Below are 62,138 nucleotides of genomic sequence, written 5' to 3'. Positions count from 1 at the left end.
CAAAATTCACTCACCTTTGGACTACTCTGACTTTATGAGGTCGTGGTTTTCCTCCAACAGTAAGAGAGCTCTTCTGCATGAACCAGACAGTGAACCAGAACAGCTCAGTGTTAATTACCTCGGATCAAGATTAGAGCTCTGACTAATCGAAGCCATCAGGCATTCTGTTATTTACTTTGACGCATTTAAGATTTGTCGTTTTTCCTGTGTATTTTGATGACGTGAACAAAGTGTCATTGTATTGCTGTTTCACCTGGCAAAAGCTTATGCCTTTGCAGAAAGGATTTTTGTTGTTGGAGGTGCTAGAAGTACTAAAAGAATTGCAATGTAACTGTTTAATTATGCAATATCCTTTTATCGTGTGTTACCTTGCGTGAAAATTTAATACATGAAGTAAACAGTATTCTGCTTTACTGCAAGTATGGAGAGGAAAAGGAAAAGAGACTGACTACTGGGCCAAACTTTATAACCCACCTTGGAGATATAAGGAAATTCTGCAATACCAGTGAAACTGGTTTCAGAGGATGAAAGGATTTGAGGAGATAAGTGTGAGTGTCTTAAGTCCTACAAGTGCACAAGGGGTTATATATGCAAAGGCCCAACATGTTGGATAAGATGTGCCTGCTTCATCCCGAGCTTCATAATGTGGGTTACGGAAAGCAACACTTTGCAGGTTCACCTTGCTGTGATACAGTGGCATTTTTAGGAAGGGATTCTGGCCATTGCCTAACTGCTGCTTGATGCAGTCCAGCTCTTCTCATCAGCGTGTTGTCAGAAAGCTGTAGCCGCTGCTTTGTAGCCAAGCAAGATGGATTTCACATCCCAGTGAAAATTTCCCCTTCTTCTATAAGCTGTAACCCATTTCCAGAGAGGAAATAGATGGGAGAAATGCCCAGGAAGCCCTGGTGGGGCAACATGATATCTTGCCCCTTACCCTTAGCCAAACGGTGGTTTTATCAGGTAATAATACTGCACTGCTTTTGGACTTGAAATTCATCACCTGCCTGTACTAGCTAAGGCTGATGGCATCCACTTCCCTTTCTGCTGCACACGCTAAATGACAATCTGTTCAACACTTAGAACTGGAGCATTGCATTCAAAAAGGAACAAAGAGCAGATTTTGTTACTGTTGATGATGCATCAGGCTTCCAGCTGCAACAGAGCAATCTCCGTCTGCCTCTTGTCAGTTCTGTTTGCAGAGCTGTCACCCAGTCCCTCTTGTCTCTCTTGCTTCCTGCTCCAGTTTTCTTTTTCTCCCTTCCTATTTTGTTTACCTCTTGCCCCTCCTTCCCTCTCATTTCTCAATCCCTTTGCCTCTGGCTCTCTCTGAACCACAATTCCCGGAGTGCCAATTAAACTCTTAGCATTACAAATCTCAGATTTAATAGCAGCAGCTGGAACTCAGCCAGGCATCATGAAGACCCTGACCTTCATTCTGGGCTGCCTCAGCCCAATTCAGGCGTGCCAGAAAGTGGGAGATGCGATGGGTTTAATGCTTCCCACCTGTTAACCTGCAAGGTTCACTTCAGTATGTTGACATTCCTGTGATCCTACCTTTGAGCAGTCTCTTGCGATGTTTATTTTGCACACCATTATGTGCTTACTGGAATGAGCTCGTGGAGGAGCCCAGCTCTGCCGCACAGATGCATAGAGGTGAATGTCACAAACAGTTTTGTTGCATAAAGTAATACATGAAATGTGCTCTGAATATTGCTAAAATTAATTCAAAAATATATAATTAGATGATTAATGTAGATGCAAAGATCTGACTTCAAACTGATGTCAGGTAGACTTTGCTCCACAGAAATGCCAGCAGTGGGAACCATAAGGAGCTTTCTACCTTCTCTAACAGGATGATTTAATAAAATAGCCCTAAATTTTAACAGAGCAGCCTTTGATCTGAAGAGGAATTTTCTTAATCTACTTATTTTTTGAGCAGGAGAACTGTCAGGCTGAGTGTTGGGATGCTGCTGCTCCTACCTGATGTCAACTGCCTGAGAAAAATAGCATAACTTAATGATGCTATAGGTTATCTCCTATGTGGGTACCTTTTATTCCTCTGGAACAGAGGCCACGTATGACAGTGAAAAATACTCATGAAATCAGTATACACTTTCACACTTTCTAAAATTAATTCATTTTATGACCTCTTTTGGTTCTGACTCAGCGCCAGCTGGATTGCACTGATGTCAGCAATATAGACGCTGTATTTGTCAATAGCTGAATTACAAGTTAAGGTGATCACGGTCCTTTTAACAGTAGTAATTGAGCTGTTGCACAAGCACCAGATACAGATGAAGGCTCAGCATTTCTCTGCTAATCCTTGGTGTGCTGCTGGTGCTTGAGCCTTTCTCTGTTGCAACCTGGTTGTGAGACAGCTGTAGTTATTTTCTTATTACCTAGATCCATTGCTCTGTAGTGAGAGTTATGTGAGCTTTATATTCCAGCAGAGTTACCCATTGGCTGCACATGAGATGGTACAAGTTCCCTCGGCAGGGATAAATCCTGTTACTAGGATTAAAATGGCTTCACTCAATGACTTAAATCTGATGACAGGGAGAAATAGTGAGGGGAAAAAAAAACCTCACCTATTAAAGAAAAAGTCTCAAACTTTTGTAAACTTTAAGCTGTTTAAAACTGCTTTTTTCATGTGTTGAATTCAGGGGGATTAACCAAACAGCAGAAAACAAGACTGGTTAATGACAAACAGTACTTAAGATCAAAGGTGGAATAATGAATCGACAAATACCATGTCTGGAGATTTTTCCCTTTATTCTTTGCAGTTGTTATCTTTGTTTATTCTTTATCATTTTGAGAAATGAAATGAACCAGGTTGATTCTTAACTACCTTCGTGGTGTCCTGTTCTGAACTGGACAGAATGCTCTCTGACCTTGAAACCTGCAGTGTTTTTGCTCCAAAGATAAGCTTACCTAGTCCTTTGCATACACATCAGAGTGTTATTGGAGAGACTCAGAACTCATAAGAACCGTGAAATGTTGAATGAGAAACAAATAGAGGTTCAATGTGAGCTTTTGAAATAAAAGTTAGGCTGGTTTGTCTGTGCAAACTTTCCCTTTCTAAACTTGCCATTAGGAGAACACGTTGTTTAGGCACTGTTCGCTTAATGGCTTCGTGTGGAAACCACGTCCATAGATCCCAACTATTTTTAGCTACGTTGTACTCGGAGACAAATGGCCAAAGTTTTATTTTTGCTGGTACTGAGGTCATGGCACATTAAAAATGCTAAGTGAATTTCTAAAACAATAGCGTTACCTCTGTGGAAAACATCTTACGGATGACACATTCCGCATATTTTACAGAGCTTTTTTAGAATGAGTGGACTCCGTCTCACACAGTACTGATAGAACTGATGCCATGTGATGTCTCTGACCCACCTCGTCTGCTTTTCATTTTACTTTAGAAGGGCACTTGTGTTCTGGTGAGACTTCATGTTTGTAAGCAGGGTGTAAGGCCGCTGTTTCAGTGACCTAAAATAAAGTGCAAGTGCAGCACTGTAATGTCAGTGCTTAGACATGCTTAAGTCCTCCAGATGCCTGTTTCTCTCAGTTTGGGACCAAGTATTTTTGCTTATTAGTATGGGCAGTGTTTGTCCTCTCATTCAGTTGTATGGAGATCCCAGGATTATCTGCTTCAAGAGTCACGCTTTTGTGGTATAACATACCTGTTCAGAAATGATGGAATAATATAAGTAAAAATTTACTGGATTTGATCAAAGGTTATTTATGGGTAAGTTTTACAAATGAAATTTTGCTGTGTGATTTCATTGGGATTGAATTCTACCTGAATGATTTTAATTCATTCGGGTTTTTTTTGCAGGACTAAAATTTCAACATACAAATGTAATTCATGGAGAAATCAGGAGACAGCTGTGTATAAATATGGCAGAGGATGGGGAAATCTGAACTCTTGAGGCTGACCTGAATTATGATCGTTGCCACTGAAAGTGGCACATAGCAAATATTAAACATTTAGTCTCGTTGTTTAACACAGGTAGTAGTAAAAACAGGAGTTATTCATAGCAAGTAGACTCAGCTTCAGGGAAAAAAAAACATCCAGCAAGTCCACAAGGCAGTGAGAAAGTAAGTTACCATGACTGCAAGCTCTTTACGATACTGAAAAAATAGATCACTCAGTGAGAGGAATTGAAAAGCCAGGCCTGACAAGAGACTTAGTATAAACTGGACCGGGGAGGATCTTGTTTTCCTTCATATAATTCTGATTATTGAGCGCATATTATGTTGTCCATGAGTGGTTAAGCCTGTAAGAGCAAGGATGGAGCAGTATTGAAGAAGTAAGGAGCAGTTCTTTGTTCCCCAAGGAGAGAGCCCTGGCTGACAGTGTTTCAAATGCTTAAAGTAATCATCCCATAAAATGAAGAAGTCAGGAGAGTCGGGGAGGGATGCTGTTAATTAATGAGTGCCTTCAACTGTGAAGACACAGGTAGCCCTCAAAGGATGGAGAAATGCAGTGGAAAGAACAGATTTGTTTTTCTTTTCCAAGTGCGGGCAGCATGTGTGTAATTACAGCGCTTTGTAAAACTCTGGCGTACAACAAATGAATGCCATGCAAATTTAGGAATGTCAGGATCTCATTAAACCAGCACCATTCGCATTTAAGTGCAACTAGGAGAAAGATGAGAATTTTCTGCATCTTAGTGTTTCAGCTCTCAGTAAGATATGTGCTTTTGGAATACATGTATAATAATTTTAGCATCCTTAATACTTTCTTGATAGACATATTTATATATGTGTGTGTGTGAACGCACTCTTCTTGCATAAGCGGGATGCAAGGGAAAAAGATTTAAGGTGCAGAGAAGATGCTTCTTTTCTGGTTAAATTTTACAGATGTAATTGTTACGCAAGCTAAATTGCCATAACTGTTATCTGCCCGTGTTGTTACTGCATCAGGAAAATTGAATTAACTGTCTCCTCATGTATTTCAGGTCAGCAAATTCCACCCTTAGATCCTCATGAAAATGGTAACAATGGAGCAATCAAACTTGGAAGGCAGACTTCACAGACGGGTAGGCGGTGCTGCTGACCCAACTTGATCTTTTGAGATTTACTTGAAAAACAGCTCCATTTACACATTCACGGAGAAAGGACTTCATGATCTCAGTGATGCGGCTCCTGATCTTGAAAGCAGTAATTTCAATACTTCCTGCGAGTGATAACACAAGGACCAGAAGCAGAAAGCTTTGCTTTAAAAATGGATTTTGTAAAAACCTACTTGGAAAATCCTCTCTAAATATCCTGTCAAAATTAGAGTGTCAGGGTGTTCTGATCCTCTGTTTCAGCTAATGACTGTCTTTTTTTTTTTTTTTTTTTTTTTAATAAAAAGAACCTTTTTATAAAAGTTCTAGATTTGATACCATAAGAAATCTCTTTTTATACTGCAAAGTGGACTTGGCATGTTTTTAGAGTTTTCTGTGTAATAACAAAGTGCAAAAACCTATAACTCCTGAGTTTTGGGAAAGTTTCTCTGCCTTGTTAGCTGGACTCTGCTTCTATATTTTTCTGGAGATGTAGCTTCATCTTGTGCTTTCAGTAAATACCAGCAAGATTTGAACTTAATTTACTAACTAGAAAAATGGATCCAAAGGATGAGCAAGTGCGGTTTGTTCAGGCTGCAAGTCAACATCTGCACCGGGAGGAGCTGTGCCATGTGAAGGAAGGAATTGTCGCGAAGGAGGCTGCTGGGACCCCACACAGTCCCCATTGCTCTGGAAAGAACTGAAGTAGCAGCAGCTGCATTTTGCTTGAAGTGATTTCCATGGCATATGCTTCATTAATTGCTGAAATTGTTTAAAAAAAAACCACAAATATCAGCTTAATTACTATTATCAAGTTTCCTCCAAATCTGTGTCCCAGGCTAAAGATCTCTCAGCTTAACAATCCCACTTCTATTTCTAGAAGAGAGTGCCACGTTGCCCCAGTGGGTCAGGAGGACCCCTTCCCTAACTCGCTCCAAGACATCTCCAGAAGGCTGTTGGAAGGATGACAGTTCTGTGCAAAAACTGTTTGGGCTTAAAGGCTGGAATCTAATAAAGCAACATAGAGTGTTTCCTTACAAGTGCCGTTCTCTTCTTTTGCGGAATAGTTTCTTCAGCAACGTGGGATGCAATACAGAGGGACTACTGCATGATGCCTTTGAAGCTTATTTGCAGCACAGTGTAGAAAAATAAATCCCATGGATGGCTATGAACTAGAAATAACGTGAAATTGTGTTCTTCGCTTCCATCTCTTATGAATACATGTGACTGATTTTGCTTTTTCATCAGTTCAGGAAATCTAAATTAGGGTGAGTTCACCTCATAGTCCAACATTGCTTTGTTCTCTTACTGGGAAAACTGGCCTCACCACACCTTTTCTGGGGGCCTTATAAAAGAGAAAAGTAACTTATTGTTATAAATCATAAACAGGCAGGTGAGAGCTGGGCTTCAGTATTTGTGCATAAACCCAGACTTTCTTGCTTAGTTGTGTGGTTGCTTTGATAAAATGGTACCAGTTATTAGTGCTTGAAACAGAGACGGGTCTACTGAATGGGGTTATTTCCTTTTCTTTGGAGGGCTTAAATAGTTAAGATCAGCTGGGTGTTCCCCACCTCACCTTATCTAAGAACCTAAACTGCACTGTTTTTTCACCTAATATCTTCTCTGATGTTTTGGATTCTTTTGAAAGCACTCACACCTGAAAATTTGTAAGCACAGACATAAGAGCTTGCAACCAAAAGGAGAGTTAGGATGACCTTTCAGTTTTGTTGCCTGTGCTTATCCATGCTGCTGCTTAATTGCAGCAACTGTTCTACTGGTAATCCATCATCGTTCACATGAAAATTCAGTAGTCATCACAGTTGATAGTTGGTAAGGCTCCTTTAGGGGCCATCCAAGACATTTCCATGGGGCTGTTGGAAGAACCACAGCAGCATTTAAAAATGGTTTGAGCTTAAAGGCTGTGTTTTAATAAAGCAAAAATAGAGTTCTTATATCCCACCCTGGTGTGAGTCTGCTTGGGGAGCCCAGACAACTAGAGGAGGGTGAGAGAGGTTACCATGGCCTAAACTATTAGGAACTGATCACCAACACAGATTAATGGTATTGATGGGGTCTGTGGCCCATCTGTGAAAGGCTACACTTGTTAAACAAGGTGAGGTGGAGCCCACATGTTTTAACACAAAATTTAGCTGAACGTATAGTAGTCACGCGTGACTGATTTTTAACTTTTCATAGATCTCTATGGTATCTGTCTTCATAATGTGATGTCTCAAATCTCATTAAGCCCGACTTGAAATGACTGAAGGCTTTGTAATACGGTTCTTCGAGTACTTTGTACTCTGAGTTTTTGCTAGAGCTGGCCATTCATGCGGATCTGAATGGGACAGATGTTGTCTTGACCAACCAGTTCTCACAGATGCCAGCAAGCTGCTTGTGATTCAGAATGGGTTTTTGAGTTACGCCTTTAAATAGTGTAAAATTGGAAATCATTACAAAGGATTTCTGGCAGATTTTACAATTCAAATGCTAGCAAAGTAGGCTCAAAGGTATTTTTGCGTTAGGTAGGCTAAATCTCAATTACCTTTTTCTTCTTTTTCTCACTCAAATAAGTTCATAGAATCTTGGAGTCGCAGGGTGGCTTGGGACCTCAGAGCCCATCCAGCCCACCTCCTGCCATGAGCAGGGCTGCCAGCCACCAGCTCAGCTTGCCAGGGCCCATCCAACCTGGCCTTGAGCTCTTCTTGGGTTACGGTGAGCTTCAGCAGAGAACTCTGGAGCCTCGTGTAGAAACAGCATGGCACAATGCTGTGTAGTAGCTTGTGTTTACTTCTAAGATAGGGCCAGCCTTCAGTGATGATGTCAGTTTATCTCCTGTTTGTCAAAGCTGAAGTACAGCTTTAGCCTGCCTCTTCCTGTGGGGGAATGGTTGGTTTAAGAAATAGCGATCTTCACGTGTAGAATTTTTGCTTTCTTTCGTTGCCTTTGTTGTTTGCAAAGTAAGTAACACCACCCTTCATAAACAGCCAGAAAAACGACAGAGAAGCAAACAATCTCTGAGTCAAAGCTTTCAGCAGTGATCATAATTCCCTACTGGCTAATGGCCGGTTGAAAGCTCCATGACCGTACAGGAGCACTTAACTCTGTCGTTGTTCTGCTCTCCTGACAGTGATAAGAACAGTGTGCAGTTCTTCATCAACCAGCTGGTGCTGGCTCTGTTGGAGTCTGCTTGTCTTAAGCGAGCTGGCAGCAGGACTGGGGCACTGTGTGGTGCCAGGTGGAGTCTGTTTGCACCGTGATTCATGGCTGTGACCCTCCAGCTGCAGGTGACTCGCTTTTCCGGCTTATCGTGAGCTCTGCATATGAGTGTGTATATAAGTGCAGTTTTTTATTGTTACGCTGACAAGTAGTGTATTTTTTCCACTATGGCTGGGTCTCATATACTGAACATTGTATTCTGTAAGTACATTTTTTGTTTATGGTCGTTTCACCTTTATGAAGTTAAAACTTAAGGCTGAGGGTAGCAAGAAGATGGAGATACGCATAGGTACAATCGTTGACTTGCCGTTCTTATGCATGAAAATGGCATATTGTGGAAAAGCTGGTCTTGCAGCTGAGAAATATAGAAAAGGTCATTATTGTCCAATGTTTGGCATTTGGAAGAGTTGAAGTTGCATTAAAAAAAAAAAATCAGATTATTTTTATTCATGGTATAGCAGGTCTATCTAAAGTACTATAACATACCATGTGTATACGTTAGTAACTGGGAAAGTTACCTATTGTCCCTTGTCTGCTCAGTAATCCTTCATGGCACATGATGGTATACATTATTAGGTTGTAAAAAGAGCATTCAGTCTACACACAGACCTTTTCAGTACAGTGATGATGTAGTTTGCTATCCTACCCTTAACTATTTAAGCCAGAGTCAGTGGTAAATTGTGCGTTTAAAATCACTTTCCAAGTACTCTTCCTCTGTTTTGTTTATGTAAGAGCTTCGATTGGGCTGGACCCACATGCTGCATGTATGGGATGCTGCAATCTGTTCATACTTTACATTCAGTTTTACGTATTAATTGTATCATACCTAATTATATTTTTGCCCTGAGATGTACCTTCTGTGTTTTATTTAACCTGCAATGATTAACGCTAATAAACGTCTTAAATGCCTCTGATTTGAGGATGCCTGGTTTCAATAAAGCAGAACAAAACAGGTCCCTTTTTTCTCATTATTTGCTCTCCAAAAATGGCTGTTTCCTATCTGCGTGTTGCCTAACTGGGATTTAAAAGAATGCTGCTTGAAACATGCACAGCTGGTCTCTCGGCAGAGCTGAATGCATTCCGGGAGGATCCCAAAGTGCAGGTGGACAGAAAGTGTGAGCATCCCTTTGCTAGAAATTGTTCGACTTAACCCATTAGAAGACTGGTTTGTCCCAGTGGGGAAACTTGGAACAGTGGTTGTTGGGAAGAAGTGACCTTGGAGGTACCGTGCACTTTAATTGTAAACATAACACGTGTGGCTCTTGTGGCATTTTCTATTTTGTACCTTTTTATTTACGACAGTGCATTTCATGTCTGATTTATGACTCTTGAGTTTGTCCTTAAGAGTTAAGATTTAACACTCCCTTCAAGAGTATGCAGTACATAGTGCTTCCCAGTGATGTTGTTTCAAGGGGTTTGTACATTCACTGTGATTTTCTTGTGTGATCCAATTTGTAGCTTCACAGATATTACCATAATAATGAGGACTGTGAATATATCTTTTACTTTGTTATATATAAGGAAAAATGGGATTCTGGAGAAGAGCTTTTCCAATGACTGAGATAAACTCACACCAACACATGAGAAGCGCTGTTAGAAAGCCTGTGAATGACACATCTGTTGGGAACATGGTGACCAAATACTACCAAGCAACCCAAACAACCCTTTATAAGGAGAAACCAGAATTTCAGAGGAGCCTCTGTGAGTTTACTTCCTCCTTAAAGATACCCAGCAGGATCTGTTTCCCACTTTAAAAGCATTCATTATCACATTGAAGAACTATGTATTTATTTCCAGCTATTCAAAAATAAAAATTTAAGTCAGATTCATAAATGTAAAATGGAAAAGGTGGCACAGATGCCAAGTTGAACCGGAGCCAGCAGCATGCCCTTGCTGCTAAGAAGGATGACGGTATTCTTGGCTGCATCGGAACACTGCCAGGAGCTCAGAATTGATCCTCCTCTACACAGCACTGGTGAGGCCGCACCTGAAGTGCTGGCTCCAGTTTTGAGTGACCCATTACAAGAGAACTGTGGGCTTACTAGAAAAAGACCAGTGTAGGGTCATGGAGATGAAGGAGCGCCTCTGTTGTGAGGCTGCCCAGAGGCTGTGGGGTTTCCTCCTTGGAGGTCTCCAGAAGCCGCCTGGGCGCCCTGCTCTGGGTGGCCCTGCTGCAGCATTGCTGGGACTGGGGGACCCAGAGGGCCCTGCCTGCCTCAGCCATGCCGGGATTCTGTACATAATTCAATGAAAGCCTAAGAAGCCTCTTGCAGCTATTCTTGGTGTTGTAGAGTCAGGAGTGCTGTTTTTGCTTTCATTGTGAAGAGCTGTGCCCTTTGACATCCATATCCTGGCGTTATCAGTGGGATGTTTCACGTGGCCTGGAAGCGTGTTCTTGTAGTGCTTCGTGTTAATTTGCAGCTTTATTTTGCCTTAAGAGGGGAGCAGCATAATTGGTTGGGAAATAAACCCCCTCTGCTTCCCTTTTGAAAACTGAAGATTGTGTCTCTGGGCAGATAGGGAAAATCATTTGATGTTACGGGCTTCAAAAACTTCCCTAATACAGCTTCAGTCTTTCTGCAGAGCACCATAGGACGCCCTGCTGTGATCTCTTGAACACTCTTCTGAAATGAGGACAGAAAATCTGATGAAACAGTCTGCGTATCTCCTTCATGCTTCCGCCCCCTCAACTAAGCTGTAAGAGTGTTTAGGCTGCATTATCAGATTGTGAAACCTCTCTTTTTCTCTGAAAGGAAAACAGAAAGATGCAAGATTTTTGTTTCCCTCCTTGATGCTGTTATACACGAGGCTACAGTGTAATTTTCTTAAAAGCATTGAGACGTGTACGGGAGGACGGAGTGGCTGGAAGTGTTTGTGCCAAGGCCTCTGCTAATTGGTGTAGGTTGCTCCCTGAGGACTCGGCTTCCACAATGAGATGCATTCATGTGTGATGGTGTTCTTGACCATTAATAAGATCTGCTTTGGATTAGAATCTATTTAGCATCTGTACCAGTGCCGATTTCATTGTTTGATTGAACATAGTTGCTCTTTCACTGTCCCAAAGTAAAACCCTTCCGTAAAGACTGCAAAATCAATAGTTGACCGCATTTATCAGGTTGAGAAGTAATAAGTCATAGCATAATGCAGCATAACACGGCTTGTCTGAAAAATCAATTTCAGGTGATTTTCTCATCTCTGCAATAAGCTCTACAAGAAGAATCCTTGCTGCAAAATGTCTGCATTTGCATCATGCTGATACTGCCGAGTGTGTCCTGATAGAGATTGGTTTGTATGGCCACTTATCGTGGCAACGTGTTCTGTAGAAATATGAGGGCATGCTCATTATATGAAGATTCGTAATGGTGTGTTTTCAACAGATAAGGTGTGGAATCATTATTGGAATTGTTTTGTAACACGGTAGTTGTGAAAGCTTGGGGACTACACGCTGGCAGAACTGGAAATGCAATCGACCTGTACTAACTTGCCTTCAGTGTCACAGCAATTAACAAGTGTTTAATAAGACGTCATTATTCAGTGCACAGAAGTCAAGCGCTGGGGTGTGGAAAAGAATTTTGAGGCTTCTGGTTTGGAATTAAAAATTTATCATCTTGGGAAGGATTTAGGTTTATTTTTCTTCTTCTCTTGGCTGTTAAATTACTCTGATCAGAAACCATTTCATCCCTGCGACTCCCTGAAGTACTGCAAACAAATAGACTTTCTGCAAAAGGTGCTGACCTTGTTTCTCAAAAGCTCCTGGCGAAGCCAAGCCTGATCTTTCTGACCACCTTTGAACCTTTCTGTAAGACACACCAAATTGATGACGAAAGCCTCAACCTTTCTCATTCCCACACTCTGGGTATTTTAGGAAACAAAACCACACATCCACTGAAATCCTCTTAATGCCAATTTATTTTACTTTAGTCAATGTCGTTTCTGCTCCCTTTGCTATGGTAAAATGTGTGTTGAAATAAGAGGATAAATACCTAACAACCAGATCCCTATTCCCCTCTAATAAGCAGAGAGCTCTAGGGGAATGCTCTGTGGCAGACTATGAAAGAGGCAACCGCTCGGCTTCTGATTACATATTGACAAGTGGCAATCAATGAGGAAGTCAGCTCACATGCCTAAGAGATGCCCTTGAGGAAAATGAACGTCCCGTTTCCTCCTGTCTGACGGTACAGCATGATTTGGTAGGCAAGAGATAGCACTGCTGTTACTCACTTAGCAAATAAGTACGAAATGAATAAGAGGACGGTACTGGTTTCTCTTTGCTTGTTTTAATAGGGTTGAAATGTAGGTTAAGCACCTTACAAAAGAAATCCCTGCTTCTGGTTGTCTTCAAAGAACCAGGCTGCTGTGCTGACAAATACAAGCTGGGAAGTTTCATAGCAGTTTAGCACGAAAGAGCAATGGATGCAGCCTGGGTAACACCATGCATTTCAAAATCCCTTTCCAATACAACAGCTCTGCAAAAAAACAAATCATCAGCAGACAGAGAATTATTACCAACTATCCAAGTTACGCTCTGTGTTCATCACTCTCTGATGGTACAATTTTGCACTGTAGATCTTTACCAAAAGAAGCTTAAGTGTGTGGTAGGAATCTCCCAAGGGCCCCCGGAAGGGATATTCAAAATGAACGCATAGGTTTTCTGTGCTATTTTTTGAGACATTCAGGAATGGAAATCAGAATGCTTTCCCAGTGCCACTCCCTTCAGAGATACCATTTGTCCTTCTGAGATTTGCAACACTCGTTCTCCATTCTCAAGGAAAATTTGCTTTCAAGGTGGCAACCTGAACCGCCTGTTGGCACCTGACCAGTTCCCCACCCCACCGTCACAGAACAGAGGGACAGAAGTCTTATCAGCAGCTGACATTTCCAATGGAGGTTATTCCTTTTCAGAAGACAGAATTTTTGAAGAGGAATTAGTTTTCTTGAAATGAGAACAAAGCCAGAATGTCACATTGGCAATAAAATAGTGAAGAGGAAAGAAGGAGGAAACAACATAATGATGTCCTCCTACCTTGGAAGATACTCCTGGAGGTTGGTAACAACCCCACTGAGGTGACAGACAGAGAACAAAAGAGATATCTGAAATGGAAATTTGATGTAAAAGGGTTATCACATCATAAACGGTCAAAGTGCATATACACGTATTTCATGGCACAGCCTCATTAACACCGTCGTTACTAAGGAACCCTGGCCCACAAATGAGTGTAAACAAACACAAGATGAAGAGTGCCTCAGGTGGCTAAAGACTCCGCCTGTGGAAAATAAGACTTTATCTATGTGTATTCCTGAATGTACAGAGTGCAAAGCCCATTGCATAAAAGATGACGCCCATTCACGTAGCTCGTGATAGGTTAGCAAGTAGGAGCCTTGGACTAATGACTGTGGTGAACACACTGCCGTGCACTTGTATAGCCATTCTCCCTACATGGTTTAGCCTTTCAGGAAGCTTCATTTCAGCTAAAGGATGTCTTGGCATGATGGGTTGTTTTCGTAGGAAAAGGGCAAATCATTCCAGAGAAGAATGCAGAAGAAAGGGCAAGTGTATCCAAGTAGATTTGCATTGAGTGATTTAACCACAGCAGTTCTTCATGTTCTTCAGTACTTGCTGCTGGGAGTATAAAGGCTACACAATAACAAAGCATCCATCACTGGAATATAAAATGGAAGATTATTTTATTTTACTTTTCCCAGGAGGGAACTAATGTCTTCGAAGATCCGCCAGACTTGAGTCATCAAGTTATCTTCATGTCAGCGGGCATGCCTTTCACACACTGCACCTCACCTTGCTGCAAATCACACCCCAGTGAAAGATGCATGAAAATCTCACCCAATGCTATTCAGGCTGCCTTCTGACAGGTCTGCTTTTGAAGAACGCCTGATTTTTCAGTGAAGCAGTGCCAGAATTCCTGCGAGAGACTCTCACTCTTCAAGATGTTTGAGGAAAGACATTGTGCTCCCTGATGTTTTAAACCAGCGCTGGAAATTGTCCTTCTTCTCAGCAGGGCCTCCAAGGCGTAGCAACTATATCCTGGAAGTTAGATAATTATGGTGCACATTTTAAGCCAGCCACAGGCAAGTAATTAGAATTAGGGAATGCGTGACTGCCTTCGGATATCTTTGGGTCATGCTAGAAATGTAAGCAAGTTGTGTTTGAAGCGAAGTAGCCTATCTGATGTGATACATACCCATGCCGTACAAAGTGTGTGATGAGGCAATGCAGGATTTTTCTCTCAGATTTTATCCACACCTGCAATTTTAAACAGAATTGTTGCTATGATGTCACAGGATGTCCATTACTTTGTCATTTTATATACTATTGTACTCAGCGCTGGTTGGTGAAGCATGAGATTCTGACTGATTATGATGCGGCACAAACTGTTACCTTTCTTCCACCAAGGTGAATGCCTCCAATTTATGCAGCTGTCCTTTCTTATCCTGCCCTCCCTCTATGAATCCCCTGAGTAGGAGCAATTCCGAGACAGCCCTCCGAGGCTCTGAGGACTAAGGTTAGTGTGTATGCTAAGTTAGCACACTGTCAGGCCTCCATGGTGACCCCATCACTTCCTTCAGAGCTGGCCTCAGTGTTGTCACATAGAAGAGCTTCATGGGCATTTTTGTGCATTTCTATGTTTTCCTGTGAGGCAAATGCAAACATTCAATTTCTTCGTGATATCACCTGTCATCTGCAGATGATAAAATCTTGGAAAGTCTTGCATGTTATTAGCTACTCCAAGCTGTGTGAAGGTAACAGACAGTAAAACTGAACATGTGCCAACGTCCTGATTAAGCTCAGCTTGTGAAAACTCTACTGCTCCACCAGTTTCTAGGAAAGTAGTCAGATGTTGTTGTGATCATCCCATCAAGTGAACTACATCTACTTGGGTTTAAGGATGCATCCGTCTATATTGTCTGGACTGAGACAGATCCAAAGTCTGGTTAGTTGCAACGTCATGGCCAGAAGCCCACCATCCCTCAGTCTTTTATAATGAGAAGATATTGGAATCTGTGAAAATTGGCCCAAGTGAGTTGTTCTGAATTCTCTATCCAACTTGCCCTCTAAAAAAAAATAGCAGAAAATGTAAGATTTGAAACATCATTTCACTTTTGAATAAATACAGAGGAAAAAAAAAGGGGGAGGAAGAAACACATGTGATGTCACTGACACACACAGCCTTTCCCAGTCTCATGACCTAAAGCTTTCAGGGAAGACTCTAATTCTCAGTTGTAAAATTGGACGTGGTAAAAACGTAATGATTCCATTCCTTGCTTTACTGTCTATAAAAACCATCCCAAGGATGCCTCCTAAGATTTGCTCAACATTACGTGCCAACCTCAACTTGAGATGGGAAAATTGCCTACGGAGCGATCTTTTGGCTTAGCCACCTCTGAGACTGAACATCCCACATCTTAACTTACTTAAAAGTTTCATTAATGATGCATAAGCCAAAATCCAGCTCAGCTCTTTCCCTCACAACTGTATTGTCTCTGAACAGCTAACAAGAGCCAAACACAGTAATTTTCTGCCTCTAATGTGAGTGAAACCTAGATATGCACCTCGGGAATAATTTCTGGATAAGAAAGCAGAGTTTTTACTAAGCTACTTTGAAAAGCTTGATTTTTTCTGTTACAATAATGAATTGATATGAATTTTTCTCTCACTGAATGTGTTAGAGAATGTTCATCAGTGAAAGCAAAACACAGTTAAATATTCAGGGCTGAATGCCCCCAGGAGTATTACAAAAACCGGTGGAGAGCCATTCGTATTCAATCTGAACAAATACCGGTGCACAAGGGAAATGGATAAAAAGTGAACCTGGTGCACTGCAAAGAATAAACGTGAAGGGTTCTGATAATAACAAGCATGACATGAAGCCTGGGCAAAATAATGTCAAGACAGACACGGGAAGCAAATCAGTATTAATTCAAAGACAAAAACGTATGTAATGTTAATCCATACATTTTAAATCTAAAATAGGTGCTTTCAAACCACAGGAGATGAGACTAAAATGCAGTTGCTTAAGGTAGATGGATTGATTTGAGGCATGGATTACTTTAAGGTATTCAATGTAGCTCTGCATGACAAGCTGGATAAAAAAACAACAGTGCTATGCAAAATAAATTTACCCACATTACATGCCCTCAGAACCAATTAGCAGCTATATCAGCATGTTTCTGCTCTCTTCTAATGGGTTATTAACGGCTTCAAAGGAGACATTGCCATTCAATGTCTTTATCAGTGATCTGGAAGGAAACATAACATTTTTGCTTCTAACTTGGCAAATGACACAAAAATTGCTGGAAATGGAAAGAAAACAACGTTAAGAACAAAACAACATGAAGATTTTTAGCACTGTTCTTCAGATCTTCAGCTGTCAGTAAGTATTTACAAATACCATGAGTCTCCGTGTGGATGAGGTGCTATTCCCTGCCTGCTGGTGGCGGGACTTGCATCTGGTGCTGGCCAGAATGGGGACACTATAGATTCCCTTTTCCCTTACTTCTATTTGCCTTACTCAGTGAAGGAAAAAAGGAAGTAATGGCCTGGCACACATAAAATAAAATACATTCCAGATTTTCAGTGATTGTTTTTCTGTTAAATTAGTATAATTTCTCATAGATTAGAATCACCAAGGTTGGAAAAGACCTAAAAGATCATCCAGTCCAACCGTTCACCTATTACCAATAGCTCCTCTAAACCATGTCCCTCAATACAACATCCAGTCGTTCCTTGAACATCCCCAGGGTTGGTGACTCCACAGAAGAATCACAGAATCGTAGGGGTTGGAAGGGGCCTCTGGACATCATCCAGTCTACCTCTATGCTAAAGCAGATCCCTACAGCAGGGTGCACAGGAAAGAATATCCCCATAGAAAGAGCCTCCACAACCTCTCCACACAGCCTGTTAAAGTGCTCTGTCACCCTCACAGTTAAGAAAGGTCTTTCTGATGTTTTTATGGCACTTCCTGAGTTGCAGTTTTTGCCTGCTGCCCCTTGTCCTTTCCATGTGCAACCCTGAAAAGAGCCTTGTATTAAGGACAAAGGAGAAGAAGCACCTTCTTCACTTGAAGGTTCAGGTTGATGGAGTGGCAGCAGAAAACTTTTCTTCTCTCAAAGAACGGTGAGGCACTGTCACAGGCTGCCCAGGAAGGTGGTGAGGTCACCATTGCTGCAGGTGCTCAAGAACCGTGTGTATGTGGCACTGAGGGACGGTCAGTGGGCATGGTGTGATGGGCTGGCAGCTGGACTGGGCGATCTTAGTGATCTGAAAGACAAGTTTCTGTCTGCGTGGTGTATCAATTGCATATTGCAACAAAACAGCTTCTCATGGGTATCATTTTTACAATTAAGCCATAAATTATTCAGTATTTGGCAGTCAAAGATGCCATCAATAATGCTATGCAGACTTTTTACCCCTGGAATGCAAAGTAAGTCAATATTTTGGGTAGAATGCTCAAGCTTGTGTGCAGGTACAGAAGATATCTGCAACAAATTGAAATGGGGACATGATTCTAGAAACCTTGCATCCTTACTTCAAGATGCAATGAATTAATCAAGAGCAAAGATCTTTCGTTTGTGTATTAACCATGTGTTAGTAACCTTAGCTTCTGGCATCTGTTCCAAGGGTGCTGTGAGCCCTTGTCTGCTTCTACAGGAGGGGGAAACAGAAGGCATTTCCAGGGGCTGGGTGAAGCCCATGAAGGCAGAGCAGCTGCAGATGCCCACGTGAGCCATGATGTTGCAAAGCTGCAAACCCTTAAGTTTATGCATTTGAGAATTCATACATGGATTTCAGTGGATAGAAACGTGCAACTGCAGAAGCAGAGCTTTTGTTGGCATAAGTGCTTGCGATTTAGTTGATCGTTTAGAGCTGAGTAACATCTTTATGCAGTTTAGGTAACAGGCTGCAGGGGAGCAGATCCTTCCCTGTCAGTCACTATGCAAGAAATTGAATCCACCGACAGCCCAAATTTTAATGTCTCCCCTTCTTTCCTCTGCCCATTTTCAGGCTCCCCCTAATTTGGTCTTTCAGCAAACACTTAATTCTCACCTCTATGATATCTATGTATTTTTAAAGCATTGTTAATGTAGCTTTTTGCTGTCTCCTTCTGTCTTAATGGATGTACAATAACTGTCTAAAATATTCTTTGAGAAAAGTTGCTGAAGTTTCCCCAGAGATCTTCTTCTTGTCTTTGTCTTCAGTCATCCCTACTCAGTTCCTATAAAAATAAAGTCCTGGTTGTTCAGCATGTGTTTACTTTCTCTTGTAACCATTGCAAACTAATGTACCCTGGGAAAAGGAGTTGGATTCCTCTCATTTGCAAATATCATTAACAGAATTGTCGACCAAATTCCATACTCAGCTCCAAATTACACACTCAATTAGGGCCTGATCCAATGCTTATTAAAGGCACTGGAAGAATTCCCTCTGATTTTAATGGACCGTGGCTCAGACCTTAGGGAATGTGCAATTCCACCGCAGATGATCAGTTTAATCTCTGAGCACACTGGAATTTATACAAAGAGAGAATCATAGCATTGAAAAGGACTTTGGAGGTCACATCTCAACGCAAGATTGGATCAATCTATACCTCACAACAGACGTCTAACCTGTTCTTGGAGGTCACTGACCAGGACTCCATGGATTGCCCCTCCAGGCAGCTAACTGTTCTCACCATTAAAAAGTTCTTTGCTCCAGTCAACACCCATGACTTCCAGCCCTAGCCAAGGAAAGTGAGAGCAGACTGTTTTCTTCCTCTCCGCATTAGCTTCTAATGTATTTGAAAACTGTTATCACTGCATGACTCAGTTATGTCTTCCTTAGGCGAAACAACCTCAGTTTTTCAGTCTATTCTTATGCTTCAGCATTCCTGTTTTCTTGACTTCAGCCATTACTGGTGCTTTCTTCTGGCCTCCCTTCAGTTCATAGAATCACAGAATTGCTGGGACTGGGAGGGACCTGGTGTAGGGAACCTGCTTTGGCAGTGGGGTTGGACCCGATGATCTCTGGAGGTCCCTTCCAACCCCTACAATTCTGTGATTCTGTGACATCTAGAGATCACCCAGCCCAACCCCCTGCTGAGACTGGCTCCCCAGAGCAAGCTGCAGAGGAAGGTGTCCAGGAGGGTCTTGAATAGAGGAGGAGACTTCACAACCTCTCTGAGCATCCTGTTCCAGTCACTCCACATCTTTCCTGAAGGATAGCACCCAAAACTGGACACAGCACTTGAGCACAGCGCTTAGTAGAGGGAATATGTGTGTTGTGCACGGTCTCAGTACAACACTTGTCTTTTGCTAATCAATACATTATATCAGTACAAAAAAGACAGGGATCTCTTGGAAAGAGTCCAGTGGAGGGCCACTCAGATGGTGAAGGGCCTGGAGCATCTCCCCTATGAGGAAAGCTAAGCGAACTGGGTCTGTTTAGCCTTGAGAAAAAAGAAGCTGAGAGGGGACTGATCCAGGTTTTTAAATACCTGAGGTGGTGGAGCCATAGTGGTGAGGCTGGTCCTTTCAGTAGTGCGTGGGGACAGGACCTAGGGGTAATGGGATGAAAGTAACAGCATAGGAAGTTCCGGCACGAATGTGTGGAAGAACGATCTTAACAAGTGGAGCGGTGAGGAGGAACACACGGCTGCCCAGGGAGGTGGTGGAGTCTCCTTCTCTGGAGATATTCAAGACCCGCCTGGACGCCTACCTGTGTGACGTGGTGTAGGGAGCCTGCTTTGGCAGGGGGTTGGACTCGATCTCCAGAGGTCCCTTCCAACCCCTACAATTCTGTGATTCTATATGCTCATATTTACTTTGTGAGCCATTAGAACAGAATCTAGGCACAATTGGAAGATGTAATTTGAGGGCTTGTTGGGGTCTCCCGGGAGACTCAGAGTTAGCATCTCTGAGCTCCTATGTGTATTAACAGAGTAAATGAAAGGTGAAATTTGAGTCCTTGTTGCCAGATGAGTTCTCAAAACAGACTGAGAAACACCGTGGTTTTGTTTGCCAGAATACCAGAGTGGAAAAGAAGTGCAATGACTGTAGGACACCGCCATGCTGTTTCTGTAGGATTTCTTCTCAGGCTGAAAGTGTAATTTAATACAGTTTTACTCTCGGTACAAAGAGAGTTTCAGCTACGTACTTAGATTTATATGCTTATCTACACATATTTTATTTTTGGCTACTTTTCAGCATAGAGTTTATGTGTTTTTAGAACTGCAACATCAGCAAACGACCTCCAACGCATATCCTGCATTTTGCATATTCATTGTCTCATTACATCGCAAATGTATGTGGACTTTAAGAACCGATTCTTGAAAACAATATCCAAAAACCTATTTCCCCAACAACATTGTCCTTTACCAAAGGACTAATAGTCCTTAGCACATTTAACATTGGCTCAGGATTCATTCAGTTCGTTAGATGATACTTTGCAAAGGGCAAAACACCATTTTTATCTTGTTCCTACACGAATAATCAATCGATGCATTTTTGTGTTACGACACTTAAACAAAAATTCTCACCACAGCAACGTATCAGAATGCTGTTATGTGTTATTAGCTTTTCTCTGCTTTCATATTCAGTATGTATCACCTGTTTTTATAATGACCTCATTAGGTAGAGAAATACACTGTAGTCTAACAAACTTGATGTGATACTCAGTTAAGATCTACTTTTCTAGCCTGTGGTAACATTGGAATAGTGTCATAAATCTTCAGAGAGGTATGGATTGTAATTTTACCCTTGATTTACAATATAACGAGTAGGCCTCAAATTATATATGGAACTCATTAGCTGCTAAGTAAATTATGACCACGGCCTGCTGTAATCTGTGTGTATGCTATGAATAGTTTTGTGTTTCAGAAGACAAATTGCAGCACCAAGAGGCCAGGTATTTCCTTAAAGAGAAATAAAAACAGACCTTCAGCTTTACTTTGCAATATTCATTGACTTGGCAGTACAGGATACGTATGTTACTTCAGTGAGCGAGACTGAGGTTTTTCCATTAACATGACAAGTAACGTGGCACTTGGTTGCTTTTTCTGACAATCTTAATAACACCAAGGAATTGCAAAGCAAGCCATGATATTGTTTTATTGCAAGACACTTTCAAGTTCAGAGTTGGCGGAACCGAATAAACTACCTGAATAATAAACAGTGGAAAAGAGTATTATGAAACTGAGCCTACATTGATACTTCTCAGGCATAAAGAAAACTCATTTAATATTTAATAGCAAACAGCTCTGAAAAATGTCAGGCAGTCTCCAAACTGAGATACTATAACAACAATGATGCTGAATTCACAATGTGAATAAACATGAAGATCTACAAGCACACAGGACAAATGTTAAACTCACGTTAAGCAAATGTTAGCTGCCTGCAAGCAGTGATACAGATACTAGAGACACCTCCGGAATGACATACTAGGAGAGTGGTTAGGCCCTGGAACAGGCTGCCCAGGGAGGTTGTGGATGCCCCGTCCTTGGAGGTGTTCAAGGCCAGGTTGGACGGGGCCCTGGGCAACCTGATCTAGTAAATGTGTATGTTTGGTGGCCCTGCCAGGCAGGGGGGTTGGAACTACATGATCCTTGAGGTCCCTTCCAACCCGGGTCATTCTGTGATTCTGTGAATGACATCTCACTGCAATTGGTGAGAGGTTTTGCTACTGACTGCAACAGAGTCAAGACAGCCTATTTAAAAAGAGAAAGGAGAGAACCTCTGGAGGTATTTAGAGTTTTGCAGCAGCTCCTCGTATCTCACAGAATCACAGAATTGTAGGGGTTGGAAGGGACCTCTAGAGATCATGGAGTCCAACCCCCCTGCCAAAGCAGGTTCCCTACACCACGAAATTCTTTGAGAAAAAAAACTCAGAAATTCTTCAGGTATATAACTACCACATAATTCCGGGGCTGAATTATTGCTTCAGAGAAACACTGTGGAGTAATCTTTGGTGAGTCCACGAGAGAAGAAATTCCATCACCCACACTCCGATCTTGCATGAACTCACCCAGGCCTTTCACTTTTCACCCACTCTTACCCTCTCTCCGGCAGCTTCAATGACACCACACTGAGACGCCAGGCAGAGCACGACGCCACATCACCACACACCACCCCAACCTGGACTACAGAGCCCACCAGGCACCGAGAAACACTACAACCCCCAGCGGCGCATGCGTGTGCCCCGGTGGCGCAGTGGTAGCAATGCCGCGTTGCAACACTGGAGGCCCTGGGTTCGAATCCCCCCTGTGGCGCAAGTGGTAGAAGTGCCGCTCTGCTACACAGGGCTCGAATCCCGGGGGTTGGACTCAATGATCTCTCAGGTCCCTTCCAACCCGCACAACACTGTGATACTGTGTGATGCGCAGCGCTCCCACAGCCCGTTCCCGGAGCGTGGATCCGCTCCTTCCCGCTCGGCTCCGTCGCAGGGCTCCCGTCAGGGCCGGCGACCGGCGGTGGGGGAGCGAGCGAGCAAAGCGGGAGGGCGCATGCGCACAGCAGGCCCGGTCACTGCCGCCTCCGCCCTCGTGCCCGCGGAGTGGCGGCGTTGCCGGGGGCCGCCGGTGCGACGTGGGGAGCGAGCGGTGAGCAGCGAGCAGCGCCGGGCTAAAGAGCGGCTGCACCCGCCGCAAGGCGTAGGGAAAAGCGCTACCGCCGCCCGGGCTCCCCGTCCCGCCCCTCGTTCTCTTCCTCCTCCTCCTTCTCCTCCTCCTCCCCCTCCTCCTCCCACCCTCCCCCTCTCCTCCTCCCGCCGTAGCGAACGAGCGAGATGGCGGCCGCCGGGGCTCTGGCGAAGCACGAGCAGATTCTGGTGCTCGATCCGCCCACCGACCTTAAATTCAAAGGTGAGGGGCAGCGGGGCGCCGGGCGGCCGGGGCGGGGGGTGTCCCGCTTCCCTCGGCCGTCGCGAGGAGCCTCACCCCGTTCCGCGGGGCCGGGCCCTGCCCGCTCGGGTCCCTCGAGGAGGCCGCCGGCGCCGGGGTGGGGGGGTGCCGCCGAGGCGGGGAGCGGGCTCGGCCGCCGCCATCTTGCGATCCCGCGGCGGCTCCGGCGTGTCCGCGGCCCCGGCAGCGCCGCGGCCCGGCCCCCGGCGGGCACCGCGCCCGGTCTGCCCGCACAGCGGCTCCGGCCGCCCCCTGCCATGAGTGCCTACACGGGCGGCTCTGCTGTCAGCTCCGCCGGCGCTGAACGCTGCAGGTAGGGGCGGGAGGGAGGTCCCCGGGCTGAGGTGTTTTCGGGCATGTCACGTTTGTCGGGTGCGCCGCTGTCGGAAGGGGCTGCGGTCGGCGCTATTGGTGTATGGGGTGTTATCCCCTCCTCACCAATCACTCCATTCCCACAGCTATCCCAGCTGTGGCTCCTGCAGAGTGATTCTGGAAAGGTGTGTGTTAAAAAGAGCCAAACGCAACGGCAAAGCAAACGTGCTAGAATGAGATGTTGCTCATATGCTTAGCTTACATCTTTTGTAGCTGGTGTCAACACTCGTACTTGCATAATCCCGTAAGTGTTGGTGTTTGGTTTTTATTAGGCTCGTTTTTCATTGTTTAAGGGGCAATCGAGCATCCTGCCCTGTCAATTTAGAGAGCTGAACAAGCAGAGCAGGTTGATGTTCATATCAAAGACAAACACTATTTCCCCCAGATACTTTTGTCTGGTCCTGGCAATAAGACTGAAGTCTGCTTCATCAAAGGGGCTTTTCACAAGCTTTACCTGTTTTGGAGAGCCATCAAATCACTTAAAACAGAAAAAAAGGAAGAATTCTGTCGTGTCACGCATCTTAACTTCCTAATAGCTGCAGTTTTGAAATTGCACATCCAAAGGTACAACCAAAACCACAGTGGGAGCTTATGTATTATGTTAGAATATCTGCACCTGGGTTTCAATGCGCTGCACTCTTGCAGGAGCAGGTTGAAGCTCCTGCATCTTGTGTTGTCTTCAAGCTGGAAGCAAACCGTGTTTTTGTGTGGTTTGAAACGGTGTTGGTGACAGTGAATACAGCGAGTACTAGACGTAGAAATTGTCAGGATGAAGCTATTGTCAGACAGTGATCGGTGCTGTCATGTGTTTACAAAACACGTTTATTAGGCACGAAGTTTGGTTTCATGCTCATGCACATGGTAGGAAAATGTTGAGCAGATTGAGCGAACCTGAAGTCTGAAGTGTAATGGAACTGCAGTGGGACACCATGGCAAGTGCTCTCTAATACTGTATTATTACTGTAATACGCTACAGCAACACCTACCTATTTAAAGAGCAGCTGGTGCTTTCACAGAATCACAGAATTGTAGGGGTTGGAAGGGACCTCAAGAGATCATCAAGTCCAACCCCCCTGCCAAAGCAGGCTCCCTACACCACCTCACACAGGTAAATATTTTCCACCTGCTTATTGTTCTGAGGTCTTCAGAAAGGTCTGTGGGCCACAGGTAGTCATACAATTCTGAAGTGTTGAATGGAAGAGTTCACTATTGGCTGAAGAGAACAGCAAGTATTATCTTTTGAAACATAATTGGTTACTAAGAGAGTGCATGACTCAGAGTTTCTCAGCGTAACTTCGATGTAGGAAAATCATATGATCTCTTTTTTTTTTTTCAGTGTAGTTGGTTATTCAGAATTGTTTACTGGGATGGTTGTCCAATATTGGTATTATCGTCCTAATACTGTTGATGTCCGGCCATCAGAACAGAACAAATAGCTCCATAGGTTTTCTTGCCTCATTCAGTGACTTGTAGAGAATTTGCCGACCTTTAGGGTAGCAGTGAAATGTGTTAAAGTGCCCTTTTGCAAACAAGGACTTAAATTAAAGGGTTGGTAGAACTTATGTGAGGAACACTTGACAGCACTTAAAATTCATCAGCACTGTCTGATGAAGCTGTTGTTGGCTCATAGAGAAACTACGTGCTGAATTTGATTCCGCACCTTTCAAAAGGAGCCTATAAACTTGTCTCATCGTGGTTAACACGCTGTGTTTGCTTTGGTGTCAGAAAGATTAGAATCCCATTCTTGTAGTACCTGGCATTCCTAGGAATCCACTGATAGCGCGTTGGTGTTGGGCGATTCCCTCTGCTGCTGTGATAGCTGCGTTTCTTTGGGTTGTGGGGCCATCAGGGATGCCTAAGGGGAACCACGAGGCAAATGTATTTTGGAGCGTTGTGCAAATGTGTCAAGAGGAACAGAATTGTCTGTAGGTCTCGTTTAAGGAAGATTATCATCATTTGGAACTGGTTCCTTGTGAGTAAATACCTTGGTTTTTTTAGATCTATTTTAGCTGCTGAACAGTCATGTAGTGGAATGACGACGCTTGAAGTTTTCAAGTCCAAACTTTCTAGTTTTGTGATGGAAACTCAGCTGGTCTTCCTGAAATCAAAAGAGACAGTGATGTAATTGCAAGTTAACTCACATTTAGGTTGTTCTTAGAAAATGGTTCTTTTAAGAAAAAACATACTCCAGATTTTTACCCCAGACATAAGACCTGCTTTTGCGACATAGAATCATAGAATTAGCCTGGTTGGAAAAGACCTTGAAGATCATCAAGTCCAACCGCAGCCTAACCAGAACCCTAACTCTAACAACCCTACACTAAATCATATCCCTGAGCACCACATCCAAACGGCTCTTAAACACAACCAGGGATGTCAATTCAACCACCTCCCTGGGGAGCCTATTCCAGTACCTAACTACCCTTTCTGTAACGAAGTGTTTCCTAACATCCAACCTAAACTTGCCCTGGTGCAACTTGAGGCCATTTCCCTTCATCTTGTCACTTGTCACCAGTGAGAAGAGACTTTCCCCACTCTCACTGTAAGCACCTTTCAGATACTGGAAGAGGGCGATAAGGTCTCCCCTCAGCCTCCTCTTCACCAGACTAAACAGCCCCAGCTTCCTCAGCCTCTCCTCATAGGGTTGATTCTCCAAGCCCTTCACAAGCCTCACTGCCCTTCTCTGGACCTGCTCCAGTACCTCCATGTCTTTCCTGTGCTGAGGTGCCCAAAACTGAACACAGTACTCGAGGTGAGGCCTCTAACATGTAGTTGAAAATCAAGACTTGCTGTTTTGATGAGCCTTGGAAGATCAGCAGGCAGTATTCAGAGCTTTGTATTTCGTGTGCTTCAGAGATGCCTGATGAGCAGTTCTGTCAGATGCTATAAGGATGTATGAATAGTCTATGTAGACATCCTTTATGGAAGTTGTTGCTTGCAAGCATGTGAAATCCAGCTATGCCACCTTTGTAAATGTCTCAAAAGAGAGACAAACATTTCCATTTCTTCTTGTTTTATCGAGGCCAGAAATAAATTGGCAAGTAAGCAGCCTAAAATCAACTTCTGTGAATGTCACCACGCACTAAAATACTCACTTCTGTGGTTTGAGTTACTGGAAGAGATCTGTATGATGCTTAATTTCCCATTACTAATCTGATTCATACTCTAGGATCGTTAGCGTATTAAAATTGCCTATCTGATAGCATATATTCAAACAGCTCTTTCCAGGTAAGGCAAACAGCACTTCACTTGGATATCGTAGCTCCATCTGTAATGCAGGTTTCCCTTTAAATAACACAAAACTAATACTGCTGATCATTTTGTAATCATTACCCTGCTATTGGTAACAGTGAAAGCCACAGTGTGCGTGTTGCTGCGAATCACGAAGGTGGAACTGAAAGGTAAAAATAGCTCTGTGTTAAATCTATCTCCTGTCCTCAAGGATCTGCTGTCAGAATTGGCCCAGGGTGTCTTTGGAGTGCAGGATTTGAACTCCTTAACTGCGATCTTGCTGCCTTATTTGTGTGTGTCTGGATCAGGTCACATTTTAAGCCTATTTTCACTCTATCCAAAGGACCGGTGCATTTGTGACGTCCCTGCTTTCTAAGATAGGTTTATTTAAAAAGAAAAGGTTTCTGGTGTCTTCATTCCAGAATATTTTTGGAGCTAAACAGTGAGACAGAATGAATATTCACTGTGTGGTATCTGACTTTGCTTTTAAATCCAAAAAGATTTCCTGGCATTATTTAATCATCTTGTATGTCTCCCCATTGTTTTCTGACTCAAATGCAATATCTGTTAGTATTTTGCTTTTTTCAAGTTGAGCATAAACGAAACAAAAGGCACCGAGTGATTAGTGGGAATGTGCTGAGGAAGAAAAAGGAAGAGATTTTACCAGTTGTTGCTTCAGAGGTGGTTCATGTTTAGGTTTCTACTGCAGTGTTCAGACCGTCTTTCAGGCTGCCCGATGAGCAGGGTTTGTGCTGATCCAGGTGAGGCCATGTGCACTGTAGTTGCTGGATGAAATTCAGTAGTGGAAGAAGAATGCTGAAGTACAAATTGGGATGTTCTGTCCTTCCCCTGCAGTTCGTAGGACTCAATATTGCATCTTCAGTGAAGTGAGAGCCACTAGACGGGCATGACTGGCTTATACTTGTAGCGCAGCCATCAGTATAAACCCTTCACCATTACATTGTCATTGTATGAAGTGCCCACTCGTTCTGCTTGCTGATAGCTCAAGTAAGTGTTCTACATCACTATAGTATGTCAGTATTACAAAAACACTGTACTGTATCTGAGTGTTGTACCATTGCTTAAGGCCTAGTTAAAGAATAGAATGTTACCTTGAACAGGAAAAGGTGTTCTATGCATTGGTTAATAGAGCTGAATATATAAAATCATAGAATCACCAAGGTAGGAAAAGACCTAAAAGATCATCCAGTCCAACCGTTCACCTATTACCAATAGCTCCCACTAAACCATGTCCCTCAACACAACATCCAGTCTTTTCTTGAACACCCTCAGGGTCGGTGACTCCACCACCTCCCTGGGCAGTCCATTCCAGTGCCTCACCACCGTTTCTGAGAAGTAATACTTCCTAATGTCCAGCCTGAATCTCCCCTGCCATAGCTTGAAACCATTCTCTCTGGTCCTATCACTAATGGCACGAGAGAAGAGGCCAACCCCCAGCTCACCACAACCTCCCTCCAGGAAGTTATAGAGAGCAATAAGGTCTCCCCTGAGCCTCCTCTTCTCCAGGCTGAACAATCCCAGCTCCCTCAGCCTCTCCTCATAAGGCCTGTGCTCCAGACCCCTCACCAGCTTTGTTGCCCTCCTCTGAACATGTTCCAGGGCCTCGATGTCTTTCATGAAGTGAGGGGCCCAAAACTGGACGCAGTACTCGAGGTGCGGCCTCACCAGAGCTGAGTACAGGGGAAATAAAGTGCACCAACTCTCTGCTGTGATATTGTGAGTTGCTCCTGCTTTGTCTTGTCTGTGGTTTGCGAGTGTGTTCTACTTTCTGACCAAGTTTGTCTCTGGAATTAGTCTGTCATGCAGGTCTTTGTTACATACTTAGCTTACAAGCCATTAATTCGAGTTGGAAAAGCCTTCCAGAGAGAACTTAATGTACATAGGATGGGAAAAAAATGACTGAATAATGAGATAAGTGTTGTATTTCCCACTGTAATGTGAAGTTGTAAGGCTTTTGTTGTCAGATGAGCCAAATAGGTCTATATAAGCTAATTGCTCAAAAAACCCAAAGCAGTAAAATGACTAATAAGGTAATTTATGATGAAGTATTGTTGAAAATAAAAACGCAGAAGCACAAGTTAGAACCCCAGTCACTTTATTTTCCTTTGAGTAGTAAGATTTTATCTGATGCTTAGCGATCCTGGCCTCTTGCCCTTCAGTATGTTGTTGAATACTGTCGATGTATTTAATTGCCTTGAAAATTATTGAGCAATGCAGATGTTGTGTTATGGTTTTAAGGTATTTAGAGACGTGTGGTTATGTGAATTATAATAAATATTTTTGATTTTTTCTATAAGGAAAAAGTCTTGATAGCTCAGATACTTTGCTAAAGATAACCCTGCTGTAGGACTTCAGGTACTTGCTTTTTAATAACAAAAAGAAGGAAGAACAGGAGAAACAGTGGCCTGCCTGAATATTGAAGCAATAGTCACTTCGGGCACTCCCGTGTTTCTCAAAATGTGGTTTCACTTGCAGTAATGTTTATTTTAACACTTGGGTGCTTGCGTAGATCCTACCTAAATAGTATGCAGAGCCTTGGAGGAAAGAATAATTAAAGGCTCGAGGGTAAATGGAACATGGAACAAAAAGTGCCCTGGGTACAGAGTCAGTGTGGTGTATGACCCCCTGTCTGCTCTCTGCCTCTCCTTTGGTCTGTTCTGTGTGCCCCCTCTCCAGATAAAAACTGACCTGACTGTTGGATTTAGACTTGTTCAGTGACTTCATACAGAGGTATCTGCAAAACCAGTCCCTGTGGGTGAAGCAGCTTAGTGGGTAAGCATTAAGGTGGAGAAGGAACAGGCTAGAAAATCAATCACAGGGCAACTGTTGAACTCTTAGAAATATCTTTATAAAGCTTCAAAGGATGGATTCTTTCATGTTTGAACTTGGCTTAGTATCTTCACAGAATCGCAGAATTGTAGGGGTTGGAAGGGACCTCTAGAGATCATCGAGTCCAACCCCCCTGCCAAAGCAGGCTCCCTACACCACGTCACACAGGTAGGCGTCCAGGCGGGTCTTGAATATCTCCAGAGAAGGAGACTCCACCACCTCCCTGGGCAGCCTGTTCCAGTGCTCCGTCACCCTCACTGTAAAGAAGTTCTTCCACACATTCATGCAGAACTTCCTATGCTGTAGTTTCATCCCATTACCCCTAGTCCTGTCCCCACACACTACTGAAAAGAGACCAGCCTCACCACTATGGCTCCCACACCTCAGGTATTTATAAACCTGGAATCTTCAGTATATTGCCTTGTGACCTTGGTGTGAATGGGATTGTGCTTGTGGAACTTGCTGGTGTTGTGAGGTTAGGGCATAGGATGAATGATAAAATTGTGCCTTTGGTGTGTGCCACTAATAGCGCTGATGCTTTGATGCTTTCTTGTTTTAGTTGGAAGTGATGAAGGAATAAGACTAGATACTAATACTTAGTTATAGGCTTATTATGAACATGACAGGTCACCTATCTGGGGCTGGTAGAAGGGAAAAGTTACTAATGTCAACAAAATAGAATAGCATGGCTTGTTTGTCTTAGCAAAATGATGACTGAAAGGGGATCTGATTCCTATCTGTAACAAAGTAGGCACTGGGGGAGTGGCTATATGGGCTGAAGCATAGGATTGGTACAAAAATGAATTGGCATCAAGTGGCTATGAGTGTGTTTAGGTCATTAGAAACAATCTGAATTTCAAATCTGAATGTGTTAGTCTGAACTAACTTGCTAAAAGGAGTGATGTTGTAGTTGGAATAGATGACCATTACAGGTCCCTTCCAACTCAAATGAATCTGATTCTATATGCAGCATTGAGATGTGTTCAGTGTTTTTTTTTTTTCTTCTTATAAAGAAGAGATTTTTGGAAGATAAGAAGTTGTACACATAGGAGTAACTGATGCAGATGCCAAGTAAAGACAGTTATTAGAATTCATAGGACTGAATTGAAAATGGCTGCTAAGCCTTGTAGGCCCAGTGAAAAGAAAAACGGTTTGGGTTTTTATTTCAGATGTGAATGAGACATTTGGTCACTTCCCTGTTAGGAAACAAAGGCTGTTAGGGCTCACATTAGAGCTAACTGCTTTTGGGGAAGTAAGCTGCCTCCTGGAGAGAGCGGTTGCATTAGCTCAGCTTACTTCTGAGAAGGGAAAGCAGTGAGGGAATGGAGCTCGTGATCCTGTCAGAGAGGGAGTGGTGACCAAGCAAGCTGCAAAGCAGATGTTTGTTTTCCAGATTAACTGTGGGATGTGCCATACTCAGCTTCCAGAGGTCTGAGATCTGGAGTCCTGTGCTTCTAGAGGTGCTGCATCTGTCCCTAGGAGATCACAGAATTACAGAATGACCCGGGTTGGAAGGGACCTCAAGGATCATGTAGTTCCAACCCCCCTGCCTGGCAGGGCCACCAAACATACACAGTTACTAGATCAGGTTTCCAGGGGCCCCGTCCAACCTTGGTCGTCAGAAACCGCCAAGGCACGGGCATCCACCAACCTCACTGGGCAGCCTTTTCAGGGCTAAACCACTCTCCTAGTGAAGAACTTCCCCCAAATCCACCTAAATCTTCCCTCTGTTTAACGTAAACCTTTTCCCGTGTCTGCATTATTCAGGCCTGTCGAAGAGTTCTCCTCCTGGAGTAGTTCTCTTCAGTCTGAAAGGCTGCAATGAGTCACCAGAACCTTTCTTCCGTCCAGGTGAACAACCCAACTCCCTCAGTTCGTCCTTCATAGGGGTGCCTCCAGCCCCGCGATCGTCTTCGGCCCTCCTCTGGACCCTTTCCAAATCTCAGTTTTTATAAGATATTAGTGCCTGATACATAAGCCTGTTTAGGTGGGGTTCTGTGTGCCAGTTGCAGGAGTTAGATGTCGTTAGCATGAAATTAAAGTTACCTTGTGTTCTGCTCACAAAGGAGTCAAGATGCTTCTGACAGGTTCTTTTGGTGATACCAGGCAAAGTATTTGCAGGTAGGTCAGTAGTCACGTACAGAATGAAAAGCTGAACTCACCCAGCTGGCGGAGGGGCTCTCTGGCCATACAGCACTCCCTCTAAGGAAGCAGCCAAGGCCAAAGAGATGCTCGCCCTTCAGTGGCTGCCTTTATATGAGCCCAACATGGCTCTGCCCTGTACCCACCCTTTCTGGCCTTTCTTCTCCCAGGGCCAGCCACACTCTTTCACCAGGAGCTCTGTCACCAGCTCAAGCCCTGACCTAACAATTCCCATACTCCTTGTTTAGGCTGTTGGGATGCCTCTTGCAAGGAAACTGGTGAAAGTCAGAAGGGTTCTGGTGTTCTGTTTAACGTTTGACCTCTGATATCCAGTTCTTTTGGACACGTGCTGGAAGAAGCGTGCAGCTTTGGGTCAGGCCTTCAAGGAAATGAGTCTTTGCACAGAATGCTGCATGCTATTGCAGCTGTCAGCTGAGGTAATTAGGCAAGTTCTGATTACCGCTTTATAGCTTGGAGAGTATCTGGAATGTTGCAGTTCAGATCAGGACAGTGCAGCCGAATGAATAGGTTAGGCTAGCGCTGTAGTACTTGAAATGTGTTAGTCAGCGATGCTGGGCGCTCTTTCAGGCCATGACACTGAGACCTGTTATAAACTATAGGAGCTTAAGTATGGAAAAAAGTATGTAAGAAAAAGACAGGAGGAAGTTACTTATTTAACTAGTTCTGTTGTTCAAATCTACTATTGTTCTTTGAAGTCTAAGAGCCTGTAATTACCAAATTAAAGTTATTCGTGGCCTGCCGGTGCGCTGCAAGAGAACAGTTGCACCAGCAGGAAGAGTTTGTATCGTAGCTCTGGTAACGCAGATGTAACCGAGCGTAATCGGATGTACTGAGGAACAGTATCTGTCTGCAGTATCAGTATTGGGGGTGGGACAATAGCAGACACGGGGAATGGATTAGGGAAAGAGGAAGATTTAGGTGGTTTAGCGGGAGAGTTCTTCACTAGGAGAGTGGTTAGGCCTGGGAACAGCTTGCCCAGGGAGGGTGTGGATGCCACCCGTCCTTGGAGGTAGGTCAAGCCAGGTGGACGGGGCCCTGGAGCAACATGATCTAGTAATGTGTATTTTGGGGCCCGCCAGGCGGGCGTGAACTACATGTCTTGAGTCCCTTCCAACCCGGTCATTTCTTGATTCGGGTGAATGCTTTATGTATTTCTGTTGTTAGGACTTTGGGCATCGTTTGCTGTCTAATATACTCAAGGTGATCAGTAGTAAAATATTTCTACTGCTGTTGTTTCAGCAGAGAGGGTGCTTTAGGATGAATATGCTGTGTTATTGTTGTTAAAATTCGTTAGCTTTGATCCTAGATAGGAATTATGAGCACAATTTAGTATGCTCTTAAGGGACCATAATTAGGCACGATGATCAGACCAGAGATCTAGTCAAGACGATTACAATAAATGGAGGGTTAAGATGAACTTCCTTTTATCACTGGTAACATGACGTTCCTTAGTAACCGTGCTCTTTAAATAGGAAGATGCAAGACATAAGCATGTGAGCGTAGATTTGGGACTTAAACTAAGCATAGCATTTATCTTGAGATGAGTTAATCGCACGTTATGCCGCTGATGTTATAGTAGTGTTGTTGTTGAACAAAGAAATCTTTGTCCATATTTAACCTCAGGACAATCTCCTGTTAGTCTGTATTTTACCCAGCATATAAAGTAGATAACGTTCTGTTTATCAGAATTCATGGAAGTCATCTGTGGCTGCACTTTACCCGTGAGACAGATGCTTATTGTGTTTTTCCTGTAGTTTCTTGGCCACTAACATGCCAGGAGCAAGCTGGAGTAAATATGAAATTCTGAGCACAGAATGACCACGGGTTGGAAAGGCCTCAAATCATGGAGTTCCAACCCCCTCTGGCAGGCCACCACATACACGTTTACTAGATCAGGTTGCCCAGGGCCCCGTCCAACCTGGTCTTGAACACCTCCAAGGACGGGGCATCCACAACCTCCCTGGGCAGCCTGTTCCAGGGCCTAATCCAGAGAGAAAATATAAAGGAAAAAAAAAGTTTGTTTTGTCTGGCTGGAAATGCTGCTGTACTGTATTCTTCTCTTTTCTGCATTGGACGAGAGTCAAAAGGTTTCAGTTCTCATTTCTCTTAGGCCAGCCCTCAGTAAAAGCATGCAAGTGAGCATCTGTACAAGCACCGCTCTCAAGTCATATTGCTGCTAATGGGATGTCCTTGTCTCTTTGAGGAAAAACGAACCCTTTTAGGATTAAAAATGGGCGTTGTCTCAGCTTTTGGTAAGAAAAGTGGTGAATAGGCTGTCAGCGTGGATGCTGACAGTGTGTCATTGTGAGCAGCATGGATAAAAATGTGTTTCCCATGATAATCAGTGCTAGCCTAGAGCAAGCCTTCTGGAGCTGTGCTTGTTGAGGCCTATTAGATTTCTTGTTACAATTTTTTTTTTGCATGGTGACATCTATGTGCAAATTGATGACAAAATTAAGAGCTATTTCTCAAGTGCTAGGATGGGATGAGAAGAGAGATTCTGCATTATTGCTCTAATATATGGATATATACCTGAGAGCAATGGCTGGAACAGGCTGCCCAGGGAGGTGGTGGAGTCTCCTTCTCTGGAGATATTCAAGACCCGCCTGGACGCCTTCCTGTGTGACGTGGTGTAGGGAGCCTGCTTTGGCAGGGGGGGGTGGACTCGATGATCTCTAGAGGTCCCTTCCAACCCCTGCAATTCTGTGATTCTGTGACTATTTGTGGATGTTAATCTTGCAACTTCGCCTACTGATTATTCCCAATCATTCGGACTTACGATGTTGAAGCATCAGGTCATGAAGTATAAGCTGTTGTGCTTTGTAGACCATGACTGTTTTTAACATCGGTCATCTATGGCAGCTGGAGTTTTTCTTTGAGTTTATAGGATATTTATGTCATCACATTTTTGATATTTCATGAGAAAGGTGAGCAGTATTCATTGGCAGTGGATGTTATGGATTCTGTTTAGATTCTTTTTGACAAAGATTTGAATATGAGTGGCTTAAAACCGGTTGTTAGAAATAAATTCCTCTTGTTCGTTTTTTATTTGTACCAACTGTGTCACCTATTTTAATATTATAAAATTAAATTTGAAGCAATTAAGTGCTTCAAATCCTGTCTGTATTTTAAGATCAGCGAGGTTATCTATTAGTTAGGGTTGTTTGAATCACTGCTAAACACCGGTCTTCCAAATGTAGACATCTTACCTTTGTTTTTTTCAGTAGATTGATGTTTGCTTGCTAATAACATGCAGGTTGCAACTTAATTCTGGCAGTTTGTTTTTCTTTGTTTTAAATTAATAAGTGTATTTCCGTAGTATGAGGTGAAACAGAACTATTTCTAAGGGCTTTTAAAAATAGTTGGATAAACTCAAGAGGCAAAATCTGAAGGTAATCAGGGCAGCACTATTCTTGGTAGGGTACACTGAAAGGAAGCTGGAGTCTCTGGCTGAAAGAAGCTTGTAGAATGAATTTCAGGCCCTTTGTGAAATAGCTGGTTTTTAACTGTGCTACCTATTTCAATCAGTATTCATATTCAGGAAGACAACTGATGTATCACAGCGGCTGTTTCCTACTGCTTAAAAAGAAAATAAATGACTTAATGTGTACATTGCTGATAAAAGGGAAATATGTGCCTACTGCTGAAGGAGATGTTGGACTTGATTAGATAGGACATGTAGAAGGCTTAACAGTACTTAACACCTTCTTTGCCTCAGTCTTCATTAGTAACACTGGACTTCTGGAATCCCATGTCTCAGAAACCAAGGAGAAAGTCTGGAACAAGGAAGAAGCATCCATGGTTGTTGAAGGTCAGGTCAGGCAGTACTTAAGCGAACTGGACATACTGAATTCTGTGGGCCCAGATGGAATGTACCCATGCATGAGTGCTGAGGGAGCTGGCGGGGCTTTACTGTGAGGCCACTCTTTATAATCTTTAATTGAGGTGGTGATTGAGAGAAATGCTGGATGACTGGAGGAAAGCAAATGCCACTCCTGTTTCAAGAAGGAGGACCCAGGGACTGCAGGCTAGTCAGCTTCACCTTGATCTCTGAAAGGGTGATAGAACACCTAATCCTAGAAAGTATAGCTAGGCATGTGAAGGGCAAGGGAGTGGTCCTGAGTAGTCAGTGTGGATTCTCCATGGGGAGACCAATTTGATAAGCTTCTCTGATGAAGTGGCTGGCCTGGTAGATGAGTAGAGAACAGTAGATGCTTTCTGCCTGGACATTCATTGAGGATTTTGACACACTTTTCATGTGATCCTCATAGAAAAACTGTTGATGAATGAATCTGGATGAGCAGACTGGGAGGTGGATAAGAAGGAGGCTGAGTGTCTGGACCCAGAGATTAGTGGTCAGTGGTGCAAAGACTTGCTGGAGGAGTGTAACTCATGGTGTACCACAGGGGTCAGTAGTGTGTTTCATCCCATTTAACCACATTATTAACGATCTGGATCATAGAGCAGGGTGCGTCTTCTGTAAGTTTGCAGATGACACAAAACTCTCAGGAGTAGATAGACCAGGGAATAGTGCTGCCATCCAGTGGGACCTGGTCATGCTGGAGAAATGGACTAACAGGAATCTCACAGGGTTCAATGAGAGGAAATACTGAGTTGCACAGCTTTGCGGGATTGGAGCTGGGTGTCCTGGTGGACAGCAAGTTGAATGGGAGTCTTCAGTGTTCTCTTGCCACAAAGAAGACTAGTGGTGTACCAGGATGCATCAGGAAAAGTATTGACTTTAGCTCCTTTCTCTTGCATTAGTACTGAAGACATTAAGTGCAGTAAATTATTTTTCTTTGCCTGCCCAACCTGACTTTATTATATGCAAAACAAAGAGATTCCTTGAAGTCTTCTGTGTATATTGAGCGCTCCCAGATATTGAAATGCAATGAAGCAGTTGTGGAAAAGCTCCATCCCGCTTAGAGCACATAGTAGAAATAATTTTTGAACTTATTACTGCAACTTACCCACTTTTAAGGAGCTTAGAACCTTTCTGCTGTTCCATGTACCTTCTTATGTATACTTGTATTTTTTTGGACATGTCATAATTTTCTCCCTTATGTTTGACTTGTTTGGACAGAAGGGGGGGCTGGGTGCTCAGAAGACCTGAATTTAAAGAGCAAATATGACAACACTGATCCCAAAAGACCTTTGTACAGATCCTAATTCTCCAGTTATACATCATCTTTAGGTTCTACTGCAGTGTAACTAGCAAGGTTGTGGCAAGCCAGGAAACTTGGGACTGCATTTCAGCAGTGGAAGCTGGCTCTGCAGAATCTGTGTCATTTCTTCCCTCTTGCTACTTGCTGTAGTCCAAGATATGTGGTTGCCAGAGGCAACCTCGGCATTAATGTTGCTGCGGCTGCACAGTTAGGATTGCTGGAATGGAAATTCAGTGTATCATGTTTTTGGAGATCTCTGGTTTCTCAGAGTGTAGGCAGTGTCAGTCATTCCTTTCTGAGGCCATTTGAAGTCGAAAAGGCAGAAAAAACCTTGGCATGGGTTGTCACTGCACCTTTCACAACAGTTGGAATAACCTGGCACTCTCAGAGTTTTTATTCTGGAAAGATGCTGTAACTGGTGTCTTGGCTCCTCACTGCCAAATGGGTTTTTTTAACTCCCTGTTCCCTTTGAAATAACTCTGATTCCCAGGAGCTGTTAGATTGAAATCACAGGTTTAAAAAGCATCGCTGTCTTGTCACTGTACATCACAGTTATATCAGTATATATTGAAAATCTTGTTCTGGAAACCCTAGTTGCAGATCCCACAGTCCATTGTTTTAACGTTTCCAGTTCTTCTCCCTTCCATTCCCTTGCTTTTCTCAAGGGGCTGTCATGATTTAAGCTCTTGTGCTTGGGCTGCTAGTATCAACCAATTACTTGTTCTCGTGTTCCCAGTGTTAGTGGTATGTCTGTCTGATTGGAAACTCCTGAATCCTCTTCTGCTGTTGCGTGGATTCTTATTTGTAGGATATGCCATTCTAATTTAGAATATGATGTTCCTCAGAATGTTAATAGATTTTTTTTCTGACTATCCATCCTTGTGTCAGGAAGGTCTACACCTACACCTCTGCTTAAGGTCAGTGCTGGCACTAAACTAAATAGCTGGGTGCTGCAGGAACAGGGGAAGTTGGTTTTGGTCTGTTCTTGTTTTCTGTTGGTGCAGAAGTTCCTTATGCACTGTTTTTTAAATCTGACAGTTTTGAGTTGGAGAGGTTTTGTATTGGCTTTTGTAGAGCTTGTCTAGATTTGCAATTAACAATCCACCAAAATCATGGAATCACAGAATTGTAGGGGTTGGAAGGGACCTCTAGAGATCATGGAGTCCAACCCCCCTGCCAAAGCAGGCTCCCTACACCACGTCACACAGGTAGGTGTGCAGGCGGGTCTTGAATATCTCCAGAGAAGGAGACTCCACCACCTCCCTGGGCAGCCAGTGGGGAAATGAAAGGGGTGGGAAGAAAAAACCTAACACAAAAAAGCCAAGCCAAGTTTGAGGTGTCGTATGCTGCCAGGCACTGCAAAGGTACTGCCTGCATGGCTATAAATAAACCCAAGAATTATGTCCTTAATAACGTTTCTATAGCACAAAAAAAGAAATGGTTGGTCTGAGTGTATCGCCAGTCTCAGAGGATTATTCAGATACCTGCTTTGACTTCAGCTTGTGCTGTGGGTTGTGGAAGTTATTTTTAGATGAGACTCTGTAAGCAAATGCAACTGGATCCTGCTAGGGCTATCAAGGGGCGAGTGGCAGGAAACTTTGAAGTTGTTCTGTAAACCTTCCTCATGGGTCATATGCCAAGATTGGGTGGATTAAGAGGGTGATTATTTTCCTCTACCATAAAAAAACAGACTAGAAATGAATTTTTCAGACCGGTAATACCAATTAAATCCTGTTTTCTCAGAATAAAAGTCTGGAGTTTTAACTGGTTTGTGTGTTTTCAATTACAGCTCACCGTTCTGGTTCTCAGACCCAGTTCTAGTCTTTATTGACTTGTATCTTGTTGTTTTATATCAAGGCTGCGTTCAGTACTCTTTCAAAATCAAGGATGTGGACTGAAAGAGGGTTATGGAGATGAAACTGGTCAGATAGTGAGCCCTCTAGTGTAATAACGTGCTTGCTAGTCTCAGTACCACTTCCTTCAGAGTAGTCCTGAGACCTCTGTGAAACACTGTGTCTCAGAGTCGATGTATTTTACCATCAGTGGTTTTCTTGTACCTTCCAACTTGTATAAAAACGTTTATTTTTTAATCCTGTACAATAGGAGGCTTGTTAAAAGTAGAATAATAGTTGTTGCAATTTCAAGTGAAATGACTACATTTTGTAGTGATTACGTTTGAAATTTGGAAAGAATAGTCAAGAGGCTTCTTGAAAGTTAAAGTGCATGTGAAATAATATTGAATACATTTCATGTTCATTGGGAATACAATTTTCTAAGCTGTATTCCTTTAGTGCCTGTGCATTCATGCTTTCAGATGATGGGCATCGCTCAGAACACCGAACCTTTCTTGCTGTTACTGCATGGCACCAAATGGAGCTGATCTATTCTAGAAGAGCTTTTACAGCTTAATATTGAAATTATGCTGCTGTTGTGCAATCCAATCCCAGAGTCAATTCCTATCTTGATGGCTTAATGCAGCCAATATACTGCATCAGATAGGTGAATGTGGCAATTAGTTTCTTTTCTATGAATTTGTTAGAGTATATGAATAAATAGAATATCGTCTTCCTTGCCTGCTTTGGATTGAAATGATGAGGTTTATGTGCTTCTGTCAAGTCTGTAGCAACTCAGAAATCTAACAGTAATTGAAATGTCAGGTGCGGTTAATCTGGTCCAGTATCATAGTATTTACTGTCTTTGAAACTCTTCCAAATGTTTAAAGTACATGTTGTGTCTCTATCCCTAAAGGAAGATCCAGCAGAACTTAGTTTTGCATTTGACCATTACCTTCCAGGTACTTAAAATGTTAAGAAAGCTGTGATAAAATTAACATAATGACTCCTGCTTAAAAGCAAAAATAATAATCTGTCTATATATGTTTATATGAACTTCTTGCACCGGCAGCTTGAATCAATCATACTATTTATTTCTTCATTACTTTAGTAGTGTATGTTATTGTAACTAAGATGATAGAGTGTGCTTTTCATGTAGCAGTTTATGTGCTTAACAGATGTATGATTTAACCAGTTTTTAGAAACATATTGCCTTCAAATTACATTAAATTAAGAGTAATTTGTACCGTACAAGAAGGTTTCCTTTCCACAGATACATGCATATTTAAAACAACGACCTTTTTTTTCCTTCTCAGGTCCCTTTACAGATGTCGTAACTACAAATCTTAAGCTACGAAATCCATCAGATAGAAAAGTATGCTTCAAAGTGAAGACCACAGCACCTCGTCGGTACTGTGTGAGGCCAAACAGTGGAATTATTGACCCAGGATCATCTGTAATTGTTTCAGGTAAAATCAAATAGTTGTAGGGTTGTATGTTTTTAGACCCTTCATCAGGTTCTCTAATGGTGATCTTGGAGGCTGTTGTAAGTATACCAGCTTTTCCAAAAGACTTCTTAAAAAGAAAACTGTTTCCCTTCATTAGTGTAAATATCGACTTTTGATGATGTAGACTTGCAGTGATGCAAGATGCTGTGTGCCAGAAATAATTGCTGTTTGTCATATTTACCTGCAGCTCTCTATGTGTACAGGAGGGATGAAAGTTGGAAATGGACAGTGACATTAACGATACCTTTGCTTCTAACTACTGTATTCATGTTTATGTCTTCAAATGGGACATTACTTGACTGCGCTGATGCGTCTCAAGTTTAACATTTGATAGTTCATTGCATTAAACAAAAACCCAAAACGTTGACAGCTGTGGAATAGTTGTTTTGATAGTACTGGTGCCTGTTGTCTGAACTCTGTTGTTTCATAGAAGAGTTGTGGGTGTTACATAGCATATGTGAAGTGACAGTCATTAAATTGCTTTTAGTTTTTTTTTTTCCCCCTGTTAATTTAGGTAGAGCTGTTCTGTAGCCCTAAGATTTGTAAAATCTAGACATGGGAAGACTTAATCTGTTTTTCTTGGGTAAGGATTAAAAAGAGGATCCTTGCTACTCAGCCTTGTGAACCTTGAAGCCACACAATACTTCTATTTTTTTCCCCATTAAACTCTCTTTGTGTTTGGCTTATATACTTCATTTTAACAGTCAGAAGTGTTTTGATAGTTGGACATATAGTGATCTAAATGTATATGAGATTGGACTCTGTCGTTCTCGAGAAAATGAACAAGGAGTAGATATTGACCTGTGTTCAAAACTAAATGTTGTCAGCATTAGCTGACTTTAGCCCATATATATATACATCAGTTGATTCAGAGTCAAGGGAGTTTTAAAATTTATTATTGGAAATGTGACTTATAAGTCATTTTAATGAAGCCTATGGACATTTTATGTGTCATTCAATTGTGAATGACTAGGTAACCATTTTCCAACAGTGTTTATACATTCTTCCAAAAATTCTAAGTCATCGAGACCTGAGATTTCTTACTGTTGGTCTGAGTGGTTTTTCCTTTACTTTAATGAATGAAATTAACTGTTTATTATGTATCATCTCTACTAGTAGCTTCCTGTTGATTTTACTTTATGGAATGCTACTGTTCTTTCTTCTCAGCTTGTTACTGTTACTTGTTTCTGTTCTTCTTTCTAGTTTTCAGACCCATTTAAGACATATGCTATGGAGATAAAGCCCTCCAATGTGGAAAACCTTGCTAACAGGAGGCTTGATTTCATAACTGTTGTAATTCTCTTAGGGCTGCTATGTGAACTATTTCTGGATTCCAAGAATGTGCTGAAAACTGCAGCTTATTATATTCATGAGGCTTTCCATGATTATTCAAAACCTAACATAGCTTTTAATAATACTTTGAATTCATGGATTCTTTCCATGAAGAAAGAAAAATAAGAAAGGATAACTCCCAGAAGACTGGAGACTTGCCAGTGTGATTCCCATCTACAAGACGCTTGTAAGGGGGATCCAGGGAACTACAGGCATGTCAGCCTGACCTTGATGCCAGGGAAGATTATGGGGCAGATTGTCTTGAGGGAGATCACGTGGCATGTGTAGGACAACTGGGGAATCAGGCCCAGCCAGCATGGGTTCATCAAGGGCAGGTCCTGCTTGACCAACCTGATTTCCTTCTATGATCGAGTGACCTGCCTGGTGGATAGGGGAAAGGCTGTTGATGTGGTCTACCTAGACTTCAGCAAAGCTTTTGACATTGTCTCCCACAGTATTCTCCTGAAGAAGCTGACAGCCTGTGGCTTGGACAGGTACACTTTTGTCTGGATAAGGAACTGTCTGGAGGGCTGGGCTCAGAGAGTGGTGGTGAATGGAGTTAAATCCAGCTGGTGTCTGGTCACAAGTGGTGTTCCCCAGGGGTCAGTACTGGGGCCTGTCCTTTTCAGTATCTTCATTGATGACCTGGATGAGGGCACTGAGTGCACCCTTTGCAAGTTTGCAGATGACACCAAGTTGGCTGGCTGGAAGTGTCTATCTACCTAGGGATAGCAAGCCCCTACAGACAGGCTGGAGAGTTGGGCTGAAGCCAATAGGATGAGGTTCAACCAGAACAAATGCTGGATCCTTCACTTTGGCCACAACAACCCCAGGCAACACTACAGGCTTGGGGCAGACTGGCTGTAAGACAGTGTAGAGGAAATGAATCTGAGGATATTGGATGATGCTGGGCTGAACATGAGCAAGCAGTGTGCTTGGGTGTCCAAGAAGGCCAATGGCATCCTGACTTCTTTCAGAAACAGTGTTGCCAGCAGGAGCATGGGTGACTGTCCCCCTGTACTCAGCTCTGGTGAGCCTGCTCCATGAGTACTGTGTGTTCAGCTTTGTGCTCTTTACTGCAAGAAAGATATTGAGGCTCTGGAGCATGTCCAGAGAATGGCAACAAAGCTGGTAAAGGGTCCAGAGCACAAGTCTTGTGGGGAGTAGCTGAAGGAGCTGGGATTGTTCACTTTGGAGATGTGGGATCTTAGGGAGACCTTCGCTTCCTTTCACTGATTTATTTTAACTCAGATTGCTAGATACAATGATAGATTATTTATTTATCCTTTGATTATGCCATATGCAGCTTTCAACAGGGAAAAACATCTTATAACCACCCAGCAACAAACATCTGCAACATGTAACCAGTACATAGTGCATAGGGTCTAAAATTAGATGGCAGTATGATTAAATTTGGAAGTAACTTTTCATACGGACTAGTGAATTTGGAGAGACAAAGTTAATCATTTTGATATTGTACTTACTGTTTTATTAACTTATACAATTCAGTTCTACTGTAAAGAATTTGCTTTGTGTGAAAGCAAGGGTGTTGAGCTGTTCATCCAATGAAGATTTAGAATTGTGGGAAATGCAATTTCCAACAATTCAATTACAACAGTATTGGAATCTTCTGACTGAACTTCTTGAGAACATATGGGAAGCTTGTTCAGAGTATGCAGTGTGTTTTTCTAGCTAAATGGATATTTCTGCTCTAGGTTCTTTTTCATTGCTGTAAAACAACTAGCAGTACAGATTCCCGTTCATAGGACTCCATAAGTACATAATTCATTTTATCTGAATTACTTGCATTTATCTTAGTTTTACATGAAGATGCGCTAAACTTGAGTTTAATTTCAGTGAGACTCAAGTTTAAGTGCATTGTCAAATAATCTATCTTTACAGATCGCTCTGGGTCATCATCCTCTGGTAGAAAGCTGGAAGTTCTTAAAGTTCTTATTGTCTAGACCCCTGTCTGGATTGAGACTAATTGTCTTTCATGGTCTGCTCAGTGGAGGCAGACTGTGCTGGTCATCTATTCATCCTTATACTTCAGTAGTCCTACAGTGTTACTATGACAAACCTGGTATGCTCAGATATTCCTTATACTGTGCCCATTACTCCTATAGATAGGCAACTACATCCTATAATGTTCTGGTCTAATTTAGAGACATGATTTTCAGTCACTTTGAACTAAAGAAACCACAAAAATAATGACACCAGGGTGACCTGGCTTCCCCTCTGGGCTGTTTTCTAAACAAAACCACCTTCACTAACAGGAAAGCAGCCTCCTAATGGCTTTGTACAGTTTGGATGGATGAAGATTCTGCACTCCTGTAATTGAAGCATTCCTTTAAAAATACCGTAGTAGTGTAGTAATAATTGAGATTATGAATAATATTACGTTGATATTATTTATTTTTCCACTGAAATTGTGCATACTTCAAAATAACAACTTTGAAATGTGAATTTCCCTTCTTGACCAACAGAATTTTCAACTTCAGAAAGCAGTTATTCAGAAATTGTCCTGTCACAAAAATAACCCTTGTATATTCTATCTCTGGTAATTGTAGTACGAACTCTGTATTTTAAGTATTTAATCTTTCACTTGCAGCTGCCTTTACAGAGAGCTTGGTTTTGAATTCCCTCTTTCTCCGCTGGTAATATGTAGAATTCAAATGCATACATGGATTATGAGTACTTTTAGGCAAATGTTAGCTGTTAGGCTGGACATAAGGATAATAATGTCAAAACCTGTATAAAATGTGTTTTCTAGTTATTCTCAACTAATCACTTTATCTTTTAAGAACTGAATTTGAAACTTCTCTACAGTGAACTGTTAAAGGCCTTGACAGCATTACTTCTTTTAATACTTCTGGTTTTAATTAAGTATTTTAGTAGTTGCTCCTAGCTTAGATCAGTATGCCTGTAGAAGTCAGTTGAGCTTCTACTGGTTGGTGGCTAGCCTAATGTAAGTTCTCTTCCCTTTCTCCCTTGGGTAGATGCCATGAAGTTGTTGAACTCATTCCAGAGTTCTTTTACCTTTGCATTCACTCGGTCACAAAGTGTTTATTCCAAGGGAAAATCCTACGGTGTTTATTTGCTCTTTGTCTTACAGGATGTATTTGTTTTTACTTGTATCCTAAATGTCTTCTTGTATAGTAGGTGGAGAAAGAATCTTTAAAGCTACACTGTTAAGGTGTTTCCTCTCATTACTTATTGCTACAGTGTGTATCTACAGTGTTTTCAATGTTCCCTTCACATCTTTACTTTTGGTGTCTGGTCAATGAGAATCTGATGTATAGCTTTTTTCTTTTTTTTTTTAAGAGTGATTTGATCATGTTCTTAAATGTTTTATTTTACTCTTTTGAACAGTAATGCTGCAGCCTTTTGACTATGACCCAAACGAGAAGAGTAAACACAAGTTTATGGTACAAACAATCTATGCACCACCAAATATTTCAGATATGGAGGCAGTGGTAAGTAAAAATTGGATAGTATGACTAGTTTGGATTGTTTCTTTAAAATCAGCCTTAACTTTAAGTGAATCACATTTTGAAATGTTTAGGTTTTAGAAAATTGAATTTCCTCTGAACAAATACCATTTCCATAAGTGATTCAGGGTTTTTAATACTAAATACAAGCTCAGTTCTCAGAATTTGCCTATTGAACTGTTTAAATCAAAGTACTAGTAAATCAGAGGTAAGGTCTGTTCAGTGTTTAGTTACTGTTGTATAGTATCTGGTCTGCAGCTCATTGGGAGGGAATAAATAGGTTGTATTTAAAGGAATCAAGGGTATATGCAAGCGGCAAGCCTGAAGTTGTGTGGAATGGGTACATTTGGACTAAGAAGCGTTTATCTGAAAAGTTGAATGGTATTGTAAGGAACCAAAACATTTGAAGGATTATTCTGCCTCTCTCAAAGACACCAAGTGGCTACATGCAGCTCAAATGATAGATTTATTTTCTTTATTAGTAGAATGAGTTGTGTATTCTGTTTTTGGGTGGGACTGGTCTGATGAAAGATCCAGAAAGAGCATATTTAGTTTTGCGCCTCTTAATTCAGAAGGACAACTTAGAAGCAATTGGAATGCTGTCCTTCAGTTGCAGAACTTGCTCATTAGAGTATACATGGGCTCCCATGAGCTTGTATATATCAGAGTCCAGGGGAATGATGCACAGGCCCCTGTTTCTAAACACTTCCCTGAGTTCACATGGTGATTCATGCAGTTCCATGCTCACTGAAGGCAGAGGAGGAGAAGGTAAACAAAGTGAAGATAAGGTTTATGAATCATTAAAATCCACTAAGCCTCTGCAGGCTTAGGTTCACTTCCCATATGTATGAAGGCAAAGATTATTGTGGTATTTCTCTGAACTGAAAACACTGGAAAAGTTTTTGTTAAGCTTTTGAGGCATGCAGCTACAAAAATAATGTCTCTCCTCTTTGTTGTCTGGTTTACTTATTTTAATATGCTCTGATAGCTCCTGTTTATGTGTGAGAAGTGAAGCATCAAGCATTTGGTGAGAATATAAAAATCCATTTTAGAAATACCTTTCGAATAGTGGCTTTCTCAGTGTGTTGAAGTAAAGAATATCAAGGAACAAATCTGGCAGAAAATCAGTAATAATAGATATGAGTTAGTGTGCAGTTAATGCCAACGATGAAAGAGAACTAAAGAAACTTACTGTGGAGCTAAGTATAGAATCCCTAAAAGTGTCTTTCAGTAATTTATTTAAAGTGGGTGCTTCCAGGATAGAATGTGAGGAACACATGCAATGAGCATTGATAGACCAACTCAGATGGTGCTCTATGTCTGATTGTGTCCTACAGATATCTGGATCTGCCTTGACATTCACTTGACTTGATTCCGTTTTCAGGCTTAAGTTGAGCCATGTCTGGCTTTTAATACTTTTATAGTAGTCAAAGGTGGACAAAAAGTGTTCAAAAGCAAGTCTGAAAATGTCAGCTGGGCAAGGATAGTATTCAGTTTTGTAAGAGTTATAGGGAAGCCGTAATTGCAGGCTTATGAACTGTTCAGATTTGTGTGCGACTGGCTTATTAAATAACTGTGTTACTTGTTTTAGTGGAAAGAAGCAAAACCTGATGAGTTGATGGACTCCAAATTGAGATGCGTGTTTGAAATGCCCAATGAAAATGATAAACTGGTAAGTAAGAAAAGAGTAAAAAAACCAGACAAGTTTCAACTTGTTTGAAACTTTTTCTTAAAGCTGTTTGATTTGTTGGTTAAATGAATCGTTGGAACCTACTAAATTAAATGGGTTGGGTTGTATAACAACGAATGACTGGGTTGTATAACAAGATATGGGGTGAACTACGTTAAATTTCAGGATGAGTACTGATATTCTTTGTGCATGGTTTGCGTGTTGTAGTGCAAACACATTAGTGTTGCCGTCTATTGTATATAATTTGCCATGGTACCATAATTTCAAGTTGTTCAAACTAATGCAAAAAAAAAAAAAGATCCTTTCGTTATTACTGACTTAAATTAGCGTTATATTGCTGTCAGATAAAAACTGAGTCTTCAGTACTGCATACAGGAAGAAGCAAATGGAATCACTTGCTTTTTGAAGTATTAAATGCTTTTCAGTTTTAAAAATTCTCTTTCTAACTCATGCCAATGAGGAAAGCGCTGTTCAGAAATTAATTTGTGCTCTGGGAGCACTAAGTGCATCATTTAAGGTAGTGGTACAGACAGATAATCCAGGTGGAAAAAAACCTCGACTTCAAACAAAATCAGTTCTATTTGTATAGGAGATGACACTTTCATTGTATGGACTGAAGATGTCTGTTTTGTGTCATCTGATGTTTAACTGTCCAATATCTCGCTTTTTTGGAATATGGCTGAAATTCTTAGTATTAATGCTTTTTTTACCCTCGTTCTTTTGATTTATGGAGTCTTAATACTGTACGTTCCTACTTACCTTTAATTTGTTTTGGGTTTTTTTTTTTTGGTGCTACTTTTAGCATCATGAGATAAAGTGCTGAAGCACATAATGGCTTTGAGTGTTCTTTAGTACTGTCCAGTTTGTACTGTAGTCTGTAAGGTGTATTAGGGGAAGGTCATCTTTTTTGGTTAAGGATAACTGAGGTGTGGGCTTTTATTCAGCTGTGCGAATTGCCTGAATGTGCCTCTTACTAAATCATACCTTAGAACAAAGTAGTACTAAATACATCTATACTTTCTTTAACGTGATACCTTCATAGTATAGACTGTACATAGTTATGTTTTTCTGAGTAGCAGCATGAGGTAGTGAAACCTAATGTTTTAGTAGGCTTAGGCACTAACTTAAGCCTTGTGATGAGAAATCTGCCATGACCCTCAGAATGTACCTATGCCAGGGTGCAAATACTTCACTCCAGTTGGCTGCTGCTCTCTTCAGATGCCTACCAGTCACAGCCTGGAGATTGATATAAGGGAACCAGTCAGGGTGGTGAGACCGCAGAAGAAGAAGGTTTGCTTTGGGGGAGATAAGGTCTCTGTTGAAGTTCCAATACTATGAAAGGAGCTCTTTTTAGCTAGTGAACCAAAAAAAACTAAGCTCCAAGTCCTTCTCTGCTTACTCATGGTAAAAAATAGGCTGGTCTTCTTCGATTCAGTTAGCAGAGTACCTGTGTAGAATAGCAGGGTATGTCTCCTAGGCTGCCCATGGGTGCTTTGTCAAAGGTTTAAAATGCAAGTAGATGTTAGTATGTAGATATGGTAGATACATTACCTTTTAATTGGTTTTCTGTCATGTTCATCTTGGACTGCTTTCCATGCAGTACAAGGTCTAAGGGATGATATAGCTCTGTAGTTTATCTAGTAGACATAGCGCAGCTTGAATTTTAATATGAGTCTATTGTCCAGTTTGAACTTCAGCACAGCTTTGCGCTGTTCCCTTAGAGGACCACAAGATGGCTTGGTCTGTAGGGGACCTCAAAGCCCACCCAGCCCCGCCCCGTGCTGTGGGCAGGGCTGCCCCCCACCAGCTCAGCTGCTCAGGGCCCCATCCAACCTGGCCTTTAGCACCTCCAGGGATGGGGCCCTATCGCTAACACTGAGTTAGTGTTAAGCAGCTTAAGTGTTTGGTTTTGTCTCAGTGGCATGTGGTATAAAATGTGAACAGTGGATTCTTGTCTTGCCCTTTAATACTTTCAGTAATCAGAACTGAACCAATCACAGAAGTCTTTTATTTAGAGTACTGTAAATATAACTGTCTATATTAGTAGCTGGATTGTGTTTCAGTTTTAAGCTGTGGATAATTTTTCTCTAGGTAAGTAAAATTCTCAAGCCATTCTTAATATTTGTAGAATGATATAGACGCAAGCAAACCCGCTCCGGTACAGAATACATCTAAGCAGGATGGACCGATGCCAAAACCACATAGTGTTTCACTTAATGATACTGAAACAAGGAAGCTAGTGGAAGAGTGCAAAAGACTTCAGGCAGAGGTTATGAAGCTGTCAGAAGAAAATCGGCACCTGAGAGTAAGTTCCGCTTCCTTGTTTATATTGAAATGATTTTGTGCTTCTTGATTGAGAAGTCTGGTTTGTGATTAGGCTTAGAAATGTTTATTCTGGAATTAGATACAATTGTTGGAATATTAAGGTTGATTTGCAGTGTAATTTCATTGTCTTATGTAATTTATATATCTCTGTGATTGAGATTTGAGGATTGTCATGGGTGAGATACCGAAGCTACATGGTTTTCTTAAATGAAATGCAGTAAATATAGGCCTAGTTAAGGTGGTCTTAATTACTTTTACATCTCAGGTTTAGACATACTAGCTTTTAATAGGATAGTTTTATTATTCATTCTTAAGAATGAGTAAATGATATCATCATCAGACAAGTCACTAACACAGCATCTCAGATTATTAATGGAAAGGAACAACTGCTTGGCCAGAGGAGGTAAGCAAACATTGCTTTCCAGTACCTTCTTGTAAAGGTGCTTCTTTAGTGAGTTGTAAATAATTGTTAGGCAACTTTGTGATTGTATACAGTATTGGTATTGGGTATCTGGAAATTTCCTAGGCAAATGCAGCCTCTTAATGATCTCTAAAGTAAGGATGTTTCTTTACATGTACTTATGCTGTCAATTGAACACTTTGATAAATAGAATACAAAGCAGGTGTTTCTCTGTGACAGTGAGGAATTACCACTGTTTCATTCTTACATGGTAAGTAAAAGTAGGATTCTTTGTTTTGCCTAGCAAAAATTTTAGAATCATTCTTAAGCAGAGCATGGGCAAACTGGTCTGTATTTGACATGTCCCTATTTGCTCTCTGGGTTTAACCTACTACAGTATTACTTTATGAATTACTGTCCTTATTTAAATGTTAAACAGTAAATTTGACCTTTGAGTTAGGATATATAAAATTGTAAATAATAATTATAATAAATTAAAAAAGAAAGGTCTTTTTGTATTCTTCATCTCCGTATGGTTTTCTTTTTTCCCCCCTCAGGATGAAGGCTTGAGGCTCAGAAAGATAGCACACTCGGATAAATCTGGATCACCCACAACTTTGGCCCTCAGAGATAATGGCTCTAATTCTCTTCCATCGCTTCTTGTTGTAATTGCAGCCATTTTCATTGGATTCTTTCTAGGGAAATTCATCTTGTAGAAAGAATGAGCGAGAGAAGCATGCAAAATGCAGCTTCTGGTTTTTTATTTTTGTTTTTGGTTTTTTTTTTGTTTTGTTTTTGTTTTTTTTTCCTTGGCCAGACAAAGATTTGTTTACCTACCATTTCATTGGTAGTATGGCCCAAGTGACCATTTTTGTGTACAGCATCATAACAGGCTTTGCCTTTAATGATCTCGCACGGTTAGGAAACACAATCTAAAAAGACAAACTGTTCGGCTACTGGACAAAATTGTACATTAAGTCATCACTAGCAGGTGTCAGTTGCACAGTCAGTCCTTTATGAAAATTCATAAATAAAGAATTGTTCTTTCTTTCTGTGGTTTTAATAAGAGTTCAGAAATTGTTCAGAGTCTTGTAAATGTTATTTTAATAATCCTTTAAAATTTTATCTGTTGCTGTTACCTCTTGGAAAAAAATGATCTATTAGATTGCTAATCCCACTCATTCAGGAATATGACAAGAGGTATTCTGGGGGAAATGGTGCCTCTTACTGTGTAAATTTTCTCCTTACCTTACTTTGCTAATATCATGGCAGAATTTCTTTCTTATCCCTCGTGAGGCATTGTTGAGAGTTCTTCATCCTTACAATCCTGTCCCATAATATTTAACATTACGAAAGAAATAAAATCGTTAACAGATTTTTCTGCTGGGTAGCCTGTTTGTGTGTGTCATACTTTTAGAAGGGGATTCGTAACAAGTTCAATGTCCATGGCAGTTTGCTACTTGTAACAAATTTTGAAGTTTATCTGCATAAGTCTTTGGCTTAGACTGTTGTAATTGAAGTGGGAAGAGGAAAAAAAAAAAGGGTCTCCATTCTGCTTGTTAAAAAAAATACCCAGATGGTTTCTGGCTGCTTTCAGCTATGAAGAGGATAATTATCCAACTTGTTTTGGGACAGAATAATTTGGATATCCAGCAGGTACAAATACCGGGCACGAATGTTATCAGTATATCAACAATTTGCTTGCAGTGTGCGAGAGTGTAATAATCAACCTGCTCCATCCTTGGGTTTTTTGGGTGTCTTCCAGGAGTCAACGTTATTCTCCTTTGATTTCTTAAGGGTGCTTAATTCAAACGTACCGACTTACTGGGTTTGTAATTCCGTTTTAGTAGATAATCAGAAATGTAATTTGAATGATTCAGATGCCCATAATGAATTCCATGATGCAGAAGAGTTGGTATTTGCTGAGTGAGCCTTAGTTGCTCCCTTCTTGAGAACAAGTTGTTTTATGCAACTCTTGGCAGACATACCCATGTTAACCACGTGTAGCTACGTTTTAAAGAATGCATTTTGGGGGTCTAAAATGCTTCCCTGCACTTAGTCTTAAGTCTTGCCTCATCTTCAAATATGTCCTAAAACACTCAGTATTAATGCAACATAATAGCTGTACTTGTAACTAAGCATAATCCCATACAAAGGAATTGTAAAACGGAAAAATTACGAAGGGTTATACTCCTGTAAATGAAATTGTGTTTGCTTTTGGACAGCTTGACTTGATGTGGTGCAGCTAAGTGTGTTAGACCTTGGTATATGCACACGTTACGTAGCTGAGAAAAATGTTCTAGAGAAGATGTGTGTTATCTTGGTTGCCTTTGATTTCTAGTGCTTTTTTTTTTTTTTTTAAAGAAAACAGTATAATTACCATGTTCTCTCATTTGTCTGTGATGAACTTTTTATAAAATCTTGCATACATGCAAGGAAGATGATGAAAATACAAATACTGTTTATCTTTTCACTTAAGCATGCAAACACAGATGTTTCCAATTACTTGCTCCAGTATCTGCATTCAAGTCACCTTCCATCCCAGTGACTGGAAACACTGTTTAAGGTCTCGATTATTTTGGTTCTGCTGGTTTGAAATGGTGTAATTCTCCCAGTTTATTTTTTTTCTTGAAATAGAACATTGACACATCAGACTTCCATAGCCTGTTCCAAACTTATGTTGAACGTAATGAAGGCAATATAAGTTTGCAGGATGTAGTTTGCCTGAGACAGAGCAGTCCATTCCTGATCAGAAGGAAAAAAAAAACATTCCTTGGAGATCTCAAAATGTTTTCAGCGTAGTGCATGGAGGTTTTCAAGGGTATCTTTCAGGACTTGAGAGCAGACAAAGGAGTCATCGCTCAATGCAGCCAACAGGCTTTGATGTCTGGCAGCAGTAATGAGGTAAAAACAATGATAGATAAATATGGAAATGAACTATTTTCATAAATACAAAACAGGTGGTCATAGAACTTGGTCATGGTTTGAGTAATGTCTTCAAAGTGAAAGTGTACGGTCTCGTAACCAGTGTACTTACTGACGGTATAAGGAGACTGTCTTTGGTTTCCAATAATCCCTTCATAGCTGTATATAAAATGTAATGCTAAAACTATTTTGCTCTCAGGAGTCACTTTGGATGAGATCAACTGTATTCAGTGAATTCTGTAATATGGATTAAATTGTTTGTGTTTGTTCCTGAAATGGTTAGAACTTTTTGCTTTGTCTGCCGGCTTACTCGTGTATGTAAGTGTGGGGAAATAGCCTCTGCTGCTCCTAATGACAAGATCAGGTGACAGTGCCCGTGAAGTCCCGTGAGGCTAAATGTGCAACTTCAGTTAAATATACGACGCTAGTCCTATTGTGACTTTTCAGAAGGACAAGATGGAGCAAGTATACAGTATCAAAGTAGTATTTAAAGCTTTTCTGAACTCGTCACTTCACAAAAGGGTAATGTGATTATTCAGGTGAAGAAAAAGCCTTGTTAAATAGAAAATAGAACTTCTGTAGTAATTCTGGGCACCAAATTTAATCCACAGTAGAAAAGCGTATATGTATGAAGTTCATTTAAAAACAGTTATTTGCATCAATGCACAATTTATTTGTGCAATTCTCCTCATTCTCTAAAAGCTGTTAGACTTTTAGAGTCTATTGTTCAGGCTTGCATGTTTTCTGCTGCTATGATTGAAACTGATTTCCATTTGAGAAGCAACCAAACATTAGCTTTGAAACGTCATTATCGTCTTGGAAGGAGAGGGGGTGGAGGGAGGAGGTGGAAGATGACATCTTGCAAAGGGGAAAGACAAAGTCAATAAGCAAAACTTATTTTTCAGGCCTTCTTCAAAGATATTAAAAGCTGAAGTGTTAATAAACCATTAAAAACTTAGTAGTGTCCTTTTTTATTATGAAACTTCTCCCCGAATGCTTATGTTCTCTAGGCTTTAGGATACCCAGTAGGTGTATGTAGGTCTCTATTTAGGGCCATCTTACGGGTGCCTGCTTTAGGTGCTGCTGGCAGATGGCATGAAACTGGCATGGATGGAGATTGAGTGCTGGAGTGAATCTGCCCTGCACTGGGTGCTGATGACTTGCCTGATTTACAGTAATCATCATGACCAAGAGTTATCTTATTTTCTTGTTTGGAGTGACAAGTGTGCTTGAGCAGGCTTGCCAGCACAAACTTGCTTCAGTCTTGCAAGAGATGGCAGATCTCCATAGTTACAGAGCAGCCATCATATCAATCGGTATTGACCTGCCCTGCTCTTGGTGTTTATGGGTGGATTCAGTTTCTGCATTGTGTTTTTTTTTAGCCACGTTTCTGTGAACACTGTAGTTCACTGCCAGGTTTCAGTAGAGCATCATTGCAGACTGTGTGCTGGAAGCTACATCCTGGGCTAGCGCAGACCCCTGCTACCACACTGAATGTCCTTGCTGGGCTTTGTCCTCTGCGGCAGCCTTGGTCTGGGGTCTGACTTAGATGTTGGCTGAGATGGGGGGCTTAAACACCAGAGTCAGTTTTCACAAGGGGTTGGGCTCCTCTAGGAGTGACAATTAAATGAGAGCGATTTCTTTATTCCCTGTCTGAACTTCTCCAGGGCATTCGAGTAACATAACAGAGTATATATTTGCAGTTGGTCTGTTGTGCTTTTGTTCTTGCATGCTGACTGTGGCAGGATTGCAGAAGTGGTGGTAGTGTCTTTTTCCCCCCCCTTTAAATGACAAGTGGCTGTATAGCAGCAAGCTCTTGTACAAAGCCAGTAGTGCTTCTTCATCCCTTACTGGGACAGGGGTTCACACATTTGTGTGGCGATCTGCACTTGGGAACTGATTTGGATGAAATCCAGATTTTTCATGTTTGACAAATTAAATGGTGGTACGGTCACCTCCCCTGCTGTGCTGCAATGCCATTTGATTTAAAGCTTGGTACCAGATTATGTAACACTGCTAACGCTGCCAGCAGCACATTGAATCCTGGTGTGTACAGTAGCTCCTGTTTTTGGCAGCAACAGCAGGATGCTCTTCATCCCCCTCCCTTTCCTTTAGAAATCTTTAAGGGGTGTTACGGTATTCAGGCACATGAGACAGACAGCTATGAATGATAATAGCTAGGGAGTCTCAGCTCAGACCCTTACATGGAAAGCTAATTGAAAGGTGACTGAAATAGTTGTTAATTCTTACCTTCTAATCTCATGTAGAAGAAAAAGGCAGTGTGGCTTTCTTTTATTAATCTGCTTATCATCCACCTTATGCAAAAACACGACAAAAACAAAACTTTAGAAGTTGTTGTAAATCATAGAATCACTCAGGTTAGAAAAGTCTTTAAGGTCTTTAAGACCAAGTCCAACTGCAGCCTTACCAACCCTCCACTAAATCATGTCCCTGAGCACCAAAGGTTCCAAAAGGTTTTTAAACACACCCAGGGATGGTGACTTAACCACCTCCCGGAGGAGCCTATTCTAGTGCTTCACAACCCTTTCTGTACAGTAGTTTTTCCTGATATCCAGCCTAAGCTTACCTTGGCACAACTTGAGGGCATTTCCACTCATCCTGTCATCTGTCACCAGTGAGAAGAGACCATCCCCGCTCACACTGTAAGCACCTTTCAGGTATTGGAATAGAGCAATAAGGTCTCCCCTCAGCCTCCTTTTCCCCAGACTAAACAGCCCCAGTTCCTTCAGTCTCTCCTCACAGGGCACATTCTCCAAGCCCTTGGCAAGCCTTGCCCTTCTTTTTACCTTTTCCAGCACCTCAATGTCTTTTCTGTTCTGAGGTGCCCAAAACTGAACACAGTACTTGAGGTGAGGCCTCACCAATGCTGAGTTCATATAGATTCAAGAATATAGGTGAATTCAGAGATTGCCCCTGGTGGTCAGCATCCAGGCAGTAATTAAATGGCAGTCTTCATCAGTAAGACTTGCTCATCCTCATTTTTGAGATGGGGCACAAGTGCTGGAGCAGATAGTTGGGACAGGGTGATGGAGGCACAACCCATTTTCATGTATTTTAATTTTGCTGGGTTTCCAAAATGCTGCTTTATGTTGCATGAAGGTCTTTTGTAGGCTTTTAAAGAACCACCTCAAAGAAGTAGCTGTTGCTTTTCTGTCCCTGAAGCTGTGTTAGGCAGAAAACACCTCTGTTAGAGGTGTTTAACAGTGGATCGCATTCACTGGCGTTACAGCCTGACCTTACTAAAGACGGCACCAAAACCAAGAAATACCCCCAAACCCAATAAGAATAATAATGAAACCAACAAAACCAAAACACACCTAAACATTTGGGCAGTATTAGAACATGTGAGTGCATAACAGAAGGTTTTTATGAAGTTGGTGCTGTTTGAACTTTTCAAGTAGAAGAAAATAAATAGTCCTAAGCCTATAAAACCACCATGGTGGTATGACTTGCTCTGCACTTAGGAGCAGCAAGTTATTTTTCCATTGCTATATGGGTAGTCCAAGGAGAGATGATAAAGCTGTCCTTTGATTTTTGGAGGTGCTTCTTCCAGGAGTGTCACACACCTCTTCAGACCCAGCCATGTTGGGCTGCTGCGGGCAAATATGTTCCAACAGTAGGAGACTCTTATAGGTTAAATACACAGTTATGTGTTCCCTTGAAAGTAATGAGTGCCTCACTGATGGGACAGCATTTCAGAGTGCAGTGTGCTTCTGCACTGGTGTGAAGGCTGGCTTAGAAAGCAGTGATGACCAGGGTTTAGTAACTGCTTTGATGGGTGAAGATGATGCTCTGTTCCATAGTATTTGAGGCATTGCCTTGAGTCATCATGCAGGACTGTGTGGTTTATAGAGCCATGCTTTGAGAAAGCTTGGGAGAACAGCTGAACCTGGGTCAAATGCAGCTCTCTGGAGCTCTCATCTGAGCTGCTAATGAGTGAAGCTTTGATAATGGAAGGGTGCTCTGTAGAAGATGAAAGCTCATGCAGTAGCAAATTTGCCTTTATTGCCTTCTTAATCACCTCGGGTTAGTTTAAAACTTGGAGAAGGTGAGATGCACGGGTGCCTCATATTCAAGTGGGAGCTTGGGAGTGGCTGGTGTCATGTAGAGGAGGCAGTCATGAGAAGAGCAAGCTTTTGTAATAAGCAGGGTGAGCCAATAATAGGCTAATATGTCAGACTGACCATTTGTGTCACTTGTTTGGGAGTTTGTGTAACTCTGTGGGTGCTTCTAGCGAATGTGTGATGTTGCTCATTAAAAATGCGGGTAATTCCATGAGCAAGGTCCTTAAATGTAAGCTGTATGTGTGCACACACACAATTATCTTCCAGATATCGTTTATGTATCTGCATCAGGAGATCAAACGTTGGAGCAATCGTTCCGATTCGGTAGTGGCCGCCAGATGGCGGTGTGCTCTTACCGCCCACCCGGCGGGGAGCAGCGCGGCCTTGTTCTATAGGCCCCAGGCCTGGACGCACTACTCCACACAGGCCTCACAATGTTAAAACAGAGGGCAATGCAATGGGAGACCAGGAGATGCAATTCCAAACAGCTCAAACTGTTAGCTTGTTCTTTATTTGAAAGCCATGCTACCTTGCACAGCTTTATTTTCCAACAGAATGCCTCAGGAAGGGCTGTGTGGTTCCCATGGGAAAGGGCTGTGGGAGCAGTGTCAGCTTAGATAATCAGTGTTCCCTTAGCTAATGAGGATACTTGTGGTTTGATTCCTCACAACCATCTTTTTAGCTGCCTGAGAAGAAATCTTTCTTTACTTCAGCTCCTGTGTTCAGTTTTGGGCCCCATCCCTGGAGGTGTTCAAGAGCTGTGTGGATGTAGCACTGAGGGACATGGTGGGGGTGGGCTGATGGTTGGACTGGGTGGTCTTAGAGGGCTTTTCTAGCCTTAATGATTCTTTGGTTATTTATTGCTTGAAGCAAATAGTAATTTTCTTTTAAATTAACAGCAAGTGCTGGAGAGAAGGAAAAAGCTCTTGGAAAATATTTCTCAGAGGGGAAAAAATATGGCAAATGAATCAAATAATAAAATTCAGAGTGCATAATGCTGTGTTTAATACCTACCCTTCATTTTTGTGTCAGGAGGGGTAAGTTATGCCACGTGGAACACACTTAGCCTTGGATTCATCCTTGCCCACAGCTTTGTGTCTCCATACAAAAGAGGGAAAGCAAGGCCCTTACTCTTAGTCTCCGGCTGCTGCCTTTGCAGTGCCTTGTAATTGTGGGCATGCTTCCTGACGTGCAGCCTCATCATGCAGCAATCTGCTGTCGTGGTTCCAAAAATCCTGAGTCATTTCTCAGATGCAAACCTTTTGAAACTGCTGGTGGAAGTCCCATTGGATTCAGTGCACCTTTTTGTGCAAGTGAGGCTGTGATGAAGTGGTGCAGCGCTGTAGAAAGATGCTGTTGTTCTTCCTTGCCTCGCTTTCCATTCTTGGATCGGATGAGCTGTGAGATTTGGTGCATCCCAGCTGCCTTCAACAGGGCTGCTGCCACTGTCACGTTTGCAACCAAAGGCAGTAAGAGAGGAGCTTCACTCTGCACAGATCCCTCAGCAGAGGGATGCTGCATCCTGAGCTATGTATCAGAATTAGAGGTGGAGAACTAACAGAGCGCTGACATGTGTAGGATGCAAAGGAATCTTTCATTTCTCAATTAGGCTTTATTTTATTTTATTATTTCAACCAATAGTTCAACAAGTGCTAAAACTTCCCCGTCGGTTTAATCTGGAACATAGAGTTGAGAAGAAAAATACCTTCTATAGCTTTACAAAAATATAAAGACTTTTTTTTTTAATCTTTTAAATCCTGCACATGAAGCAAGCACACTCTGACTCAGCAAAAAACGTCTTAAACTGTGCTCCTCTGTTCAGCAAAATGGCATTCTACCCCAGGGCAGCAGGTGCAGTGTGGCACAGAAACAAAGCAGGAAGACGTGGTACAGTGTTCCAATCCCTTCTGTCCTATTTTTAAAACCAGAATGTCTTAAAAGAGTTTGCCTGAGATTGGTCAGATTGGTCCTGCCAGTTGGTCCTTGTGTAGGACATCACTGTGGTGCTAAGGGGAAACAGAGTGTTCACCTCTCTTGGTGATCAACGAACATGGCACCTTCCACCATGTCATGCTAATGCTGCTGAGCTTTGGGATGGGACAAGTTGCTTAGTTTGCTGCTAAGGCACTTGCTGCTTAACTCCTTTAGCAGTCAGGGCTGCCAGCACATGAGGTCAGGCCGGAGGAACAAAATGAATGGAATATATTGTATCACAAATGCTTATGCCGTGCGGTGGTTAATTTAGTGTTTGATGAAATGGGAAGATCAGGGGAGCTCAGCGCCTTGTTCTGCGCCTGTAAGTGAGCAGAACCCTCGCAGAGCACAGGGACTGACAAATAAACCGCGTGCTTTAAAGGCTGATGTAACTTTGTCCAACTTGGCTTCAGTTGGCTAACAGCAAAATAAAGGGAAAATATAGACCCAAGGAGGAAAGATGGTGCAGCACATGCTAAGAGCCTAAATCACAGACTTACGTTTCAAGTCATACAAATAAACCAGAAAAGCCACTGTATGCCAGAGCCCAAACAAACCTCAATCGGATTATTTGCATTGCGTTATGAAGATCTTTTTCTAGTGCTTCCTTTTCAACCATCTCTAAATGATAGTAAAAAGAAATGCATTTCTTGTACAGTTTGCACAGTCTGTGTTATGTTTGTGTGTAGTGTAGCCCCATGTCTCAGCAAACCTAGATCTTTGCAAGCCATATTTGTATTTTCCAGAGATGAGACTACCTAACATGGCAGTGGTTGGTGGTGAAAGAACCTTGTCTCATGTGGTCAAAGGAACGCCACACCAGGCACATCTTTGCATGTAAGAGCTAACAGGAGCTTGCTCACACATCTAAATCTAGCTTGAGAAAACCAAGCTGCCTTCTGGTTCTTAGGGCTTGACTTGCCATAGTGAGTTTGCCTTTCTCCTCCCTCTGTCAGGCTGAAGAAGAATCTGGTATCAGGTGTGTGGATGAGCACTGCTAAGCCATCCTGGGCTCTCATTCTTGAGCTTTCGTGGGCTTTCTGCAGTTTTTCATGCCTGAGAACAAGTGTGAAAGATGTGACTGATTTGGCAGCAAGAGCCTGTGGTTGTGCTGCCTCAAAAATGGGTGAGTGGACTTTGTTCCCACTGCAGAAATCCCTGCCACAGGCTGGTGGCAGCTTGGAACAAGCTGTGCAGAAGGCACACACTGTGAGGAGGCAGAAAGCCTGAGTATGGCCATCTGCTGCCTGGATGGCTTTTTCCTGCTTAATTGGCCAGGAAGGCCCATGTTATCCCTGTTTCCAAAGCATGCTTTTGCTCTTGCATACAGTATGGAGACTCCCTTACGTAAATCTGAAAGCTTTCTTCGGGATGGGTTTTTCCTACAACTCTGGGAATGACCTATTAGAGGGTTCTTCCTCCTATAGCACAGGACTGGGGCAGATGGGAGCTGGGAGCTCACTCCCTGTGCTTCTCTCACAGTTCCTACTATGAGCCAGCACACTCATGCATATCAGTAAAGGCCTCAAGGCTGAGCCATGTCCTCAGTTACTCCCCATTAACGTGGGGAACATGGTTCATCCATGAACTGTATCTCTTTGCTGGACCTAAACACCTCCCTCACTCTCTGCTTTCACTCCTGTCAGTATGTATGTGAAGATGTATTGACCACAGGGGAAATCTGGGTTTCAGGGCAGGGCACTGCTGATGGAACACATCATCTGAGGGCTCTGCCTACCCAACTCTGCCAGCTGTGTCTGCCCAAATCAATGTGGCATCAAGCTTGGTGAAACCATAGTGCATGTTGGGACTGCCTAGCAAGGAGAAAAGCAGGGAGGCAGCAGCATTCATGCAACTCATGCTTCTGGCTCTGGTAAGCAGGGCCGGTCTCCAACCATCAGACTATGAGGCTCTGCTTCCTGCTGCGTTCTTGCTCTTTAAAGTAACGGCAGTACTGCGGCCCATGGTGGGATTGCTGCTGAGACCCATGACTTGTTCCTAAAAAGGCCACTTACATCACTGAAACCAGGTGGCTGAGTAGGGCTTAGATCTGCTGCTTTCATTCACTCGCCTGGCTGATACAGCACCCAAGGCACAATCGCTGCGCATGGGGTATATAAGGCCTCATGAATATGGCAGCAGGGCACGTCACTGAAGACTTATATCAGCAACTTACCTGTGCTGTGTATATCTGACAGAAAAATGCTGCTTCTGTCTGTCTTTAAGGGGACTTGGTTGTAATCACTTGCTAGATGCATAAGAAAGTGTTGAAGCAATTACACAGGTAACGAAATTGAATGAGAAAATATTAAACCACTGGTTATTTTGACAATTTGATGACTGTAAAACCGTTTATATTACTTGGAATATCTTTTAATTGGAGATATCGACCATTTAGCACTATCTCAGCGGAGTGCTGTTGACTTGCTGTTTCTTTCTGTGTTGAGCGGTGAGATCATGACCAAGTAGATCCATGTGGGTTTCCATCCTATATACACACATCTCTACCAGAATCCTGAAGCCAAGAGGAAACCACTGTCACCTGTTTGTTCTGTGGGGTTAAATTCTGATGAGAAACCGAGTGTTGGGCAGAGCAGTACCACAATGGTAAAATGGCAGAGATGACGGAGCAGGATCACAACGTTCACCCCAGCAGTTAAAAAACAATAAAAAATAAAAGGAGACCCCCTCCCGCCCCCCAGAAGTCTGCAGTCCTAAAGTGCAATTACTTTTGTGCAGTCATGTCAGGCCAGGGATCAGACTGGATGAAGTTCAAAGCACAAACATCAAACGAGTGCCGTTCGTGATTCGAGGAGGGGGGGAAATAAGGAAAAGAACAACAGTTCTCAGGCATTCAAGTGCATCAAGAAAATAAACGTCCCTTTCTTTCTGAAGAAAAACAACCCTCAGTCTGTGGAATCCTGGCTTTGTAGTCATGAAAAATAGTTTTTTCACTTCTAGCTGAGAATGTCCCAATATGACACAGTACAAATAAACAACACCAAAGCAAGAGCTGAGGCACTGGGATGTTTTGCTGGAGCCCTGCTGCTATACAGCCGTATTTTATTCTCCTCTGGTGACTCTTCAGATCTGGGTACGGACGAAGCACACTGAATTAAAGGCATCTGGTAGGATGTAGCTCTCTTTTCCGGTCGGTCGGGGCTGGACCCATCACTGGGTCGCTGGCCGTTGTACAACAAGTACCTGCCCCTGGCATCCTGCTCCATCTTGAAGATTTCATACTCGGTGTGAGGCAGGCGGATGCCAAGCGCGATGCAGCCATTGGTGTGGGTGACATCTTGCTGCACCCCGACTTGCCAGGAGCCCTGCGCTCCGCACTCGTTCCCATTGAAGACGTTGAGCAGAGAGGCCGTGGACACGTCCATTGGTGTGACTTTCATGTGGTTCACTGTGAGTGAGGAAGAGAAGAGCTGTTAGCAGAGGGACAGAGATGAAAGCAAAGGTGACACACTGACATCAGCCTTGTGACCCTTCTGCCTGCCCGCACTGCGCAGCACGCTCCATGTCCTCTGCAGGCACAACCTTAGCATTCAATCAATGCATTTAGAAACCAAGGGATAAGACTATTTTGAATACAACTCTGTGTACTTGCTAGTGCTTCCTGAATTTATGTTGGCCT

General features: G+C 42.3%; 2 protein-coding genes and 1 long non-coding RNA gene across 4 annotated transcripts in view; 1 reads left to right on the top strand and 2 right to left on the bottom strand.

The window, feature by feature from the left end:
- Positions 1-5,330: 5,330 nt before the first annotated feature.
- On the bottom strand, positions 5,331-22,862 carry LOC107310022. Of its 2 annotated transcripts, none has more exons than XR_001553438.2 (2): positions 22,312-22,862; positions 5,331-15,338 (listed from the first exon to the last, which is right to left on the bottom strand). It is a non-coding gene; the product is annotated as an uncharacterized LOC107310022 (long non-coding RNA). The 2 variants fall into 2 exon arrangements; XR_004306184.1 differs by lacking the exon at positions 22,312-22,862 and adding an exon at positions 16,407-16,999.
- A 46-nt stretch (positions 22,863-22,908) lies between these two features.
- Positions 22,909-51,055, top strand: VAPA (VAMP associated protein A). The gene is made up of 6 exons (XM_015855273.2): positions 22,909-23,116; positions 40,085-40,237; positions 44,981-45,084; positions 46,691-46,771; positions 48,918-49,094; positions 50,072-51,055. The coding sequence occupies exons 1-6, from the start codon at positions 23,041-23,043 to the stop codon at positions 50,228-50,230; spliced, it is 750 nt and encodes a 249-aa protein (XP_015710759.1). The 5' UTR covers positions 22,909-23,040; the 3' UTR covers positions 50,231-51,055.
- A 7,070-nt stretch (positions 51,056-58,125) lies between these two features.
- The window catches only part of APCDD1 (APC down-regulated 1), a 28,426-nt gene continuing 24,413 nt past the window's right edge, over positions 58,126-62,138 (bottom strand). The window contains exon 5 of the mRNA XM_015855369.2: positions 58,126-61,907. Within this exon, the coding sequence (XP_015710855.1) occupies positions 61,456-61,907 (452 nt within the window). The 3' untranslated portion in view covers positions 58,126-61,455. The remainder of the gene's footprint in view (positions 61,908-62,138) is intronic.

Source organism: Coturnix japonica, chromosome 2 (genome assembly GCF_001577835.2).
Source record: "Coturnix japonica isolate 7356 chromosome 2, Coturnix japonica 2.1, whole genome shotgun sequence".
Taxonomy (NCBI): Eukaryota; Metazoa; Chordata; class Aves; order Galliformes; family Phasianidae; genus Coturnix; species Coturnix japonica.
This window is presented reverse-complemented; position numbering and strand designations above follow the sequence as displayed.

Coding starts and splice junctions, on each gene's coding strand:
- VAPA (XM_015855273.2), top strand. CDS start 23,041: ATGGCGGCCGCCGGGGCTCTGGCGAAGCACGAGCAGATTCTGGTGCTC. Junction 46,772..48,917: donor CCAATGAAAATGATAAACTG/GTAAGTAAGAAA, acceptor TAATATTTGTAG/AATGATATAGACGCAAGCAA. Junction 49,095..50,071: donor AAGAAAATCGGCACCTGAGA/GTAAGTTCCGCT, acceptor TTCCCCCCTCAG/GATGAAGGCTTGAGGCTCAG.